The sequence below is a fragment of the Cherax quadricarinatus genome, chromosome 78 (genome assembly GCF_038502225.1).
Source record: "Cherax quadricarinatus isolate ZL_2023a chromosome 78, ASM3850222v1, whole genome shotgun sequence".
NCBI lineage: Eukaryota > Metazoa > Arthropoda > Malacostraca > Decapoda > Parastacidae > Cherax > Cherax quadricarinatus.
The window spans coordinates 9,671,096-9,743,184 of NC_091369.1; the positions used below are offsets into that span (position 1 = coordinate 9,671,096).

Sequence of the window (72,089 nt, forward strand, 5' to 3'; positions counted from 1 at the left end):
TGCAGTTGCAGTAAACCATTAAACAAATATTTAATAAAAATAGGTCATTCAAAGATATCTGATTATGTGGGAAGAGGAAGAGTATGAGGCAGAGATCCAGGGTCTCTTCCACCAGTAACTGGGACCCTAGTTTTATCACTGCCAACACTAACAGTAAGAACATGCCAGAAGATAACAAATGATAACACTCCTGACACCTTGTTCCACTACAATAGTCTTCTTACCTTTCTCCTTACAATATACACAGTAACAATAATATAGCATTAAATAATGTACATATGGGTCTAAGAAAGATGATGTGAATCATAGAACTGATGAGGGGAAATGGGTGAGCAGTGCACTTAGGAGTCGGTGGAGACAAAGAACTTTGTCCTTCGAAGCAAAGAGGGGAATGCATGAGCATAGTTTTACCAACGCTCTTATATGGGTGTGAAGCATGGGTGATGAATGTTGCAGCGAGGAGAAGGCTGGAGGCAGTGGAGATGTCATGTCTGAGAGCAATGTGTGGTGTGACTATAATGCAGAGAATTCGTAGTTTGGAAAGTTAGGAGGTGGTGCAGGATTGCCAAAACTGTTGTCCAGAGGGCTGAGGAAGGGTTGAGGTGGTTTGGACATATAGAGAGAACGTAACGAAACAGAATGACTTCAAGAGTGTATAAAATTGTAGTGGAGGGAAGGCGGGGTAGGGGTCGACCTAGGAAAGGTTGTAGGGAGGGGGTAAAGGAGGTTTTGTGTACGAGGGGCTTGGACTTCCTGCAAGCATGTGTGAGCACATTTGACAGGAGTGAACAGAGACAAATGGCTTTTAATACTTGACATGCTGTTGGAGTGTGAGCAAAGTAACATTTGTGAAGGGATTCAGGGAAACTGGCAGGCTGGACTCAAGTCCTGGAAATGGGAAGTACAGTGTCTGCACTCTGAAGGAGGGGTGTTAATGTTGCAGTTTCATAAACTGTAGTGTAAAGCACCCCTCTGACAAGACAGTGATGGAGTGAATGATGATGAATCTTTTTCTTTTTCGGGCCACCCTGCCTTGGTGGGAATCGGCCGATGTGTTAACAACAACATAATAAATAATGTCAAGACAATTTGTAAAAATTCACAAACACACAGTAGTACGTCTATCTCTCTTAAATGCACCATAATATTGCATATCTAATTACTGTATATAACGAGTAACAAAGACATGTTTATACAGGTCCCCCTCAACATTCGCAAGGGTTAGGGGATCAAGAGCCTCTCAAATGTTGAAAAATCGCGAATGTCTGGTGCCCCAATATATTGTAGGGAAATATAATACAATACTGGTTCCTTAACCTATTGAACCATGAACAATCATAAAACACATGAAAACATTGTAAAATATTGTACTAGTGTCAGCCCTTTGGTAAAGAAGGTGAGAAAAACTATAGAATTCAAGAAAGAACTCATATCAGAGTACCAAAGTGGAGGAGGAAGAGATAGAGGAGAATGTGCCTTCTTCAGTGATTCTACGATATGTACGATACTAAACCAGCACAAGTCGATAAAGGCTATAGTGCCAGGCAGCGATAAAGTGTAGCATTAACAGTGTAGCAAGTTAAGTGATTAATCGGTAGAAAAAGGACAGCACGAACGTAACTCCTCCAATGTTGTTGGAGTTATATAGGGTGACTGACAACACCACTGTCTCTAGTCTCTACTGCCTCTGATGCAACCTCCACCACCAATATGTAAGGCTTATGCCTCAGTGGCCCTTATACACCGAACAACAACAGCACTGCAACACTTGTGACGTACTTAGTGATGTATTTTATTCATTCTAGAGTATATGTCATGTTTCTATGTGATTAATATTGTTTATTATGTCATATTAGATGAATTGTGATAGATAAATAAGCCGTAGAGTTGATATTAGTGTCATATTGAAGGACTATCTTGTCCAATCTCCAAACTCTACCACCGCCATAATTCCTAACATGTGTAATGACATATTTTAAATATGATTGGGCAGCTGGGAGTTTGCGAATGTTTGAAGCCCGCGAAAGTGGAAAACGTGAACGTTGAGGGAGACCTGTATGCTATGTAACGTGTTTCTTATACAATTTTGAAGAAAGTATCATTGATGAATTAATGAAAATGTCTATATTAACCTAAAATAAGACATTTAATGTACCCAAGTGATTATTATTACATATTAGTATCACGAGTGTATGAGCGGCCCAGGCGGACACTTCTGGTATGGACGATTTCTGAGTGGACGTACAAAACCCAGGGTAAAAATCTGCCAAAAAGTGGTCGAAATCTGAATTGCACGATATTCGAACCGGACAAAAACCGGGGTTCCATTGTACAGCCTCTCCTCACTTAGTGATGCACTCGTTTACTAACGCTTCGGACTTATGATGGGCTCTCTAACCTGCATTTATATCTAAATAATGTATAGAGCTGATTTCCTCTACTGTATAAACATTTAAAAATATACCAGAAATGTTTTAAATAGTGCAAAGGTGACATTAAAACAATATCAAAGATGGCTGACACAAACCCACGACCATTATAGTATGCTCCTCACTTAACGATGAATTCGTTTAACGACGTGGTCTTAGGAACGAAATTCCGTCGTCAAGTGAGGAGAGGCTGTGCTACATTACAAGTGTCTTGAGTAGTTAGGCTAATTTTAAATCATAAAAATACTGTAATAACAAATTTCAACAAGATTTACTGTATGTAAATTGTAATGTAAATATTACACACATTACGAACAAATAAATACAAAAAATTCTAAAACAAAGCATAAAAAAAGAGGCAGTACTGTATAAAATTTAAAGATAATATGCTTTACCAAGTTAGGAACGTGGATATCCAACAGACCTGTGCGAGAGCATTAGAAGTGAGCAGAGGCTAGTAGTTTTTATGACTTGAGGTGGCATATTTCAAGCCACCTCCAGTCTGAAACTGAACAAAATCATTTGTATTTTACTATTATGTTTTCCATTGTATCAATTTATGCCAAGAAACAGCAGTAAAACAATAAACAAATCAGAAAATGCCTTGAATTCATTCACTATATTAATCATAAAATGCCTTGAATTCATTCACTATATTAAACCATACACAAGATCAGAGGTTAGCTGTTCCTATCAACTAGTGTGTAGAGCAGGGTTTTTTTTTTTTTAATTGTGCATACCCACCGTTATAAACCCATTCTCCTATGCCTATCTCAAAATGTACTGCTCACAGTACACGTGCACAACACTGGCATTAATTTTTTTTTTTCAACAAGACGGCTGTCTCCCGCCGAGGCAGGGTGACCCCAAAAAAAGAAAGAAAATCCCCAAAAAGAAAAAACTTTCATCATCATTCAACACTTTCACATCACTCACACATAATCATTGTTTTTGCAGAGGCGCTCAGAATACAACAGTTTAGAAGCATATACGTATAAAGATACACAACACATCCTTCCAAACTACCAATTAATATCATAATCTATGTGGGAGGCAGTGAAAGGGTTAATCTTCAAGAAAAAGTAACCCTCAAGCCATCTATGATGTACTAGTAGTCATAATGATCAGTGTCGATGATGTACTAGTAGTCACAGTGATCAGTGTCCATGATGTACGAGTTCACACAATTCACAGCACCTTCAAATTTGCTGTTGTGGCAAATTTTGCCCTAGACATAAAAGAGTAGGTCCATCCAGAGTGCTCAATATAAAAAATAATCCTAAACCATGCAGTGCATCATAGGATCAGGTAACCTCTGACCCTGCATTTGGATCAAAATATTATTTTTGGTAATTTTTAACCGTACCAGTACGGCTTACACACCAGGGTTTTTGACGTACTAGTATGCGTACATTCTAGCGCCTCAAATCTAGCGAGAGAAAGCTGGTAGGCCTACATATGAAAGAATGGGTCTATGTGGTCAGTGTGCGCAGTATAAAAAAAAATCCTGCAGCACCCAGTGTGTAATGAGGAAAAAAGAAACTGTTTTTGGATTAAAACACCGACTTTGCACTGTATTTTCGTATGGTATTTATTGTTGTATTCTAGTTTTCCTGGTCTCATTTTATAGAATGGAAGACATATTACAGAAATTGAGATGATTTTGACTGGTTTTACAATGAAAAGTATCTTGAAATTGAGCTCAAAGTAGCAGAAATGTTCGATTTTTACCAAAGTTCAAAAGTAAACAAATCATGCTGTGCCTCCAATACACGTCAACTGGCGAGTCTAATATTCTTTCACAAGTGCGCTGATATTATTTATACCATTTCTACACTAATGCAGTAATCTGCATAACAGTAAATCTTCTATTTTTTTTTTGTTTGTGAGAATAAAAATTCAAAGTGGAAAGCAAAAGAATGTAAGAGGGGTGTGGGGACATGACTAATCAACAGAGACTTGTTATTTTAGTGCCAGGAATGTCTTTCTTGTTTATTCTGGACCCTATCTGGAAATTGGCATCTTTTGAAATTTGTGTGAAATTGGCAAAATTGCTAAATTCTGACCACTGTATTGGATAGTTGAAATTGGTAAATAAGATAAGATTTCGTTTGGGTTTTTAACCCCGGAGGGTTAGCCAGCCAGGATAACCCAAGAAAGTCAGTGCGTCATCGAGGACTGTAACTTATTTCCATTGGGGTCCTCAATCTTGTCCCCCAGGATGCGACCCACACCAGTCGACTAACACCCAGGTACCTATTTGCTGCTAGGTGAACAGGACAACAGGTGTAAGGAAACGTGTCAAAATGTTTCCACCCGCCGGGAATCGAACCCCGGCCCTCCGTGTGTGAAGCGGGAGCTTTAGCCACCAGGCCACCGGGCCTGGGTGGTTTCTTGTATTCATTCGATAGAAAAAATGGAGTTCTAGCGAAATAGTTATGATTTTTGTAGACTAGTACACTGGAATTGGCCGAAAATAGGGCTCAAAGTGGGCAAAATCGCCGATAGGTAAACATCGTTGAGACCGCTAACTCTGCGAGAGCATAATTCCGTAAGTTTTCCATCAAATTTCATACTTTTGGTGTCATTATGATAGGGAAAAGATTCTCTATCTTTTCATAAAAAAATTTTTTTTTTTTTTTTGAAATTTGGGCGACCCTGAGAACAAGTAAGTCTCTTAGAGGGCCTGCCGACCCTGAAAGGGTTAATTAAGGTGGTTTTTGTGATTTTATTGGCCATTTCTTGATGTCAATAGTTATTAAAATAGTAGAAACCCTCAATTTTGGGTGATTTTCCTGGAAAAGAATAGGAAGCCTACCCCCTTCACCAGTCTATTTTATGGGTTTTTATTAGGTCTGCTTGACTTACTGGGATGACCTAAACCATGAACAAGCATTCTTGCTTATGGTTTATTAGCCGAGAAACAGGGGAAAATGACCTCTTTGTGTAAGACAATCGATTCAAAATGGAGGAAAGTGTTACACAGTTGAGGCAAAGGGATATGATCAGCAAACAGAGGTTCCTTTAGTGGTTGCAATGTCCACAGTGGTTTTGGACCAATTTTTAATTGCAATTTGCTGAAAAACCAAACTGCAACAATGGCAATAAAGCAACTGCAAAAAGAATAGTGATAGTACAATCATCATACACTTAAAAAATTTTGTACTGAAAAGCAAGACTGTAACACATGGAACTACACTTTATACAACCCAGGATAACGTAAGGTTAAAGCATGACACTTATGCCTCTGACCTGATCTTTGGATGCACAGGAAAATAGCCAAAATGTATGCAAAAATAAAATACAGTACTATATACACTTTCTCAAAGCCTTTGATAATTATGATCACTTTGTAATAGCCCACAAAATGTAATAAAAAATTATAACTGATAAAGGGGGAAAATGGATATTCTATTGTCTATCAAAAATCAAACTCAAGATGCATTATCCAAGCAAAATCAAGAGATCTTCACAGTTAAATTTTTTGATGGTTTGTGGAATCACTGCCCCAATAGCCAGTTTTTAGACCTGGCTTTCTAAATTGTTAAGGAAACATTATATTATTACTTGAGTCCCGGAAATGGGAAGTACAATGCCTGCACTTTAAAGGAGGGGTTTGGGATATTGGCAGTTTGGAGGGATATGTTGTGTATCTTTATACGTATATGCTTCTGAACTGTTGTATTCTGAGCACCTCTGCAAAAGCAGTGATAATGTGTGAGTGTGGTGAAAGTGTTGAATGATGATGAAAGTATTTTCTTTTTGGGGATTTTCTTTCTTTTTTGGGTCACCCTGCCTTGGTGGGAGACGGCCGACTTGTTGAAAAAAAAAAAAATGAACAAAAACAAGCAAGAGCTTTGCTCTTCAAAACACAATACACACTCAAATTTTCCCACTCTCATACTCTACAAAGATACAAATTATACTGCTATATTCTTCACATAAGATACTAGACACTGCAAGAGCAACAAGAAAAACATTTAAACACTACAAATTTCAGTTACCCGTGCAGAAAATATGAAAAGTAAAAACAAACACATTTAAGTCACATTTTAGAGAAAGCAGGTTGTAAGACATCAAGAGTAACTATGTCAGATTATCTTGGCTTCAACAAATGAAAAATTTGCAAGGAAAATAAAAGGCAGAATTACAAGAACCTTTAAAACATAATGTTACAAAGAAATCATAGCTGCACTTTATAAGGCACTTTAAACTCACTAGACTTATACTGCTGTACATCAACAGTTTTCAAGGCAGGAAAAACTGCATACCTAGTGAATATACAGTAATGCTTTCACTGCCCATATGAATTCAAACACCTAAATTACTGGGAAGAATTATTATAAATTACAAATGGAAAATACTGGAGGGGGCTGGGTTGATCTGAGCACTTAAATTAGCCTTTACAAGAACAGGAGGGACAGAACATGGTGCAAAACACCCTTCACCTCCGCCCAATAAAATGCAGAGGTGCATTAACCCTTTCAGGGTCCAAGGCCCAAATCTGAAGTGGTGCCCCAGTGTCCAAGAATTTTCAAAAAAAAATTTGTTATTTTTTCTTATGAAATGCTAAAGAATCTTTTTGTGAAGGTAATAAAACAAAAAGTACGAAATTTGATGAAAAATTGATGAAATTATGCTCTCGCGAATTTTGATGTGTCAGCGATATTTACGAATCGGCGATTTTGCCGACTTTGACTCCCATTTTAGGCCAATTACATTATTCCAGTAAACCAAATTCTTAGCTATTTCACTAGTATTACTTCTATTCTATCGATTGAGCACAAGAAATCAGCAAGTCAACTGTTTCAACTACAAATTAAAGTGATCGGAAATTGTTAATTTGGCCAATTTAACACAAAGTTCAAAATATTCCAATTTCAAAATAGGGTCCAGAATAAACAATGTAGGTATTCCTGGAACTAAACTAACATTTCCTCTGTTCATTAGTTATGTTTTGAGGCTTTACAAATAAATTCCATTTTGATTTTTTATTCACATAATGAATTTTTATTCACACCAAAAAATTGAAGATTTACTGTTATGCAATACTGTAATAATTGTATAAATATCATCACCATATTTGTGAATGCATATTAGACCCACCAGCTGGCGTGTATTAGACGTGTGAGGTCGTTTGTTTACTCTTGAATATCGGCAAAAATTTAACATTTCTGCTACTTTGAGCTCAGTTTCAAGCCATTTCCAGTGCTGAAACCAATCAAAATCATCTCTATTTCTGTAATATGTCTTCCATTCTATCAATTGAGACCAAGAAATCGCAAATACAACTATAAAAAACATACGAAAAAACACTGCAAAGTCGCTGTTTTAATCGAAAAATCATGATTTCAGTTTTTTGTCTCATTATACACAGTGTGCTGCAGGATCTGTTTTATGTGGTGCACACATACCACATAGATGTATTCTCTCATATCTAGGCCCAAATGTACCACTCACAGTTTATCAGAGTGAGCTGAGCTCATGACGTAGATCTACGGTTTGGACCCTGAACGTAAAGCCGTAGATCTACGGGACGGACCCTGAAAGGGTTAAGTACACTAAGATAATACTAAGTAAAATGGGTAGCATAGCTATTTAACACCCTGCCTTCAAATAAAAGAGAAATTACTTACACGTAAATTATCTTCACAAGGTGTTTAGTTCTTCCAGTCCATCTCATCAGCCTGGCTGTGATGTCTATGTTTAACTACATGCAGTGAGCATCAATAGGTAGGCTGACCAGGTTATCAACCATGAGACCTGGTTCAAAAACTTGGCTGTAGGAGCAATGATCAATGGAATCATCAACAGGTAAAAATGACTAAATTCCCCACTCTCTGTATCTCAATCCATCAATTCCATAACAGATTGTGTGAATTGGTAATAATGATACCCAACTGATGCACACGTCTTGCTCATATACTTGTCATTTTTAATATGCAATTAACATGATCAAGGGAGTCAGAGTGGTAAAGCTAGTATTTAATGTTTCAGAAATGTTCATTTCTGTGTCAGTCTGACACTGATGATTATGTTGAATTAAAATTGTTTAACTCATTTCTGCGTGAAGGGCAGCTTCTAGGGTGGTTTTATATTACTGTCGGATCTTTCTATCTGTTTGCGGTAAAGGTGAGTTTATCTGAAGACTCTTCACGTTACAATTTTTCTTCATAAATACATTGCAGCAACATTTCTGGAGAAACTAGTTTTGCTGAAAGTAAAGCACTGTAGTGTAAGCAGGTCTGTGGCTTTCCATCAATGTCAATCCTGAAAGTTGTTCCTCTACTAACTGGCTTCCTAATTTTTGTCCACTTTTGATTAAATACATACGGGGTCAAATGAAATTTTTGTAGCTATCAGCCTTCCAGTTATGCTTGGTCCCATTCTTCTGGTATCTCCTGAAGCTATACACAAGATGATTGCATTATTGCTGCAGCTTGTATAACCATATATTAAATGTCATGCAAAGTTATTTTTTTTTTAACAAGCTGGCCATCTCCCACCATGGCAGGATGACCCGAAAAGAAAGTCCCCAAAAAGAAAATACTATCATCATCATTCAACACTTTCACCTCACTCACACAATCACTGTCTTTGCAGAGGTGCCCAGATACAACAGTTTAGAAGCATATATAAAGATATATAACATACCCCTCCAAACTGCCAATATTTCTAGTAAATAAATACTGTACAGAATTTAAGATGCTTTAAAAAAAATACTTCATAGTCAATTAGCAACAGTAAGTCAAAAATAAAACTAGGGATATAACTAATAGTACAGTAACATACAATTGATCAAATGTCTGCATTAAACCATTTATTAATCTAAGTGTAAAACAGACTAAGTGAAAATCAGGAGTGCAATGGAAACAATAGAACTGCAAATATCTGTGATCCATGACTATTCAACTTGCTACCAAATCATATCAGGAAAAACTGCTGCAACAAATGTTGAAGTCTTCAAGAGGAAACTAGAGCATTACCTCTCCCAAGTACTAGATCAACCAGGCTGTGATGGACATATGGGTCAATGGGCTGCAAAAAGCAACAGCCTGGTTGAACTGGCACTCAACAGGAAAGCCTGACCCTAGGTTGGGCTGCAAAAGTAGGAAAACTCAAAACCAGCTACAGGTATATTATGGTCACAGATGCATACATCTTTACCAGCCTTCTCACTCCCATAACACTGGTCAAATTTGCTACAATCAGTTGCCTATGCTCATGTAGGTACATACAATATTAGAAAATAAGACTGACAAGTGCTATATGAACATGGTTATAACACACACTTGCAATGGCAATTCAAAAACTTGGAGGACGTGGGATGGGGAGGAGGGAAGGGAAATGATAGACCTTTTAGCCTCTAAGAGGCAATGAAGATACACAGTACATTAGCCCTTAAACTGTCCAAACGTATTTCTACGTTTGCGCGTGTAGTGCTCCCACCTTGATTTTCTCCATAAGAAAGCATGTAAAAAAAGTAGATCTACATTCGAAGCGCTACGCGAGCAAACACAGATCTACATTTGGACAGTTTAAGGGTTAAAGGCAAACTCAACAATTTCCCAAAGTTTTCTTTTTACCAACACAATCTTCAAAGACCTAGCAATAAAACCAACAATACTGTACCAATATTGTAATGTAGTTTACTTGTAATATTGTACCCCCCAAATAACTTGTTTTAAGGAAGGTAAATGCCAGTACTGTAGTATGGTCTACCCAACTACAGGAGGTAGGAACAGTGAACTTGACAAGTGGTAAAGTCAGTGATACACTAACTTGGCCCAGTGAATTATGTACTAATACCAACCAACTTACGACCTGCTCGACATATGACCACTCATACTTACGACCGTACATCTGGCAGCAGGGCTGCCAGATGTACCGCTACTCGTGTCAACGTGCCATCTCAGGAGAGCTCTCACATCACTGAGTTACCCTGCTTTATCAGCATCATCATATTGTATTAACTGTATTGTATTGTATACATGTACCTGGACAGTAAATTTCACTGTGACCCCCAAGAGGAAGTCTGAATCCGGCACTGGAGATTGTGGCAAGAAGGCAAGAAAGGCTCTTACTCTCGACCAGAAGATGAAAGTACAGTGGACCCCCGCATACTGTTGGCATCACATAACGTTAAATCCGCATACCGCTACATTTTATCGCCAAGATTTTGCCTTGCATACCGCTAAAAAACCCGCTCAACACTGTTCGTCCGAGACGCGTCAAATGTGCGCCCTTAGCCAGCCTCACATGTTCCGCCGGTGCCATTGTTTACCAGCCAGCCTCCACGGTAACATCCAAGCATACAATCGGAACATTTCGTATTATTACAGTGTTTCTGGTGATTTTATCTGCAAAATAAGTGACCATGGGCCCCAAGAAAGCTTCTAGTGCCAACCCTACAGGAATAAGGGTGAGAATTACTATAGAGATGAAGAAAGAGATCATTGATAAGAATGAAAGTGGAGTGCGTGTCTCCGAGCTGGCCAGGTTGTATAGTAAACCCCAATCAACCATTGCTACTATTGTGGGCAACAAAAAGGCAATCAAGGAAGCTGTTCTTGCCAAAGGTTTAACTGTGTTTTCAAAACAGAGATCGCAAGTGATGGAAGATGTTGACTGTTATTGGTGTGGATAAATGAGAAATAGATAGCAGGAGATAGCATCTCTCAAGTGATCATAAGTGAAAAGGCTAGGAAGTTGCATCAGGATTTAATTAAAAAAATGCCTGCAACTAGTGATGATGTGAGTGAATTTAAGGACAGCAAAGGCTGGTTTGAGAGATTTAAGAGGCGTAGTGGCATACATAGTGTGATAAGGCATGGTGAGGCTGCCAGTTCAGACCACAAAGCAGCTGAAAAATATGTGCAGGAATTCAAGGCGTACATAGAAACTGAAGGACTGAAATTTGAACAAGTGTTTAAATGTGATGAAACAGGCCTGTTTTGGAAGAAAATGCCAAGCAGGACCTACATTACTCAGGAGGAAAAGGCACTCCCAGGACATAAGCCTATGAAAGACAGGCTTACTCTGTTGATGTGTTCCAATGCTACTGGTGATTGCAAAGTGAAGCCTTTATTAGTGTATCACTCAAACTCCCAGACTGTTCAGGCAAAAGAATGTCCTCAAGGAAAATTTGTGTGTGCTGTGGAGGGCAAACAGTAAGGCATGGGTCACTAGGGACTTTTTCTATGACTGGTTACACCATGCATTTGCCCCCAATGTGAAAGATTACCTAACTGAAAAGAAATTAGAACTTAAGTGCCTCCTGGTGTTAGACAATGCCCCTGGTCATCCTACAGACGTGGCAGAGCGACTTTATGGGGACATGAAATTCATTAAGGTGAAGTTTTTGCCTCCTAATACCACTCCTCTCCTGCAGCCCATGGACCAGCAGGTTATTGCAAACTTCAAAAAACTGAACACACAAGCTCTGTTTGAAAGGTGCTTTGTAGTGACCTCAGAAACTCAACTGACTCTAAGAGATTTTTGGAGAGATCACTTTAATATCCTCAATTGTGTAAACCTTATAGGTAAGGCTTGGGAGGGAGTGACTAAGAGGACCTTGAACTCTGCTTGGAAGAAACTGTGGCCAGAATGTGTAGACCAAAGGGATTTTGAAGGGTTTCAGGCTAACCCTGAGAATCCTATGCCAGTTGAGGAATCCATTATGGCATTGGGAAAGTCCTTGGGGTTGGAGGTTAGTGGGGATGATGTGGAAGAGTTGGTGGAGGAGGACAATGAAGAACTAACCACTGATGAGCTGATAGATCAACTTCAACAGCAAGAGGCCAGACCTGAGGAAACTGGTTCGAAGGAGGGGAGAGAGAAATTGAAGAAATTGCCTACTACAAAGATTAAGGAAATCTGTGCAAAGTGGCTTGAAGTGCAAACCTTCATGGATGAAAATCACCCTCACACAGCTATTGCAAGCCATGCTGGTGACTATTACACTGACAATGTTGTGAAACACTTTAGGGAAGTCATAAAGGAACGAGAGGTACAGGCCACTACGGACAGATATGTTGTGCGACAGAACTCCAGTGACTCTGAAGCTGGTCCTAGTGGCATTAAAAGAAGAAGGGAAGTAACCCCAGAAAAGAACTTGACATCTCAAGTCTTAATGGAAGGGGATTCCCCTTCTAAACACTAACACTCTCTCCTCCTCCCATCCCATCAATCATCACCAGATCTTCAATAAAAGTAAGTGTCATGTAATTGTGCATGCCTTTTTCAGTTTGTGTGTATTAAAATTAATATTTCATGTGGTAAATTTTTTTTTTTTTCATACTTTGGGGTGTCTTGCACGGATTAATTTGATTTCCATTATTTCTTATGGGGAAAATTCATTCGCATAACGATAATTTCGCATAACAATGAGCTCTCTTGCACGGATTAATATCGCTATGCGGGGGTCCACTGTAATTAAACAGCATGAGGATGGAAAAAAAAGTCAACAGCACTTCTCGTGATCTCCAGTTCTCCCATTCCACTGTGTCGACAATACGGAAGAACTTTTGGCAGAAGTTCGAGAGTTAATGAATGAAGAACTCCTGATAATAGAAGAAGAAAGAAAAGCAGAACAAAAAAACCCAAATAACCCGCACATAGAAGAGAGGAGCTTACGACGACGTTTCAGTCCGACTTGGACCATTTACAAAGTCACAGTGCGACTTTGTAAATGGTCAGAGTCGGACCAAAACGTCGTCGTAAGCTCCTCTCTTCTATGTGCGAGTTATTTGTGTATCGTTCCAGTCACGGTATTGTGCCTTTTTTGTTATTCAGAAGAACAAAGACAGATAGAAGAAAAAAAAGAAGAGGTGCCAGAAAGAAGGTTCTCGGTGAAAGAACTATTGCAGTGTTTTTTGTTGATAAACCAAGGGCTATGAAAATTGGGGAATATGGAACCTAACATTGAACAGTTTGTCAAGATTGAGAGAATGGTACAGGACACAATGCAACCATACAGAGAAATTTACGAAGAAAAGAAAAGAAGGAAAATTCCAACAAATCTCAGTATGGTTATCAAGAGTGCTCCCCCACCTCCTCCCGCCCCTACCCGTTCAGAGGAAGAAAGTGTAGACGATCCCCAACCAAGCACTAGTGGGCTATAAATGTGTGCGAGTCCTTATTTTTATTTCATTTATATTTCATTAAAATTTCCTCGAGTTTCCTTTTTTTCTATTTTTTTTATTAATGTAATTTTGATTAATGCTGTTTATAGCTTAGCTTAAGCTATTTTGTACTTTTCTGTTCATGCATACCAACGTTTTCTGTTTCTTACATTCAAAAGGAATTCCAACACATTGTTTTGTATGCAAATGTTCTCGGACATAAACAACTGTTTGTGTTGTACACAGTGTTCCTCCTAAACCTTACAGTATAAAATACAGTACTAAAAGCATAAAAAGTGAAGTAAAACTTGAAATACGTACAAAAATAAAACAATAAAATAAAATCATTATAATAACTGTGATGTTGATATACAGTAGCAAAATATTTTGTAAAAAGTAACATACAATACTACAACATTATGCTCTACCCAGTATGTCGGCAATTTTCTAAGGTTCGACTTGTGTCCATTTTGATTAACGATTGGTGGGTCGGAAACAAGCTTGGTCGTAAGTCAGATGGTACTAGTACTGTACTATGAACTATTCTGATATTCACTGACTACTTAAATGAATCTGTGTAATTAAGTATGAGTTCATTAGATAGTAATGCTGTTCTTTGTATAACAGGATGCTGTAGTATTTACATACATATTGTTAATTTTGGTCATCTACAACAGGGTGCTGTATTTACATATGTACATTAATTTCAATCCTCTGCCATAGGGTGCTATATTTATATACATACATTAATCTCAATCCTCTACAATACAATAAGATGATGTACACCTACCATACGACTTACGACCTGCTCGACATTACGCCCACTCGACTTATGACCATGTTTTTTATGCCAAATTTCTGGGAAATAAACTACTGTTTGTGTTGTACCCAGTGTTTATCCTGAACCTTACAGTATAAAATACAGTACTAACAGCATAAAAAGTAAAGTAAAAAATGAAATACCAAAATAAAACAATAAAATAAAGTCATTACAAAAATGTGATGTTGATATTCGGTAGTAAGGTTTGACTCATGTCCATTTCGACTTACAACCGGTTGGTCGGAACCAAGCTCGGTCTTAAGTCGGATGGTACCTGTATTAAAGTACGTACCTTAATTTCAATCCTCTACAACAGGGTGCTATATTTATGAACATACTGTACAATAATTTCAATCCTCTACAACAATGATAAGAATCTTCCAGTACATTATGCAATATAGGTCGGCCATCCCTAATCCAGAAATCAGTCATCTGGTTCCATCAGTAATTCGGCACTAATTTCGGCTGGCATAATTTCAAATTTCATCATTGTACCGGCTTAAATTTCATCATTATATGTACTGACTTAGAAATTGTGCAGATGGTTGTAAATCCACAGCAGCAAGCCAGTGGAGGAGAAAGCAGTGATGAAAATGAGGAAGATGTAGCAGAAAGTGTCTCTATTGATAGATGTAGCAGAAAGTGTCTCTATTGATAGGTTAATTAAGTGTATTCTTAGCTAACCACTCTGTAATCCAGCAAACTGACTAATCCGGCACATTACAAGTCCCAATGAAGCCGGATTAGTGATGGCCGACCTGTACCCCATCTAATATATACAGTCTCTCCTCACTTAACAACGGAGTTCTGTTCCTGAAACCACGTCATTAAACGAATTCATTGCTAAGTGAGGAGCATACTACAATGGTAGTGAGTATGTGTCAACCATCTTTCATACAGTTTTAGTGTCACCTTGCGACTTGCGACCTATCCAACTTATGACCATCCATACTTAAAACCATAAATATTTGTATGCCTGGCACCACAAATGAGGCCGTACGATAGTGATTCTACTCGTCCTCGGCAGTCACGTACACATTTGCTCACACCTTTCTCTCTGTTACCCACTAGCTTCAGTGTTATGTGCATTTTAAAGAAAAAGATGATATAAAGATTATAAAATATGTACATAATTGTAATACCTATCCGACTTATGTGCAATTCGACTTACGACAGGTCAGTCAGACCCTAACTCTGTCGTAAGTCAACAACTATCTATTCAAAACACAGCAGTCGCATTTGTCCTCTTAATATGGTAACTTGCTTCAAAACCTTGAGTGGGAGAGTTTACCCTTACTATTTGCAACACCTCATAAATAGAGCTGACCAAGAGTACGGATTATATCTCAATCACTGGAACCAAATCTTATAAAATGCCTGATAGCATTTATGCTCTCAGCAAATAGAGCACCCAGTTAGATTACTTACCTATTGATACACAACATACGTGACATGATGACTTTCACTCATAAAAGATCTTGCACTTACCTGCAATTAAAAAGATGACATTATAATACATTGTTAAAAGAAATTGAAGTTTAATGCATTCATTAGATACAAAATGCAACACAATTATTTTAATACAGTGATTATGCTATGGTATATACAGTACTGTACTCCACTTTTCCTAGATACTCCTTACACTAAATAACAGTTGCTACAGATTTATACACACTTTCTACACGACCAAACCAGCTCAAACTTCTTCAGGTCTCTGAAATAACTTTCATAAAACAAGATTATATTCTAATTTCCTTATTATCCTGTGAATAATATTCAGATTACACATTCCTCTCAGACACTTCCACTGCTTTCAGTCCTCCTTGCTGCAAAATTCAGGGTCCAATACATTCCCACTACATGCAACCACTAATACAGTGGACCCCCGGTTAACGATATTTTTTCAATCCAGAAGTATGTTCAGGTGCCAGTACTGACCGAATTTGTTCCCATAAGGAATATTGTGAAGTAGATTAGTCCATTTCAGACCCCCAAAGATACACGTACAAACGCACTTACATAATTGGTCGCATTCGGAGGTGATCGTTATGCGGGGGTCCACTGTAAATTAGCTTTGCAGACTCCTTAATACTCCTTACTCTCTCTTACCTCATCTTCTTTGTGACTTGTCTCTTTTTTCACATACCCAAATGTCTACACGTCTGATCTAAAAAAACTTATCTAAATATATTCACTTTCACCACAATCATTTTCCAATTGTAATTCTAATTTTTCATTTCCTTAGTTCGTCCCTTTCACCACCTTCTGCTTCTGCTCACTTTCGACTTACTCCTTTTACAAAACTCATCCACCAATAAATGCAGCCTGGTTGATCAGGCCCTGATCCACTGGGAGGCCTGGTCATGGACCGTGCACCGAGGATGTTGATCCCCAGAATACCTTCCAGGTAACTCCAGGTAGCAGAGAACTGCAGCTGCCATACTAATTCATTAAGTTTGAAAAGTTGTTGGATTATGGGCTAAATGTTTCTCATGTAATGTATGCCAAAGGTTTTTGCTTGGCTGAAGGCATCCTGGTTCTGTTTAATGTCTGTTGTATAGACCTTTGATTCCAAGCTCCTTCATCAAGATCTGGCCCCTTTTAAAATAAGTTTAGCATCTTTACACACCAGAAAGACAAAGTATGGGAACAATTTTGAGTGACAATATCACATTCTGTATACCACTACTGCTTGCCATAATGTTCAGCTTTGACAAAACTTAGCATGCTGAAATAAAGAATCCAATCTATTCTAATCTAATTACTTGAAATAAGATGAGGGGTTAAAATCATGTCCAAAACACTGTCAATAACACCAACCTATGTCTGGTTTTAATGATAGTGAACTTAGAAACATTAGTAAGTCATCAGTCAGACGCCGCCTATAATATCGTACTGGTGTTCTACCATAAATATACAAACTTTGTAACACTAAGCTTGTATGTTTATGGTAGTTTAGTTAAATTAGGTTAGCAAACACTAACCTAATACATACATATAATTAAACTTAAACGTGAATTACACTGTTGGATAACTTTAGCAATACTTTAACCTAACCAAAATTGCACCCTGGATAACTCTGACATCTGTTATCTGAAAATTCTAACTTCACTGGATACTTCTAGATAACCTTAACTGAAATTCTGAAAGAATTAGATATCAAAATCAAAATGAAACTAGAAGTGAATACAACTGTGCAATACCGAATGTATACAGCCCTATAAAGGGTTAGAATAAATCACCTAACCATGTTAAAACCAGTTCATTGTAGCATCTACCAAATAAAGTGTGGCACACCTTGTAGATGAAACTCCAGAATGAAGGAGATACTCTTGGTATTACAAGACAAACTCTGAACCATAAACAGGTCATGTGTAGTAGCAACTATAGGACTGTACTGAACTGTAATCCTGACAAAATACACAAATTCGCATTACCTATTTTTCAAAATTTTTAGGATATCCTAAGCCAAATTACTTTTATATATCTATTATCATGCACAAAAAATACAGGGCCAGGCTCTGGAAATAAAAAAAAACTAACTCATCAAAAAGCATGCACAAAAATTACGATATATAAATATTTACAGTATATAAATTATCTCAAACAGACATCAGCAAGTTATCTAGCTAGCAGGCTCAGCTATTTGTTATCATATACTGTACATGAATATTGGTGTCATCCAATGACAAATGCAGTAATTTATTAACCCTTTGACTGTTTTCGACGTATAAATACGTCTTACGAGCCAATGTTTCTGACGTATATATACTCAATAATTCTAGCGGCTTCAAATCAAGTGGGAGAAAGCTGGTAGGCCCACATGTGAGAGAATGGGTCTGTGTGGTCAGTGTGCACCACATAAAAAAAATCCTGCAGCACACATTGCGTAATGAGAAAAAAAAAACCGATCGTTTTTTTGGAATAAAACGCCGACTTTGAGGTGTACGTATTTTCGTATAGTATTTATCGTTGTATTCGCGTTTTCATGGTCTTAGGTGATAAAATGGAAAACACATTACAGAAATAGAGATGATTTTCATTACTTTTACGATGAAAACGACCTTGAAACTGAGCTCAAAGTAGCGGAAATGTTCGATTTTTACCGATGTTCAAGAGTAAATAAATCACACCACACGTCCAATACACGTCAACTGGGGAGTCTAATATTCTTTCACTAGTGCACTGATATTATTTATACCATTTTTACAATAATGCAGTCGTCTGCATAACAGTAAATTTTGTATTTTTTTGTATGAATAAAAAATCAAAATAGAAAGCAATAATAATATAAGAGGGGCCTAGAGATGTGACTAATGAACAGAGCATATGTTATTTTAGTGCCACGAATGTCTACCTTGTTTATTCTGGACCCTATTTTGAATTTGGCATCTTTTTTATTTTGCGTGAAATTGGCCAAATTGCCAATTTCTGACCACCATATTGGGTAGTCCAAATTAGTAAATGGGAGGTTTCTTGTACTCAGCTGATAGATAAAATGGAGTTCTAAAGAAATAGCTATGAGTTTGGTCAACTGGAACAATGGAATTGGCTGAAAATTGGGCTCAAAGTCGGCGAAATCGCCGATACGCATATGTCGCCGAGACCGCTAACTTCGCGGGAGCATAATTCCACGAGTTTTCGGCCAAATTTCGAACTTTTGGTGTCATTACCATCGGGAAAAGATTCTCTATCATTTCATAAGAAAAAATATTTTTTTTTTTTTTCAAAAATTGAGCGACATAGAATGACAGTTTCAGAGAGGGGCCTGAAACAGTCAAAGGGTTAATATCAGTATACTATAATCATGTATTTAGTCTTTACAGTATCCCTTGATATCAATGTGTTATATACATATAGTATTTATAGAATGTCAATCTTAATTACTGTTTATTTTATCATGGACATCTAGTGATTTTACCTTATACACAAAGGCAGGTGTAAATGATAAATACCACAACATCACTGTTTGTTACTTGACATAGTTAAATGGTTAAATGAGTGGCGACTGTTGCAAGGAGAAGGCTGGAGGCAGTGCAGATGTAGTGCCTGAGGGCAATATGTGGTGTGAATATAATACAGAGAATAAATAGTTTGGAAATTAGGAGGTGCGGGATTACCAAAACTATTATCCAGAGCTGAGGAGGGGTTGTTGAGGCGGTTCGAACATGCAGAGAGGATGGAACAAAGTTGAATGTCTTCGAGAGAGTATAAATCTGTAGTGGAGGGGAGGAGGAGTAGAGGTCGGCCTAAGAAAGGTTGGAGGGAGGGGGGTAAAGGAGGTTTGTGTGTGAGGGGCTTGGACACCCAACAAGCATGCGTGAGCATGTTAGATAAGAGCGAATGGAGACAAATGGTTTTTAGGACTTGACGTGCTGTTGAAGTGTGAGCAGGGTAATATTTATAAAGGGATTCAGGGAAACCAGCAGGCCGGACTCGAGTCCTGGAGATGGGAAGCACAGTGCCTGCACTCTGAAGAAGGGGTGTTAATGTTGCAGCTTTACAACTATAGTGTAAGCACACTTCTGGCAAGACAGCGATGGAGTGAATGATGGTGAAAGTTTTTCATTTTCTGGGCTACCCTGCCCTGGTGGGAAATGGCCAATGTGTTAATAAGAAAAAGGAGATATATTAGGAATAAAGTAAAATGAGTTATTTATATTTACGCATGTTACTAAAAAAAAAAAAAAATTATCTCTCTTTCTGTCACTACACTCATTAAGCACCTTTTGGCTCTCTTCTTGAACTGGTTCATGCTATGACTGGCTTTGAGATGTGCATGCAGTCTCTTCCATTCCTCTATTGCTGTACAATAAAAGGTGTTTGAAGCCTGGCCACTGACTGTGGGTACTACAAAGTTGCGCTCTCCCCCCCCTAGTGCTATGATTGCTTCGGTTTCCAGCCTTGACAAAATTGGCTGCAAGATATTCAGGACACTGTGAGCAATTTTATAAACTTGATTTAATTTCAGTTGTTTTACTCTGTCCTCAACATTCAGCATATCCAATTGTTATAATTCATCCTGGCCTACATGCTCTCTTGGACCCAGGTCCAGGATGAATCTTACCACTGTGTTCTGGGTGATTTGAAGTCTATCTTTCAGTTTTTTTTGTCAAGGCAGAGTACCATGAAGAGCAAGCATAGTCCATATGACATTGTATAAGGGCTAAACATAGGGTCTTACGAGCCTCAGTAGGTGGATACTGTGCTTGTCTGTAGAGGAATTTCAGACAATTCCTCTACAGACAATTCTCCTGACATGCATAGGTCAAATGGGATTCCCCAATATTTTACTGAGGAAACCGAAGTGATGGGTTAACCATTACACTGGACATTAAAATTATTTACCCTGCTCAGTTTATGTTTTGTGCCAAAGAGTATGGCTTCTGTTTTCCCGAGGTGTAATGATAGTTTGTTGTCTACTAACCAATTGCTCCATGACTCCAGTTTGTGTTATTAAATTAGCTTTATCTTGTGGGTCTTTACCAGACACTAACAGAGCATTGTCATCTGTACACAGTAGGAGTTTGCACTGAACACTGATGGGCATGCCATTTACATAATAGAAATAAGGGACCCAGACTAATACTTTGGGGAACTCCACATGCTATCAACAGGGGTTCTGATTCTGTTTTGTTGATTTTGATAATTTGTTTCCTGTTGCTAAGATAGGACTTAATTAAACCAGTCTATGGAACCTATGCCAATAATTTGAAGTTTCTTACATGATATATTGTGGTTGACAGTATCGAAGGCCTTTTGCAAGTCTAAGTTACCATTCCTATGAGGTTCCCTATTGACATTTCAGTTCTCATGTAATCCATCAGATTAATTAGGAAGGTGTCGGTCGAGTAAGATCTATAGCCCGATTGGTAACTATGAAGAATATTGTTGTCAGTAAAATACTTAACCCTTTGAGGGTCGACAGGCCCTCTCCGAAACTCGTTCTCAGGGTCGGCCAAATTTAAAAACAAAAAAAAAAATTATTTTCTCCTATGAAAAGATAGAGAATCTTTTCCCGATCATAAAGACACCAAAAGTTTGAAATTTGATAGAAAACTTACGGAATTATGCTCTCGCAAAGTTAGCGGTCTCGGCGATGTTTACGCATCGGCGATTTTGCCCACTTTGAGCCCCATTTTCGGCCAATTTCACTGTACTAGTCGACAAAAAACATGAATATTTCGCTAGAACTCCATTTTTTCTATCGAATGGGTGCAAGAAACCACTCATTTATGAAATTCAACTATCCAGTACAGTGGTCAGAATTTAGCAATTTTGCCAATTTCACACAAATTTCAAAAGATGCCAATTTCCGAATAGGGTCCAGAATAAACAAGAAAGACATTCCTGGCACTAAAATGACATTTCCTCTGGTCATTAGTCACGTCTCAAGGCCCCTCTTATATTCTTTTGCTTTCCACTTTGAATTTTTATTCTCACAAAAAATAGAAGATTTACTGTTATGCAGACTACTGCATTAGTGTAAGAAATGGTATAAATATTATTGGTGCACTTGTGAAAGAATATTAGACTCACCAGTTGACGTGTATTGCATGCTTGGCACGATTTGTTTACTTTTGAAGTTTGGTAAAAATCGAACATTTCTGCTACTTTGAGCTCAATTTCAAGGCACTTTTCTTTGTAAAACCAGTCAAAATCATCTCAATTTCTGTAATATGTCTTCCATTTTATAAAATGAGACCAAGAAAACTAGAATACAACAATAAATACCATACGAAAATACACTGCAAAGTCGCTGATTTATTAAAAAAAAATGGTAAAAGTTTTTTTTTTCTCATTATGCACTGTGTGCTGCAGGATTTTTTTTAGACTGTGCACACTGACCACATAGACCCATTCTTTCATATGAAGGCCTACCAGCTTTCTCCCACTAGATTTGAGGCCGCTAGAATTTATGAGTACTAGTACGTCAAAAACCCCTACGCGTAAGACGTACTAGTACGACGAAAACCCTCAAAGGGTTAACTACTTGACAGTACACTGCCATCTCTAGAAATTTGGATATTACACTGAGTATACTAACAGGCCTATAGTTGCTGACATCAGACCTACTATTTTTCTTGAAGATACGAGTAACTCTGGCCTCCTTGAACTCCTCCTGTATGGTACTGGTGGTGATGGGCAAATTTATTATGCGAGCCATGGGGATTGGCAATTCAGAGGCACCATCTTTTAGGAACTTGAGACAGGATGTTATCTGGGCCAGTGCTCTTAGCTGGGTTTAACCTGTTTAGTTCTTTTTGCACAAAGTCATGAAATACACTTACTAGTTGACAACTATCTGGGGTTACCCCTAATTTATCAGAGTCTGTGATGCAGCTGGTATTTACTTACTAGTGTTGATGCGACAGTTGTGTAGCATGAATTAAAACAATTTGCCATTTTAGTTGTTTTGTGGCATATCTCGTTATCGATATTTAGTACTATGTTAGATCTATCTATTCTATGGGTTTATGGCTATGCCCCAACTGTTTTAGCTGTTGCCAGAGCTTTCTGGGGTTATTCTTGTTGTGTCTTGCCTTGCTCCTTTTACAAGCCTCTGCACCTTGTTCCTCACCCTTTGGAATTCATTTAGCAATGCAATATCCTGTTTGTTTGGCTTAAATCTTTTTAGTAACTGGTCTCTGAATTTCACATTATCTAATACAGTGGAACCTCAGTTTTCGTGATCAATCCGTTCGAAAAAGTCTGATGAAAACTGAATCGTAGGAAAACTGAAGCAATATTTCCCATAAGAAATAATGCAAAACCAATTAATCTGTTCCAGACACCCAAAAATATTAATGAAAAATACATTTTATAGAGAATAACTATAGTTTTACATACAGAAAACAATGAGAAATACATGTAAATATAAATGACTAATGAAATGGATAAATGAACATTTAACATCACTTTTAGCTTTACTGAAGACTCTTGTTGGCATATGGAAGACGGCGAGGAGGGGAAAGGGATGAGGAGAGGCTATTGTTTGGAAGGGGATTCCTCGTCCATAAGAAATTCAGGTATCAAGGCCCTATCCGGGCCTACTTCTCTTCTTTGTCTTTCACTGGCACTAGGACCAGCTTGAGTCACTGGACCCCTGTTGCACAAAAAAATCTGTTCAGAGATGTCTGTTTCTGGCATCTCTAAGATATGCCTAAAATGGGACAAGGACAATACTGTCATTGAGCATGTTGCAGACACAGCTTACAACAGGTTTGTTAGGGCGATATTTCTCTACAAAACTTAGCAACTCATTCCACTTTGCACACACGTCCTTAATCACTCAAGAAGGCACATTCTCCTCTCTCTCTTCCTCCTCCTTTGAAGCAATTTCCTCAGCTGCGGTCTGTTGCTGTTCCAGTTCAAGTTCAAGTTCTTGCAGCTCTTCAGTGGTTAGCTCTTCCCTGTGGTCGTCCACCAACTCTTCTACATCCTGGCCACTCACATCCAACCCCATGGACTTCCCCAGACACAACAGATTCCACAACAGACGTAGGGTCATCAGGGTCAACCTCAAACCCTTCAAAATCACAAATGCATGGTACACTGTGTGGGCACTTGATTCTGGGAAATGAGTGGCCGAGTCATGTGGGCAGGTGGACAAGTTTGGTATGGACCATTTTCAACTGTATGAAGACTGAGCAGATGTATGAAAACTGGGACAAAATTTCGACGAAAAAAGTCATTGAAAACCGAATCGTACGAAAACCAGGGTATATGAAAACTGAGGTTCCACTATCTCATTACTCATCCAGGGTTCGGTTCTCCGTTTAATTCTAACCTCTTTAACTTGTGCAATATCATCAAGGATGGCAGTGAACATTGTTTTGAATTTTTCTCAGGCATCACTGACGTCCATGCAACTTGTTATCACTGTCCAATCACAACTGTGTAGCCTATTTACCAGTGTTTCTTTACTGTAGTTTCTAGCTGACCTCATTTTTATTGTCCTGTGTAGGCCTATCCATTCCCTAGTGATTTTCCTGGTGCAATAAATGATGAAATGATCACTAAGGCCTATGGTAATGATGCCTGACTGACTAATGTTCTCAGAGTGGTCAATTAGGGTGGCTGAGAACTGTGTGATAGGGGTTGGTGCATTAATTAGTTGAGTGTAACTATTTAAACCTAGAATTTGTTTATACCTTTTACATAGCACATTATTTTCTTGTTGAAAACAGATATTGTAGTCTCCCCGTATTACTGTCTTGCAATTGTTCTCAAGTCCGGACAAGGCCCTCGAAAAGTCTTCTAAGAACTGGTCATAGATGGGAAGGTGGTAACTAGTTCCTACTAAGATGCATTTAGTCTTGGGAAGCAAGATTGTCAATGGTATTAGCATTGGTCTAGCTTACATTGGTTTTATTATGGACAGTATTTACCTGAAAATCTTTCTGGGCAGAGAATCTAAATCTAGGACAACTTTGGGATCATCCTATGTTTAAATTATACAGACTTCTTACTCACTGTGATCTACATATACTATGTCCAAGACATGAATATATTTATAAAACAAAATAAGCCTAATGTTTATTTGGTTTATTACTCAAATTTATCATACAAATAAGTAAGTTGTTAAAAACTATACACAATAAAGGTATAAAAATAAATGATTTAACTAAGGATAGTCCAAAAGACAATTGCAACTATTTCCACTGGGCAGCCAACACTGTCCATTAGTAATTTTTTGATAAACATTAAATATAAAATAAAAACAGTACATGAAATACATTTCCTCATTGAATTACAAAGTAAACAATCAAACAAGAAAAATAACTAAGATTCATGTGGTTAGATTTTAACTTTATTCAGGTTAAATACTTTTATTAGATGCCTTGTAGAAATTTTTTTAAATATATGTATTTGGGACATCATAATGCAATAGTAAAAAGTAATAAAAGTTGAAATAACTCAACAAAACCAAACTGTGTGACTCATTAACAACCATAAACCAAATCAATAAACCATCCAGTGAAGTAACACTAAACCTATTTATGTTTTAAACCAAAATTAGTTTAGTTTTGACAAGTATAGTGTAGCACAGGTAGTGGGACTCACCCTCAGTGTGTCATACTCGTCCATCTGTACAACTTGGTGTTCCCAGTCGTAGCTTCCTCGACGGGAGGTGCCCATGGTGGTGGTGGCAACCTTGTCTCAGATGACGCCCACACACCCACACCACATGTGTTAAATGTTAGAGAAGACCACAGAGTGCCACCCGGTGTTAGGGTAGTGCCCTTCCTGGTTCAAAACTCCTCGTACTCTTATTTTATGTCACTTGAAGCCACTGGCCCAGCAATGGCATCTTGTCACTCACATTACCGGGTACTTGATAGACTCATGCACGTGTGTCCGGGCATCCAACACTCCACCAAGACATTATATATGACATCTAGTGTTAAATATAAGTAAGGAGGCGCGTGTGCCGCCCCGACCGCCGCCATACACAACTCAACACAACAGGGAGTGGGTCCTTCACACATGCTTCTTAACAACTATTTACTCTTATTTCCTCCTTCCATCCTCCTCACTTACTTCTTTATCTCCCACCTTTCACTGTAATAACTAAATAACCGCTGGATATCTGAAAATCACCCTCAAAAGGCATTTCCTTTCTGAAGTCTCAAGGTATGAACTCACCAGAGGCGCCAAATTTAAAAAGTAGTTATTTGAAATTCTCCGAAATTTCTAGTAGCAGCTACATTATAAATATTATTTTCATCTCTTAATATTCTAATATTATTTTTATTATACTCATAGGTAAGCACTAAACTCGTAGGGGGTTATACAGTGCCTGCGTAAGGAAAGTTTATCTCATCCGAAGAAGGGGAGCGTAATTCAATTATTATTATTATAATAAAAAATAAGCGCTAAGCCACAAGGGCTATACAGCAGCGTAATTCAAAATACTTGGGAACATAATAAGGGAGAATCACTGAGGTACGTTTACTGGTCTATGTTAAACGGATCCTTCTCCACTCCAATATTTCTCAAATCATGACTGTGGATAACGTACTTAATGATTGTCCCACTCTTCCAAAACTTAATCGCCAGAGTAGCCAAATTAGTACTTTCCTATATCCTTTCTAAATCTGAATTTATTCATCTTAATTCCATTGTTCTGAGTTCTTTCTTGTTGTTTATAAACATTCTTTATCATTATGAATCTACTGTGCTTAAACTGGAACCTATCTGATACTATCATGACCCCAAATGACTTCGAAAAGGCGATAACTGACATGCCCATGCACTCTGCCCCAGGGCTCAGACTCATGGATCTTCATGTTCATCAAGAACTGCAAGAAGACCCTATCATGTGCTTTTAACATCCTGTGGAGAGGGAGCATGAACACAAGGGTCGTCCCACAGCTGCTAAACACAACAGACAGCCCCACTCCACAAAGGGGGCAGTAAAGCAATAGAAAAGAACTACAGACCAATAGTGCTAACGTCTCATATCATAAAAATCTTGAAAGAATTCTAAGAAGCAATATCGCCACCTATCTAGATACCCATCAGTTACCCATCAGTGGCCCGGTGGTCTGGTGGCTAAAGCTCCCGCTTCACACACGGAGGGCCCGGGTTCGATTCCCGGCGGGTGGAAATTCCGACACGTTTCCTTACACCTATTGTCCTGTTCACCTAGCAGCAAATAGGTACCTGGGTGTTAGTCGACTGGTGTGGGGTCGCATCCTGGGGGACAAGATTAAGGACCCCAATGGAAATAAGTTAGACAGTCCTCGATGACGCACTGACTTTCTTGGGTTATCCTGGGTGGCTAACCCTCCGGGGTTAAAAATCCGAACAAAATCTTATCTTAACCCAGGGCAACATGGGTATAGAGCAGGTCACTCCTGTCTGTCCCAACTCCTGGACCACTATGACCACTGGATGCTCTAGAAGACAAACAAAATGCAGATGTATACACAGACTTTACAAAACCCTTTGACAAGTGTGACCATGGTATAATAACACACAAAATGCGTGATAAAGGAATAACAGGAAAAGTTGGTAGATGGATCTACAATTTCCTAACAAATAGAACACAAATAGTAGTAAACAGAATAAAGTCTGAGGCGGCTACATTGAAAAGCTCTGTTCCACAGGGCACAGTACTCACTCCCATCCTGTTCCTCATCCTATCTGACATAGACAGGGATGTAAGCCACAGTACCATGTCTTCTTTTGCAGATGACACCCGAAATTGCATGACAGTGTCCTCCATTCAAAACACCGCAAGACTCCAGGTGGACATCAACCAGATCTTAAAATGGGCCGCAGAAAACAATATGAAGTTCAATTATTAGAAATTTCAATTATTCCTATATGGAAAACACGAGGAAATTAAAACTATATCGGATTATAAAACAAATTCCAACCACACAATACAGCGAAAAACTAATGTAAAAGACCTGGGAATGATCATGTCAGAGGATCTCACCTTCAAAGACCATAACAGCGTATCAATCGCATCTGCAAGAAAAATAACAGGATGGATGATGAGAAACTTCAAAACTAGGGATGCCAAAACCATGACGACACCCTTCAGGTTGCTTGTTCTATCTAGGCTGGAATATTGCTGCACACTAACAGCACCTTTCAAGGCAGGTGAAATTGCTGACCTAGAAAATTTACAGAGAACCTTTACGGCACACATAACTGCGATAAAACACCTAAATTACTGAGAATGCTTGAAGCTCCTCAACCTGTACTGCTTTTTATGAAACAAGATTCAATTATATTCCTGTCGACCATGGACTTGCTTGATACTACTTTCTCAACTTTTTGAAAATCAATTGGATGGTTAAAATCTCTTACATGAATAAATAGAGCATTGGAATCTTGTCCAGTTCTAATGCTATATTTATGTTGTTTTAATCTTAGTTCGAGATTTTTACCAGTTTGACCGTAATAAACTTTATCGCAAATTTTACAAGGAATCCTATAGACACATCCATCAGCATTTTGGGGGGAATTCTTTATCAAAAGTTTTTTTACTGTATCAAGATTTTTGAATACAACTTTAATATTAAAAGTCTTAAGAAGAGAAGGCATATCAACCAAGTTTTCATGGTAAGGGAGAACCAACATATTTTTAGTTGAATAAGGCTGGTTGTCCCTTTTTGGATTGTAAAAAGTATTTCTAGCAACTTTAAAAGATTTATCAATTACATTTCTTGGGTATTTTAAATCATTACCTATTTCATAAATTTTGGATATTTCCTCATCTATGAACTCAGGACTACAAATTTGTAAAGCTCTCAAAAACATTGGTGATAAAACAGACAGTTTGACTCTATCTTGATGCGAGGAATAATAGTGAACATAGGAACAGTTATTTGTAGGTTTTCTGTAAATTTTAAATTTGAATTCATTATTACCCTTAATAATTAAAACATCTAGAAAAGGCTGTTGAGTTTGAAGAAAATAACTCATTGCCTTTTCTAGATGTTTTAATTATTAAGGGTAATAATGAATTCAAATTTAAAATTTACAGAAAACCTACAAATAACTGTTCCTATGTTCACTATTATTCCTCGCATCAAGATAGAGTCAAACTGTCTGTTTTATCACCAATGTTTTTGAGAGCTTTACAAATTTGTAGTCCTGAGTTTATAGATGAGGAAATATCCAAAATTTATGAAATAGGTAATGATTTAAAATATCCAAGAAATGTAATTGATAAATCTTTTAAAGTTGCTAGAAATACTTTTTACAATCCAAAAAGGGACAACCAGCCTTATTCAACTAAAAATATGTTGGTTCTCCCTTACCATGAAAACTTGGTTGATATGCCTTCTCTTCTTAAGACTTTTAATATTAAAGTTGTATTCAAAAATCTTGATACAGTAAAAAAAACTTTTGATAAAGAATTCCCCCCAAAATGCTGATGGATGTGTCTATAAGATTCCTTGTAAAATTTGCGATAAAGTTTATTACGGTCAAACTGGTAAAAATCTCGAACTAAGATTAAAACAACATAAATATAGCATTAGAACTGGACAAGATTCCAATGCTCTATTTATTCATGTAAAAGATTTTAACCATCCAATTGATTTTCAGAAAGTTGAGAAAGTAGTATCAAGCAAGTCCATGGTCGACAGGAATATAATTGAATCTTGTTTCATAAAAGGCAGTTTTGACAATAATATGAATATTTCCTTTGGTTTATATAAATTAGATCCATTTATAATTAATAGAATTTGGGAAGAATTTAATAATACACTGGACAAATAATTTTTAAATTTTCTTGGATAGATTAGTTTGTGGGTGAGTTGTGCAAAGGACCTATCCAAGTTGGGTCGGCGCGCGTCAGGTGTTTAACCATATGGGATCTGATAGTGAGGTGTTGGCCAGACCCCTTATATAGCTTCCTTGGATGCTTTACTTTCATAGTTCCTTGATAATGTGAGTAGTCACGAAAGCGCTTGGAATTTCTCTATTCTTTCAGAGTGGTTTTTTGCATATTCTGAAATCACCTGTTTACTGTGATCTTATTGCATATATATATATATATATATATATATATATATATATATATATATATATATATATATATATATATATATATATATATATATATATATATATATATATATAAGTGCAGAAACAGGTCATATGGTCATTAGATAAGTTGCTGCGCATTCAAGAGAATGGATTATTCTATTAAGTAATGTAATAAAACACAAAAAAAACAAAGTGTGATAGGGTCACAGGTGACACTTATGAAATACAGTTATTCAATATTTATTTAGTTGTGGTTGAGTAAGTGGTTTTTAAGTCTTGAATTGATAAACAGTGTTTCTTTTGTATTCACAGGTAATGATTTCCAGATTTTTGGGCCTTTTATATGCATTGAGTTTTTACATAGTGTGAGATAGACACCGGGAACATCAAAGAGTGATCTGTGCCTTGTGTTATGGTCATGTGTTCTGTTGAGGTTGGTAAGGAGAAGTTTGAGGCGAGGGTTTATATCTGAGTTTATAGATCTATGTATGTAGTAGACACAATAACAAGTATAAACTTACTTATTTAAGTTGTATTTAGCTGGTTAAAAACCAATGAATGGTAGTCTTTGAAATTACAAATAGATACATGGTGTAAATAAAATTGGAAAAATTATGTTTACAGAACTTTCTGGTTTTGTTTTTGAATTCATCATGAATGTTACAATTATTTAATTAATCTGGTAAGTGTTTTTTATTTGTTTTATACCGTTAAATATATTGGAAATTAACAGGAATACTGCAACTCCTTTAACAGAATTATACAGCACTTTGTATCCATGGTCAACATACAACCTGTAAAAATACTAAATAAACATATGTAGCAGAGAAAATGCAGTATAATAACTATACTAATGGCTTCAGGTACACGTAAGTACTTAGTATAGATACTGTAAATTACCTAGGCTAGGGTACCCCCCCCCACAAAAAAAAAAAAGACAGTGACCGTAATGTACCTCATATAGCGGGTTTTATGCCTAACAATATTTTATTACATGTAAACTACATTACCTGTATACTGCAAAAAAGAAATAAACCATTTGTATTTCCATTGGGGTATCTTTTGTTGTGTTAAGGTTTTGTTTTGACTGGAGAGTGTTTGTTATGATGCAGGAGAGAGAGGCAGTGATGTCCAGAGGCATTACTAGTGTGTGAGGCAGTGCTCACCTCACCACTCACACATCATCTCAACACCTGTGACGTGAGGCTGGCCTCATGTCAGTACCTCAAGTTTGAGACGAGGTGGACTACCAACCAGGCCAACGCCTCGAAAGACGTGGCTCCCCATCCTTAATATGTAGATGTGAAGACTAGATATAAAATTTTTCCCGAAAAGCTGTGCATCTTATAGGCCTTAAGATTACCGCATGTTCTTATGTCTAGTAATTTTGAAATAAATACTTGAACGTGACCTGGCCAACCCCTGAGACTAGGCTGACCAGGAACCAGGTCAACACTTGTAACCTGATGCTGAGTGGAGGGTTACCAGAGGTCAACGTGACATCAACGTCAGGTTGATCAATGGTCAACACCTGAGCTGTGGGACTAGTATTATCCTGAGGTTAAAATGTGAGGCGAGGATGGTCAGAGGCCAAAACCTGACCTGTGAAAAGCAGAAAAAAGGTCTAAGTTTAAGACAAGGCTGGCAAAAGGCCAACACCTAAGCTGTAAAATGCCATGCCCAGGCATTGCTACCAGGTAGGCCACTACCAACCACTGCAGTGCTAAAATAAGAGTTCTGGTGCTTGGTTTTGAGCTTAATGAGAACCCATCATGATAAGTCTCAAATATGCATATGCAACAGAAACTGTTGTATTTTTTTTTTTTTGCATATGGGAAGCACCTATCCACTGATAGGCTGAAAAAAAGTAACGTAACCTAGTCTAACATAAGAATGGATGAACACCACAACAGGCCTACCAGCCCATGCTTGGCAGCTCCTTCTCAAATTCAGTACTTCCCTTCAAAATATTTGTTCAACTTATTCTCAAAACTACTCAAGGAATTTGCTTCAATAACCCTAATAACTGATGTTAGGCTAATCTTAAATTCAACTCGTCTTGCTCATATATTTCTTTACCTATTTTAAAAGCATTTTGAGGTTTAGCTTTTATGATCCTATTTAGCAGATTGTGCCAATCATTGACAACTGTATTCCCAAACTAGAACCTTTTTTCATATCCTTTCAAAATCTTAATACAGTGGATCCCCGCTTAACGATCACCTCCCAATGCGACCAATTATGTAAGTGTATTTATGTATGTGCATTTGTACGTGTATGTTTGGGGAGTCTGAAATGGACTAATCTACTTCACAATGTTCCTTATGGGAACAAATTCGGTCAGTACTGGCACCTGAACATACTTCTGGAATGAAAAAATATCGTTAACCGGGGGTCCACTGTATATCCAACTTAAATTCATTAGTCCCAGTCCTCTCTTGATTTGATATTTTCAGTACTTTATATCACCTTATTTATGCTGTATTACAGTGTTATATTCCCTCAGTCTTATTTTGAAGAGAGTGTAGGGTGAAAGTGGTATTTAGAGATGGACAAGTTATAGGTAAAACACATTGCTGATCAGGAATTTAGAGGTAAATTCTAAGTTGAATTGGGTTATTTTTGCTTTTTGGGTTACCAAAAAAAAAAAAAAACAATTCATAGGCCAAAGTAATTGTTTCCATTACATAACCTACTTAATATTGTAGTACAGTGGACCCCCGGTTAACGATATTTTTTCACTCCATAAGTATGTTCAGGTGCCAGTACTGACCGAATTTATTCCCATAAGGAATATTGTGAAGTAGATTAGTCCATTTCAGACCCCCAAACATACACGTACAAATGCACTTACATAATTACACTTACATAATTGGTCGCATTCGGAGGTAATCGTTATGCAGGGGTCCACTGTATTTACATAATAAAAACATGAACCCCCAGTTTCAACATTAAACCAGTACTATAATAACATGTTTTATCCCACATAATTTTGTTATATAGAAGTAACGAATTAAATTTAGTATATCTTGAGTATATGTAGCAGGTTTGCCTTGTGTTTCTTCTCCGGTGCATATCATGGCTTGGAAAATGAGACACATGCAGCATTTCAACTTGTCAGTTTTCCAAACTATTTAATAATAATAATAAAAATAATAATCATGGCTTGTGGTTTAAATCCCAGGTTCTTTAAGACTCCTATGTGTTTAATGCTCCTTCCATGACTGGAATGATTGTAATTCAATTGGTAGTGCTTTAAGCTTGTAAATGAAGGACCAGGGTTCAATCCCAGCATGAGTTAAAATGCTGAGCATGTTACCTTACACGTGTTTCTACTGTTTGTTGAGCATTAAGTTGATAGTACTTGGGTTTAGCTGACAGTTGTGGGTGGCATCTTGAGGAAGAGGATCAAAGGACCCAAATAGAAATAAGCCAGACAGTGACTTCTCTTGGTTATCCTTGGCTCCTAACTTTCCATTGTTGAAAAATTTTATTTGTATTGTAATAAAGTTGGTAGAATTACCGACAATATGTAAAGTAAAAGGACACAAGTGCAACTAATGTGACATTTTATTGTGGCAACGTTTCGCTCTCCAGGAGCTTTATCAAGCCATTACAAACAATACATGGACACAGAGGGTATATAAAGGCTCAGAGTGAGGTGCAATACTAGTGAGGTTCCATTTCGATGTTCACTAGTGGTAGAAGTAGTAGTAGTAGTAGTAGTGACAAAAGTAATACAATATGGTAGAGCAATTAATTCGTACATGAGTAAAAGGATATAAAAGCTATTACTTGGGTAACATAAAAATAAGTTGGACAAATATAGAGTGGAAAGAGGCAGCTTGTTTCAGTGTTCACTCTCTGTAATGTGCTTTGTGTAGTATAACAGGAGAGACTGTGATGGCAGGGTTTACTGTTTTCAGGAGGATTCTTGCTAAGACTTCGGAGATGGTGAAGCTGCCGTTGTTTTGTTTAATTGTATTCGAAACAGCGATCAGTGCTGATTTGAGGCACTTGCGTCTGCGGAAATTAATTTCTTTGATCACTAATTGGGCGTCTCTGAATTTCATGAGATGATTGGTGGAATTTCGGTGTTGTACACAGGCGTTGTTCAAGTTATCGTTCCTACATGCGTAAATGTGTTCATTGAGGCGGGTGTCGAGGTTTCTTGCTGTTTCACCTACGTAAATCTTGTCACAGCCTGCAGGAGTTTACACTATACCCTGTGGAGGCTGTGACAAGATTTACGTAGGTGAAACAGCAAGAAACCTCGACACCCGCCTCAATGAACACATTTACGCATGTAGGAACGATAACTTGAACAACGCCTGTGTACAACACCGAAATTCCACCAATCATCTCATGAAATTCAGAGATGCCCAATTAGTGATCAAAGAAACTAATTTCTGCAGACACAAGTGCCTCGAATCAGCACTGATCGCTGTTTCAAATACAACTAAACAAAACAACGGCAGCTTCACCATCTCCGAAGTCTTAGCAAGAATCCTCCTGAAAACAGTAAACCCTGCCATCACAGTCTCTCCTGTTATACTTCACAAAGCACATTACAGAGAGTGAACACTGAAACAAGCTGCCTCTTTCCACTCTATATTTGTCCAACCTATTTTTATGTTACCCAAGTAATAGCTTTTATATCCTTTTACTCATGTACGAATTAATTGCTCTACCATATTGTATTACTTTTGTCACTACTACTACTACTACTACTACTACTACTACTACTACTACTACTACTGCTACTACTACCACTAGTGAACATCGAAATGGTACCTCACTCTGAGCCTTTATATACCCTCTGTGTCCATGTATTGTTTGTAATGGCTTGATAAAGCTCCTGGAGAGCGAAACGTTGCCACAATAAAATGTCACATTAGTTGCACATGTGTCCTTTTAATTTATTTGTATTATTGACCTGGAGAGTTAGTAACTCAGGATAACCCAGTAAAGTCACTGTCTGGCTTATTTCCATCAAGGTCCTTTGGTCTTTTCCAGAAAGTGACTCACAGCTGTTGGCAAACACCCAGGTACCAACTTACTACTAGGTGAATGGGGTAATATGTATAAGGAAACATACTTAAGTGTTTTCACTCGTGCTGGAGTTGAACCTGTCTTTCAGATGTCAGCTGAAGGCACTAACAGGGAAGTACCTTAATCCTGGCAAAGAGCTCTGAATCCAACGAGTTCAAGCTACTTTTTCTTTCCTTAAATCAGAAGTCATATTCTGCAGGGTCTGAATGCATCCTGCAGATTTAGTGCTTTCTCATGAATATAATACAGTAATAAACTGGTCATTGTTTGTCAAGCTTACACAGTATCAATTTTATATATATATATATATATATATATATATATATATATATATATATATATATATATATATATATATATATATATATATATATATATATATATATATATATATATATTTTATTATTTTATATTTTTTTATTTATTTATTTATTTATTTATTTATTTAATTTATTTATTTATTAACACACTGGCCGATTCCCACCAAGGCAGGGTGGCCCGAAAAAGAAAAACTTTCACCATCATTCACTCCATCACTGTCTTGCCAGAAGGGTGCTTTACACTACAGTTTTTAAACTGCAACATTAACACCCCTCCTTCAGAGTGCAGGCACTGTACTTCCCATCTCCAGGACTCAAGTCCGGCCTGCCGGTTTCCCTGAACCCCTTCACAAATGTTACCTTGCTCATACTCCAACAGCACGTCAAGTATTAAAAACCATTCGTCTCCATTCACTCCTATCAAACACGCTCACGCACGCCTGCTGGAAGTCCAAGCCCCTCGCACACAAAACCTCCTTTACCCCCTCCCTCCAACCTTTCCTAGGCCGACCCCTACCCCGCCTTCCTTCCACTACAGACTGATACACTCTTGAAGTCATTCTGTTTCGCTCCATTCTCTCTACATGTCCGAACCACCTCAACAACCCTTTCTCAGCCCTCTGGACAACAGTTTTGGTAATCCCGCACCGCCTCCTAACTTCCAAACTACGAACTCTCTGCATTATATTCACACCACACATTGCCCTCAGACATGACATCTCCACTGCCTCCAGCCTTCTCCTCGCTGCAACATTCATCACCCATGCTTCACACCCATATAAGAGTGTTGGTAAAACTATACTCTCATACATTCCTCTCTTTGCCTCCAAGGACAAAGTTCTTTGTCTCCTCAGACTCCTAAGTGCACCACTCACCCTTTTCCCCTCATCAATTCTATGATTCACCTCATCCTTCATAGACCCATCCGCTGACACGTCCACTCCCAAATATCTGAATACATTCACTTCCTCCATACTCTCTCCCTCCAATCTGATATCCAATCTTTCATCACCTAATATTTTTGTTATCCTCATAACCTTACTCTTTCCTGTATTCACTTTTAATTTTCTTCTTTTGCACACCCTACCAAATTCATCCACCAATGTCTGCAACTTCTCTTCAGAATCTCCCAAGAGCACAGTGTCATCAGCAAAGAGCAACTGTGACAACTCCCACTTTATGTGTGATTCTTTATCTTTTAACTCCACGCCTCTTGTCAAGACCCTCTCATTTACTTCTCTTACAACCCCATCTATAAATATATTAAACAACCACGGTGACATCACACATCCTTGTCTAAGGACTACTTTTACTGGGAAATAATTTCCCTCTTTCCTATGTACTCTAACTTGAGCCTCACTATCCTCGTAAAAACTCTTCACTGCTTTCAGTAACCTACCTCCTACACCATACACCTGCAACATCTGCCACATTGCCCCCCTATCCACCCTGTCATACGCCTTTTCCAAATCCATAAATGCCACAAAGACCTCTTTAGCCTTATCTAAATACTGTTCACTTATATGTTTCACTGTAAACACCTGGTCCACACACCCCCTACCTTTCCTAAAGCCTCCTTGTTCATCTGCTATCCTATTCTCAGTCTTACTTTTAATTCTTTCAATAATAACTCTACCATACACTTTACCAGGTATACTCAACAGACTTATCCCCCTATAATTTTTGCACTCTCTTTTGTCCCCTTTGCCTTTATACAAAGGAACTATGCATGCTCTCTGCCAATCCCTAGGTACCTTACCCTCTTCCATACATGTATATATATATATATATATATATATATATATATATATATATATATATATATATATATATATATATATATATAATATATATATAATATATATATATATATATATATATATATATATATATATAATATATATATATATATATATATAATATATATATATATATATATATATATATATATATATATATATATATATATAATATATATATATATATATATATAATATATATATATATATATATATATATATATATAATATATATATATAATATATATATATATATATATATAATATATATATATATATATATATATATATATATATATATATAATATATATATAATATATATATATAATATATATATATAATATATATATATAATATATATATATAATATATATATAATATATATACAGTGGTCCCTCGTTGTTCATAATTAATCCGTTCCTGGAGCCGTTACTATAAACGAAATTTATGATTTACGAATCAATTTTCCCCATAAGAAATAATGTAAATACAATTAATCCGTTCCTGACACCCAGAAGTATTAAAACAAAAAAATTTTTAACATGAAATATACATGTAGTACATAAACAATACAATGGGAAATGATGAATGAAACATTAACAGCATAACACTTACCTTTATTGGAGATTCTTCTTAGTGTATGGGAGACTGGAGGAGGAGAGAGAGTGGATTGTTTATAATTTGGAAGGGGAATCCCCTTCCATCAACACCTCAGGTACCATTTGCTTTTCTGGGGTTGCTTCTCTTCTCTGTTTCTTAATGCCACTAGGACCACCTTGAGAGTCACTGGAGTCCTGTCTCACAAAATAACTTTGGAGAGAGCTCTGTTTCTGGCGTCTCTTTAACACTTCCCTAAAATGGCCCAAGACTTTGTCACTGTACATGTTGCCAACCTGGCTTGCAACAACCTTGTTAGGGTGATGTTTCTCCATAAAGCTTTCCATCTTACCCCACATAGTAAAAATCTCTTTAATTTCTGAAGAAGGCACCTTCTTCCATCTCTCTTCCTCCTCCTCTGCAGCAAGATTCTGAGCTGCGATGTGTTGCTCTTCCTGCTGAAGCTCTTGCAGCTCCTCAGTGGTGAGCTCTTCATTGTGGTCTTCCACCAATTCTTCCACATCCTCCAAACTCACATCCAACCCCATGGAACTCCCCAGTGCCACAATTGATTTTACAACAGACATAGGCTCATTAGGGTCAGTCCCAAATCCTTCAAAATCCCTCTTGTCGACACAATCTGGCCACAATTTTCTCCAGGCAGAGTTCAAAGTCCTGGTAGTCACTCCCTCCCAAGCCATACCTATAAGGGTTATGCAGTGGAGGATGCTGAAGTGTTCTCTCCAAAATTCCCTTAGGGTCAAGTGAGTGTCTGTGGTCACAGTCAAGCACCTGTGAAACATTGCTTTTGTGTAGAGTTTTTTAAAGTTTGCAATAACCTGCTGGTCCATGGGTTGGAGGAGAGGAGTGGTATTCGGGGGCAAGAACTTGACTGTGATGAACCCAAACTCCTCGAAAATTAGGTCATCCAAATTTGGAGGATGAGCAGGTGCATTGTCCATTACTAGCACACACTTGAGATCCAATTTCTTTTCCAGGAGATACTCCTTCACACTAGGGCCAAACACTTCATTGAACCACTCGACGAAAATTTCCCTCGTGACCCATGCCCTACTATTAGATTTCCAAAACACACACAATTTACTCTTCATAACATTGTTTTTCCTGAACACTCTAGGATTTTCAGAATGGTACACTAGTAATGGCTTCACTTTGAAATCCCCACTAGCATTAGCGCAGAACATTAGCGTCAGCCTGTCTTTCATAGGCTTATGTCCTGGCATTGCCTTTTCCTCTTGTGTAATGAAGGTCCTCTTTGGCATTTTCTTCCAAAAGAGGCCTGTTTCGTCACAATTGAACACTTGTTCAGGTTTCAGTCCTTCAGCCTCTATGTACTCCTGGAATTCATGCACATATTTTTCAGCCGCCTTGTGGTCCAAACTGGCAGCTTCACCATGCCTTACCACACTGTGTATACCAGTACGGTTCTTAAATCTCTCAAACCAGCCTTTGCTGGCCTTAAATCCACTCACTTCACCACTATTTGCAGGCAATTTCTTTACCAAATCTTCATGCAACTGCCTAGCCTTTTCACAAATAAACGAAGTCGTAAGAGTATCTCCTGCTAATTGTTTCTCATTTATCCACACCAATAATAACTTCTCAACCTCTTCCAGTACTGGTGATCTCATTTTTGTCAGCATAGTTACTCCCTTTGCAACAACAGCATCCTTTATTTCATTTTCCTTGGCCACTATGGAACATAAGGTTGTGTAGGGTTTCTTATACATCCTGGACAGTTCGGCCACACTTGTACCACTTTCATATTGTTCAATGATGGTTTTCTTAAATTCAATCGTATTTCTCACCTTCTTTACCACAGGCTTGGCAATAGGAGCTTTCTTTGGAGCCAAGGTAGCTTATTTAGTACTTGCAAGCACTAAAATAAATGGAATATTATGAAATATTTCGCTGGAGCACACAAGGGGACCTTCGCTCACTGGTAAACAATGCCAAACTGGCTGCCGCCCTGGCCCACGCCGTGCGTACGCGTCCCGGACGAACTACGACTTGCGAGTCAACCTATGAAAAGCGAGTCCATGTTTATACGAAAATACCCCTATGATTGGCGAATTTTACGATTGCCGGGAACTACGAAAAGCGGGGGACCACTGTATATATATACATACATACATACAGCAGTGCTGTATGACCCATATGGATTTAGCTCTTGTTTATAGATACTGAATAATAATAATAATTATTATTCCAATTCATTGAATTAAGGGTATTTCACCAGCATGAAGGCATTTGCCTTTAACCCTTTCAGGGTCCGTCCCGTAGATCTACGGCTTTACGTTCAGGGTCCAAACCGTAGATCTACGCCATGAGCTCAGCTCACTCTGATAAACTGTGAGTGGTACATTTGGGCCTAGATATGAGAGAATACATCTATGTGGTATGTGTGCACCACATAAAACAGATCCTGCAGCACACTGTGTATAATGAGAGAAAAAAAATGAAATCATGATTTTTCGATTAAAACAGCAACTTTGCAGTGTTTTTTCGTATGTTTTTTATAGTTGTATTTGCGATTTCTTGATCTCATTTGATAGAATGGAAGACATATTACAGAAATAGAGATGATTTTGATTGGTTTTAGCACTGGAAATGGCTTGAAACTGAGCTCAAAGTAGCAGAAATGTTAAATTTTTGCCGATATTCAAGAGTAAACAAACGACCTCACACGTCTAATACACACCAGCTGGTGGGTCTAATATACATTCACAAATATGGTGATGATATTTATACAATTATTACAGTATTGCATAACAGTGCTGTATAGTCCTTGTGGCTTAGCGCTTCTTTTTGATTATAATAATAATAATAATAATTGCATAACAGTAAATCTTCTATTTTTTGGTGTGAATAAAAATTCATTATGTGAATAAAAAATCAAAATGGAATTTATTTGTAAAGCCTCACAACATAACTAATGAACAGAGGAAATGTTAGTTTAGTGCCAGGAATGCCTACATTGTTCATTCTGGACCCTATTTTGAAATTGGAATATTTTGAACTTTGTGTTAAATTGGCCAAATTAACAATTTCCGATCACTTTATTTTGTAGTTGAAACAGTTGACTTGGCGATTTCTTGTGCTCAATCGATAGAATAGAAGTAATAGTAGTGAAATAGCTAAGAATTTGGTTGATTGGAATAATGTAATTGGCCTAAAATGGGAGTCAAAGTCGGCAAAATCGCCGATTCGTAAATATCGCTGACACATCAAAATTCGCGAGAGCATAATTTTGTCAATTTTCCACCAAATTTCGTACTTTTTGTTTTATTACCTTCACAAAAAGATTCTCTACGATTTCATAAGAAAAAATAACAAATTTTTTTTTTGAAAATTCTTGGACACTGGTGCGTGACTCCAGATTTGGGCCTTGGACCCTGAAAGGGTTAAGATATCATGTTTACTATCAAACCAGTTAATCACTACCCATAATTTCTTCCCTAAAAGCTAGTAATATTTTATTTATCTTTTCAAACCATTTAATAAGTTTCATTGATCACCATAGAGATGAATAATTTAAAGTTAACACTAGGCAGGCTTTAGTTGGCACAGATTAAAATATTGTATACAAAATGAGCTGCGTTGTATGACCCTTGTAGGTTTAGCGCTGCTTTTTTATTATAATAAAGCCTCTCCTCACTTGATGATGGAGTTCCGTTCCTAAGAACTCGTCAGTATATAATTTGTCACGAAGTGAGGAGCATACTATAATGATAGTGGGTTTGTGTCAACCATCTATAGTATTATTTTAATGCCATCTTTGCACTATTTATAACATTTCTGGTATATTTATAAATGTTTATACAGTAGTATACTGTATATTGTAATGAACATAATAGAAGAAATCAGCTCTAATATACATTATTTATGTATGCATACTGGTCAGAGAGCCCGTCGTAAGTCCGAGTCACCGGTAAACGAGTATGTCGCTAAGTGAGGAGAGGCTGTAATAATGTATACAAAATGGTGTGGTAGACAATAACGTGAACACTTCAGATAGTCAGATTATAAGGCACTGATACAGTAAAAGAAAAAATCTATAGTCTTAATAGAGCATGCATCTGCAAGCACCAGCCCATAAGATAGAGCCCTGTGCCATTCCATTATTCCATGTTGCTGTTTTCCAGGTATACTTTCAGTAGTGCATACCTTATAAACATATTGCAATAGGTATATCTGGATAATAAGTCTAGAACTATACTGTGTGCTGTTTGTGCTTATTTATTTATTCTTTTTAGGTGACATTATAATGTTTTGGGCCCATGACGGGGGGTTGCGCTTGCTGTACTTGGATAGAGAAAGTGATTAGATGTGAAGAGAATCAGGTTGGTGTCGCCATGACTCCAGACATCTACCATGAAAAACAGGTACTATAGTAAATATGTCTTAGATATATAAATTGTAAATTATACAATAAAATAATTCAATTTCATTAGACATTACTATTTTTATTATTAATATTATTAATTATACTGTTGTGGGATAATGAATTCCTCATTTTATTGGCACTTTATTACTGTATGTACTATAGTACTACACGTACTTGATACAGTTTTACATTCAATAATTTAAAGATAATTTTTCAGCAATTTTCATTTCTTTTATCCTTATTTACTATACATATATCAGATCCCCCCATACCTCTGTTTCATTTTCTTTATTAAGGTAACCAATGCCTTTCCCAGCACAAGATTTCTAGCAAGTGATTCCTATGCTTATCACTAGTGTAATAGCCATACCAGCAGGCAATATTTTTATGTGAGCAAATTCCAAGACATATTTATTAGAAAATGTTTTGCTCCTGGGACCTTGATCACTTCAGAAGTGATCAAGGCCTCAAGACAAAAACATTGTTTAACAAATATATCATAGTGTTTGCCCATGTGTCTTTTTAAACCATTTGTTGATATCAGTTACCAAGATCTATATCATGCAATATTTTTACATAGATTTAAGGCACTGTTAGTCTATTACTTTTGATGGTTAGTGTACCTGTTGTGTTCTACATTTAACATGTACTATATAATACTGTTGTGAAATAAGATGTGTGAGTGTGTGTGTGTAGTATAAGGGTACTTACTAGGGGGACATTTTGCTCAGGAAAGCATTTTCACTTCAATCTTTTTCTTTAACACTTGTCGGTACAGTATCTGATACCAGTTGTTAGCTAAATTTATAATATTGTTTTCTTCAGATTAAGGAGTTATGTGCCCTTCACTCACTCAACAACCTCTTCCAAGATGGTGGGGCTTTTGCTAAGAGTGAACTGGACAGCATTTGTTATGCACTGTCTCCAGACAATTGGTTTAATCCTCACAAATCCCTGCTTGGCACTGGCAATTATGACATAAATGTAATAATGGCAGCTCTTGTTACAAAGGGCTGTGGTGTAATTTGGTTTGATAAGAGAAAGTAAGTGAGAAAGAGTTTAATTTTCATTATCATCTTACAGATGTATACTGTATTATCTTAGATTTACTTAATTTCTTAATAATTTGGATTTGAAAAGTTTATTAGTTCTTATCTTAGTGAATGAGATACACAGTTATTATGTCTAATAGAAAATAGTAAAAATGGAACTTTCATTTATTACTGAATTAGCAATAAGAGAGTTGTATTCCTTTAAAAATATACATCAATACATGTACTGTTTAGTATTGTTTCGATTTTCATTAGTGCATTTATGGTGAAACTGGAATAATTTAAATTATTCTCACATTATCTTTAGCCCAGTACTGTAATAAAGAGTATAGCCAACCCTTACAGTTCACTGGTTTATTCTTTGTTCTTAATAATCACTTCTGAATTATTCTCAATAGGGAATACTCAAGGGCTTGGGGTATGAATGGCACACTTGTTCCCTATAAAATACGAGTACGGTGGTACCGTGATACACTGCCAACTAGTGGCAGTGTATCTGAAGCTCGCTCGTAACTCGGATTTTGGCTCGTAATTCAAAGCAGAAAACTGACCGAGTGACAGCTCATAACTCGGAAAACTCGTAAGTTGGGGCACTTGTAAGTCAAGGTACCACTGTGTTGTAAATACTGTACTTGAAATCACAATTAATAAACCTATGAACTGTGAAGGATACATGTATGAAATATCGCTTTTTAGTGTACATATTCTGCTTAAAAAAAATTTCATAACAGCTCATTTTATTATCCGATTTCTCTTTGCTTTACATTATCTCTTTTCCAATTTGGTTATCTCATCTACAATTTTAATTGTTTTACATGATGGTAGGATTGCTGGTGTCTTTTTTTCTGTCGCATAAACACACAAAATACCAGATATATCTTGCTATGTCTACTTGAGTCACACTACACATGCATATCAGTGCATATATATACATACCCTCTCTGGGTTTTCTTCTGTTTTCTTAATTGTTCTTCATCTTTATTTCCTCTTATCTCCATGGGAAAGTGGAACAGAATTCTTCCCCTTTAAGCCATGCGTGTCGTAAGAGGCGACTGAAATGCTGGGAGCAAGGGGCTTCTAACCCCTTCTCCTGTATATATTTCTAAGTTTAAAAAGAAAAACTTATCTTATTCTTTTTACGTTACGCTGCCTCAGTGGAATATAACCAGTTTGTTGAAAAATCTACAATATTATTAGTGTTATTGTAGTCACAAGAAAGCACTAAACTTAAATGGTTCATACATCATGAACAAGTTAAAGAAAGTTGTAGTTAAAACATTTTTAAAGTCATGTTACAAATTTACAAGCAGTTAACTGGTGTTTCTTAAGTAGTGATGCCACAGAAGGCCAATTTCAAAATTCCCTGACAAAATTGGTTTTTCTCCTGACAATATTTCACTACACTGCAGCCTCCAACTTCCCATCATAGCTACCCATTCCTCCAACAGCACATCTTTATGAATTTATATTACGTACATGAGACCAAGATGGTCAATATTCAATCATGTTTATAGAATTAATAAACTCAAGTTAAAGTGGATATTACAATTTACATTATCTATCAATCAATCAATTTTTATTTCCTTGCAAGATTACATTAAGATTATGAAATTACAAAAATGAGTTGCAGTGCAAAGAGCCACTGTCATGTCTAGGCATTATGGGCAGACTTAATTTAATGGCTTACAGAGTACATGATATATTCTAAAGAAACTAAACATAATTTAAGTTGTACATCTTGTAATTTTACTCAAATTACTATAGTTTCAATAGTAAATATTGAAATTATATTATGGGAATATAACATTGTGAGTTGTTGAAAGTAGTTTACAGTATGAGAATGCAACAATTGGATGTAAGGCAGTAATGTTTTGGGTAGGTATTTATACTACAAGGTAGTTTTAATCAATGCATGAACTTTGGATGTCATGTTTTGAGGTTTTAAGATTTTGGTAATTGGGAGATTTTTTTGTTAAGTTAAATATTGAGTATTTAGTTTAAGGCGAGTAAGTGGTTTTTGAGAAGAGTCTTATTTAACAAATGTTACTTTGTGTAGCAGCATTATAGTGTCAGTACTTGTAGGAATTATAAAAAAATAATACTTTTCTAAAAATATTATTTGAGCAGAAAGAAATAATACATAATCAAATTTCAAAATTTCTGGATAAACTTCAGATTCCCTGATAATTCCTCAACCTTGAAAAACGAACTATTCTCCTTGACTTTTCCCAGATGTGCGGCAACAATGTTAGATAATCCTGTTTATTGTGTTGGTTTTGATGTCAAGGAATGGGAAATATCTTTAGAGAAGTTTTTGAAGTTACAGATGTATTGAATACTGTATATATCCCTAACTGGTCAAAGCAGAGACTGAATGGTAAGAAAACATACCTTATTTGCATCAACTTGTACACTGGCTATTTGTTTTAACATATATGTAGCTACAGATTCATATCTTGATAGTTATTGGTTATTTTATTTGCATTTTTGCATACAGACATGAATTTTAAAATTTAACATGGTGTACTTGAATTATTATTTTATTCACCAGCACTAAACACATAAGGGTTATGTTTATAGATGTGGAAAAAGTGTACCTATAGTATAACTTTAGGAAAGACTTTTCAGTTCTACTGAAATATAAATGCACAAAACATGTACAGGAAGAGAGAAATATTATTGAAAAATTGAGTATGTATAGGTTGGCCATCACTAATCCGGCAGTTGGTTATCCGGTTCCATCAGTAATCTAGCACTAATTTCAACTAGCATAATTTCAAATTTCATCATTATACTGATTCAGTAATTGTGCAGATGGTTGAAAATCCACAGCAGCAAGCCAGTGGAGGAGACAGCAGTGATGCAAATGAGGAAGATGTAGCAGATTATTATTATAATCAAAAAGAAGTGCTAAGCCACAAGGGCTATACAGCGCTGCAGGGTAGGGAAGGAAGCGAGGGTATTGGATGGCAGAAGGGAGGAGGGATGATCAGTAGGTTACAGAAAACAGCGGGGCAGGGGATAGTATGGGGGTAGAGGGTAGCAAGAGATTGAAGTAGAAAGGGCTGAAGGTATCAGAATTTGTGAAGTAAGTCAGTTGTCAAAAAGTCAATGAGAGAGTCCGGATGAAAGGTGGGTAGATCAGCGAGAAGGGAAGGTAAAGAGAGAGCAGGAGCGAAGACGACGACGGAGGTAAATTCTGCGTGCTCGTTGATAAAGTGGGCAGTCCAACAGAATGTGGCTGACTGATAATGGAGCTTGGCAATTCTCACAGAGAGGAGCAGGACGCCTCTCCATGAGATATCCATGAGTAAGACGAGTATGGCCAATGCGAAGACGGGAGAGAGTAGTCTCCCAACCTCGACACTGGTGATAAGAAGACGACCAGTAACCTATACTTGGTTTAATAGATTGAAGTTTGTTGCCGAGCATAGTAGACCAACGGTGTTGCCAACGGGTGTGAAGGTGGGAAGATATTGCAGCAAAATACTCCGATGATGGAATACCTCTATATGAAACTGGTAGGTCATGTACTGCTGACCGCGCAGCAGTGTCTGCCTGTTCATTGCCCTGTACGTCAACATGACCAGGGACCCAACAAAAAACAATATCTTTATGCTTGGTAAAGATGGGGCGTATCCAAAGTTGGATACGGAGGACTAAGGGGTGAGGTGTATCAAATTTCTGTATAGCCTGTAAAGCACTAAGGGAGTCTGAGACAACCACAAATGATGACACAGGCATAGATGCAATACGGATAAGTGCTGCAAGGATGGCATACAATTCAGCAGTAAAAATACTAGCCGAAGATAGTAAATGCCCTCGTACGACGCTGTCCGGAAACACTGCTGCGAATCCGACGCCGTCAGAAGACTTAGAGCCATCTGTGTACACAGCAATGGCATGAGAATGAGAGTGAAAGTGGTCAAGAAAAAGAGAGCGGGAAGCGACTGTAGACAGTTGGGCTTTCGAGCAAGGGAGAGAGAAAGAACAGACTCGAACAGCTGGAACTTCCCAGGGGGGTAGGGAAAAGTGATATGCTACATGAACATAGAAAGGTGGTAATTGAAGAGAAGACAAGAGCGAATGAAAGCGAAGAGAGAAGAGACGGAGTAAACAGGGGTGGTGAACAAATAAAGAATGTCTACTAATATCAGTCACCATTCTATAAATGGAAGGATTGCGGAGATTATGAGAGCGTACATAGTAGCAAAGGCAATGGGCATCATGGCGATCGGATAAGGATGGAACGTTCGCTTCTGCATAGAGGCTCTCGACAGGGGAAGAGCGAAAAGTACCAAGGCATAAACGTAATCCTTGGTGATGAATGGGGTTAAGGCTAGAGAGAGTAGCAGGAGATGCCGCTGAATAGATCTGGTCAGCATAATCAAGTTTCAATAAAATAAGGGTGGAATGTAGGCGAAGGAGGGTTCGACGATCAGCTCCCCATGAAAGATGAGCAAGGGTTTTAAGAAGGTTCAGCCGGCTGTGACAAGTTGCCTTCAGAGAGGTAATGTGAGGTTTCCAGGATAACCTACGATCAAAGAGGAGGCCCAGAAACTTGACTGTATCACGTTCAGGGATACGGGAGCCATAGAGGTACAAAGGATGATCGGAGATGACAGAGCGTCTAGTGAAAGTAATTTGGTGGGTTTTAGTGCTGGAAAATTTAAACACACGTGAGGTGGCCCAATTGGAAACACGGTCGACTGCATGCTGGAGAGAAACTGTAATGAGGTGACAGTCAGCGCCTGCACAGGCAATAGCAAAGTCATCAACATAGAGTGATGACCAAATATTTGATGGAAGACTAGAGGCCAAATCATTAATAGCAAGGAGAAAAAGTGTTGTGCTCAGAACACATCCCTGGGGGACACCTTCAGCTTGGATAAAGTCCGGGGAGAGCACATTATTAACCCGAACACGGAAATGCCTGTCAGTTAAAAAGTTCTTAAGGAAGGATGGTAGATTGCCTCGAAGGCCTAAGGAGTGGGCTTGGGCTAAAATATTATACCTCCAAGTTGTGTCATATGCCTTCTCAAGGTCAAAAAATATGGCAATAACTGAGTGGTTATTCGCAAAGGCATTACGAACATACGTATCCAAGCGTAGTAAGGGGTCTATGGTAGAACGTCCCTTACGAAAGCCATATTGATGAGTGGAGAGACTGTTGTGTGTCTCTAAATACCACACTAAACGTCTATTTTCTAGGCGTTCCATCACTTTGCAAACTGCACTGGTAAGAGCAATGGGACGATAGTGGGAGGCTTCATGTCCCGTAGTGCCTGGTTTGCGGAAAGGGAGAACAATGGTGGATTTCCACAGCTGTGGAAGAACTCCTTGTGACCAAATAAAATTGTAAAGGCGTAATAGGACTGCAAGGGCTGACTGATGTAAATGTTGTAGCATACGAATATGAATGTCGTCGGGCCCAGCTGCCGATGATCGGCAAGCTGATAGTGTTGCCTCCAGTTCTTGAAGTGTAAAAGGCACATTATACTGTTCTTCTCTGAGAGAAGAAAAGTCCAAGGGTGCTAACTCTCTGGCAGACTTTGAGGAAAGAAATGAGGGGCATAGATGGAGTCCCTGAGAAATACGGACCAGATGATTGCCAATTTCATTGGCAACATCTAGTGGGTTTGCTATTTCAACACCTGCAACCCGCAGAACAGGAGCCGGGTCAGGAGAATATTTACCACTCAGTTTTCGTACTTTTTTCCAGACTGCACTCATAGAGGAAGCAGAGGTGATGGTGGAGACATAATCTCGCCAGCAAGTGCGTTTAGCGTCACGGATGACACGGCGAGCGATCGCACACTTCTGCTTAAAATCAAGAAGTCTCTCTGTGGTTCTATTGTATCGGTACCTGCCCCATGCAGCGCGTTTCAAACGTACTGCACGAGCACAAGCAGGAGACCACCAAGGCACGCATTTCTGAGAATGCCTGCCCGAAGTTTGGGGTATAGAATGAGAAGCTGCGGTTAAAACGGAAGACGAGAAGAGGTGTAAAAGCTCATCGATGGAGGACGAAGAAGGAACCTCTCTAAAAACAGTTAGGTGTGAGTAAAGGTTCCAATTTGCCTGATCAAATTGCCAGCATGGGATGCGAAGAGGTGGTGAATATGAAGGGGAAGTAAGAATGATTGGGAAATGATCGCTGTCATGTAAGTCCGGGAGAACAGACCAAGTGAAGTCTAATGCGGCGGAGGAAGAGCAGACTGAGAGATCGATGCGAGAGAGAGTGTGAGTCCGAGGATCAAAATGGGTGCGAGTACCTGTATTTAAAACATGGAGGGGGTGGGTGGCAAGAAAAGCCTCTAACTGAATGCCACGGGAATCACAGTGAGACCCCCCCCAGAGGAAATGGTGGGGCATTAAAATCACCAAGTAACAGAATCGGTGGCGGTAATGACGAAACAAGAAAGGCAATATCCGGAATAGATAATGCCGGAGAAGGAGAGAGATATAAAGAACAGAGAGTATACCACCTATGCAAGTGGATACGGGCTGCTGTGTAATGCAGCGAAAACGAACAAATAGCTAATGGTACGGAATATCAGTGCGTAGAAGAAGGGCACTTTCATTAAAGGTCCCATCAGGAAAAGGATCTGAAGAATACAATAAATTATAGCCTGAGATGGGAGAGATAACAGCAGAGTGTAATTTTGGTTCCTGTAAGCAAACATCAACAGGGAAAAACTGGGAGAGTAACATCTGAAGCTCACCCCGATTACCCCTGAGGCCGCGTATATTCCACTGTAAATAGGCCATGATTGGCAATGATAAAGATACCTGAAATCCGCAGGTAAGGGTTCCTACGGACTAGAGGGGTTAGAAAAGTCCACATGCGGAGGCAGTGGAAAACGTTCAAGCAGTGAAGGAACGGTGCGCTGTGAAGAAAGGAGTTGCGCAGATGGAGCAGAGGAGAGAGAAGGAGCAGAGGGTGGATCAGTGTCCATTGATGGTTTGGTCTCTGCAATATATTCAGAGATTGCTTCAAGTGTTTCGGAATTCAGAGACGTCGTATGGGAGACAATATTGGAAATGGTAGGGGGAGGATGATTAAAGATTGGAACTGTATTGGACTCTACCAAGGTAGGGGGGGGGCGAAAGGGTGGAGGGAACTGGAGAAGCGTGGAAGGGGACAGAAGAGGCAGAAACCTGGGAGGTGGCAGAAGAGGAAGAAACTTGGGAGGGAACAGGGGAGGAAGGTACAGTACGAGGAGGAGGGTGAACCTCTACACTTGTAACAGAGCCAGTGAGAGGGGGAGAACCAGGTACAGAGACAGGGAAGGTAAAATGAGGAGGTGGAAGATGGGTAGGAGGTGTTAACGGACCTTTTTTTGACTTTTGAGAAGTAGAGGGACGATTGGGAGGAGGTGTCATACGAGATCTCTTCGCTACTGAGGCTTGTGAGAGAGAACACGAAGAAGCGAGATCAGACTGAGGCGTTGAAGTAGGGACATCTGAGCCGAGGACAGCAAAAGAAGTAGATACAGGAGTGACTATGGGAGAGGTAACCACAGAGGTGGGTGCAGAAGATGGGATACCAGAAGTGGGGGACGTTTTGAAACACGGGAATAAGAAACACGAGATAGTCTCCCTTGGAGGATGAGATGAGAAACTGCCATGGCATAAGGGAGACCTTCTGCCTCTTTGAGGTAACGGATTTCCCGCTCGTTTAAGTAGACTTGACAACGGCGAGAGTACGAAGGGTGAGCCTCATGACAATTAAGGCAAGAGGGAGGTCGATTGCAAGACATATTAGAATGGTCATCGGCACCACAGACTGGGCATTCGGCGATAGATCTGCAATATTTCGCTGGATGGCCAAATCGCCAGCAATTTCTACACTGTTGCGGTGTAGGGATCACCTTTCGAACTTGTAACCGATGTCCTGCTACATAAACTGAGGATGGGAGTCCACGGCTGTCAAAAGTTAAACGAGCCACATTGCTAGGGTATCGTCTCCGCCCGCGGGCAGGAAGAACGTAAGTGTCTACCTTGAGGATTGGGAGATCTTGGAGTTCCAGCTGTTCAAGAATGTCAGTGCCACATGTCTGGAAATTTTGTTGAACTATGGTATGGGGCAGAATGATGGTACCACTACAAGAATTGAGGGAATGATGTTTTTCAATAGTGACAGGAACAGTATCGATATGGGAAAGACGAGAAAGCTCATGAGCCTGGGTAGCATTCTGTACAGTGATGATGCGCGTACCGCTCTTAAGAGCATGAAAAGAAATATCTTTACCAACATGGCGTAGGAGTGCCTTGCCAATACTGTGGTCAGAAAGATAGGCAGTAGAGGAAGTCGGTCGTAAGTGAAGAATTTAGTCCATTGTGCAGTCTGAAACTGAGCGTGGAAAGGTAGTGAAGGATGTGTCGATCTTTTCTGAGAAGAACGAGAAGGTGGAGAAGTATCATCAGCAGGTAATTGTCGTTGGCGTTTAGGCGTGGGACCAGAGTTGGTCCGACGTGGAATGGGTCGGCGATTCGAAAATTGCCGCACCGTAGAGGGATAGGCCGGAAGCATAGTCAGAGGAGAGAGCGAAGGTCAGATTAATCGAAGGAGTCAGTCAAGGCCTCAGTACCTGAAGCGGGTGAGGAAACAGCACCGGCAAGAGGTACAGAGGCATGAGGAGTGTCTGAAGAGTGGTCCAAAGACGAGGCGGGGTCAGAACGGGGTGCGGTATCAAGAAGGGGCCCGGGGGTAGCAGGTTCATGGACTAGGGCTGCCATGGTTAGGTTACTTCTTTCTTTTTGTTTTTAAGAATAAAAAAGAAAGAAGAAAAGAAAATAAAAATAAAAAAAAGAATAAAAAAAGGGGGGACCGGGGAGGGATAGTTCTTAGCAGGGATGAAAGGGCCAGAAATCTCCCTCCGCGCCCAAGAGGACCTCAGCACCGCAAGTAGCACAGATGCAGCATAGAACCCGTGCCATACCCTACCCATCATGCCAGTAAACTGGCAATCCGGGATAGCAACCTCACATCTGCCGAGCTACCTCGGTGGACAAAAGAGAGGGTGGCCGGAAATCCGCCACAAAGCATACCTCCTTCGGCCACCACCCCCGGAATCCAAAAGGTGGCTTCCAGAGATACACCCGTCGCCTGAGAGACACCCAAAGCCACCCTCCGGGATACCGGAGAGGGATCGGGACATCCCCAGGCAATCCAGATTCCACGGCAAACTACGCCACCGCCAAGAACCTCAACGGAATGGGATGGACCCCGGTACCCTTTCCCCTACCTAGGAACTAGTGTGCCTGTGGGGGGGGGGGGGAAAAAAAAAAAGAAAACCCAAAGGCCAAAAAGGAAGGGCAAAAAGGAGGGGTGGGGAGGAGGAGGAGGAAAGGAAAAAGGGGAGGATGGGATAGGGAATGGGGGATTGGGGGGTAATTAGGTTCGGTCTGAGGAAGGAGACCGACAGGTCTAATTCCTCAGACCAAGAGCCTCTTCACCACGCCAAGGAGCCCCCCTTGAAGAGGAAGATGTAGCAGAAAGAGTCTATCTATTGATAGGTTAATTAAGTGTATTCTAACCTAACCACTCTGTAATCCGGCAAACTCACTAATCCGGCACACTGCCGGTCCCAATGATGCCCGATTAGTGATGGCCGACCCGTATTGTATTTCTCGTCTTGTCCTTTCTGAAAGTAAATAATGCTTAATGTTTAAAAAGTAGGATCTGCTTTTGTTTTCTAAACTTCTTTCAGAGATCCTCAAGTTATTGCACTGGATAAAGTAGTTGGATTCATCCTGAATGTACCATCAGAGTATCGTCTAGGACCTGTGCAATTACCACTACGGCGTAAACACTGGATTGCTATTCGTAATATAAGAGGAATATACTACAACTTGGATTCAAAGTTAGAAACGCCAGAAATAATTGGAAAGGTGAGTTTAAATGTATTGGAGCACACGTATTGTGGCTCAAGTGATAGAATGAAGAACCTCCATAATATACAGTGCAGTAATATACAGTAGCATGTAAGTTATATGTTGTCATAATGTACAATTAACTTTGGTAATAAGTCTGAGGCCATTCTTGGCTTTCTTCTTTACACTGTACATACAAATTCTTACATTATTTTTACTTCATATTATTGTAAACTCTTGTACAGTACAATGTGTGTTTTTGCACACTGCCTGAACATAGGCGACAACACCTAAACATATGGTTCACTGGGGAATAAAGTATGTCACTATCACTCGACGAATCATCCATGGGCATAAAATCGATGTTGTCATCACTTATATCACTTTCACTCTCGTCTTCACCAAAAATGACAGAATGTGATTATTTCCTTTTGTGTAGTAGCCTCTGGGTTGTAATACTGGCCATCCCAGAGATACTTCGGTGAGGGTCTGGGATGGCCAGTGTGGCCATCCCAGAGGTGATGGGCTGAGGGTCATTGGGTTATCAATATTTTCACCAGTTCCTTGATAATTAGGGACCACATCGGTTTCAAATCCACTAGACTCACGTTCTTTATAACTTTCCTCGATTAACCCTTTGACTGTTTCCGACGTATAAATACGTCTTACGAGCCAATGTTTCTGACGTATTTATACGCACAAATTCTAGCGGCTTCAAATCGCGCGCCAAAGGCCTGGTAGGCCTACACGGGAGAGAATGGGTCTCAGTGGTCGGTGTGCACCCTGTGAAAAAAATCTGGGACCTAGCGGTGCATTGTGGGAACGCCATGTTGTCAGTCCATTTTCACCATGCCTCTCGGTAAGAAGTTCCTCACTCCTCGGCGGATTGGAGGTCTTTTGTTCCCAAGTGATAGCTCTAACAGCGATGAAAATGTCAGTGACAGTGAATTCAAGGGTTTTCAAGTGAGTGTTAACGAAAAAAGTGCCCAGGATAACGTAAATAGTGACGAAAACCCAGATGACCCACAACCTTCGACCTCTGGTGCTGTGCCGGCTTGTTCACATTCACCTTCGCCTGTACCAGGACGAAAGAGGAAACTATTTGGTCGTGTACAACACCCTGATGATAGCAGTGATAGTGATAGTGATAGTGATTTCAAGGTCATTGAAAGCAGTTCTAGTGACAGTGAGAGTGAATATTCCCCAGTGAAGCGCCAGTATGTACGACGTAGCATGCGGTCTGGTAGTGTTTCATATGTTGTTCCAAGGGGAAGGAGAAACTCTGGGAGCACATCCCGTGGCCCAACACCACGACCTGATAGTGAAGATGACGATATTGTAACGATGGGTATGAATGGTGACAGTGAGGGAGGAGGCAGTGGTGGTGATAGTGAGGGTGGCACGGCCCATGTGGCACCATCACCGGGCCACGCTACTAGCCACGCGGCTGACTCAGCAGAACAACCAGCCTCACCCTACCCCACACTGCCACAACCTGCACCACCACAACCTGCACAGCCACAACCACGGTACAATATCCAGACCCCACCAGCAGACCGCATCTGGGATTGGCAGGACGGTGACGAGTTTGTTCCCAGTCCCCATGACTTTGATGAAACACAAAGTGGAATAAAGCCATCTTGTCCACTTGGGAACAATGCCAGTGAACTGGACTGCTTTGAGTTATTCTTCGATGAACCCCTGATGGACATCATTGTCAGGGAAACCAACACATACTGTGAATACACCATGGCAAATACAATTTTCTCACCAAAATCACGGCTACACAAGTGGAAGGAGACAACTGTGGCAGAGATGTACCTGTTTTTTGCCACAATAATGCTTATGCCACATGTGTATAAGCACACTGTCACCACATACTGGACAACAGATCGCCTGATTTCAACTCCAGGTTTTAGTGACATTATAGGTGTCAATCGTTTCCTGATACTGTTGCGTATGTTACACTTTTCAGACAAAACCAGGCCTGACAGAAGCGACAGGTTATATAAGATAAGAAATGTGTTTATGTACCTGAAACAAAAGTGCTGCATGTATTTTTATCCCTTCAGGAAGCTTGTTATTGATGAGTCCTTGATTTTATTCAAAGGAAGACTCTCATTCAAGCAATATATACCAAGCAAGAGGAAACGCTTTGGTATAAAGCTATTTGTACTGTGTGATTGCAGAAGTGGTCTTGTTTTAGATATTATTGTGTACACTGGCAGTAATACTTTGAGAGATACCATGAAGTTATTGGGTATCTCTGGTGATGTGGTTCGAACAATGATGGAACCATATCTTGGTAAGGGGCATATGTTATTTACTGATAACTGGTACACAAGCCCCTTACTCAGTGATTTCTTGCGAGTGAACTTGACAGACGTGTGTGGCACAGTGCGTGGTAATCGCAAACATATGCCAAGGTTCGACGCTGGCACTCGCAGAGGTGAGGTGCAAGCCTTTGCTGCCAATGACATCATGGCATTTCGGTGGCATGACAAACGTGATGTCACATTGTTGACATCAGTTCACACAAACGAAATGGTACCCAGTGGCAGGGACAACAGAGAGACCAATGAACCCATTCTAAAGCCTGCAGCTGTCATGGACTACAACCTCAATATGCGCTTAGTGGACAAATGTGACATGCAGATTGGGTTTGCAGACTGTGTACGCAAGAGTTATAAGTGGTATATCAAACTTTTTTTCCATCTTGTTGATATCTCTATGCTAAATGCTTATAACATATACAAGTTGAAGACCAACAAAACACCAAAATATGGTGAATTTTGCCTGTCAGTAATCAGACAAATAATTGCAAAGTACAAAGGAGCAACTCCTGCAATAGACCAGCGCCCACAGACGTCATCTCGTTTGAGGCCTGGTGATCACTACCCCATACAACTGAGTGTTAATATGATGAGGCGTGAGTGAATCACGAGGTTGTGTCATGATGTTGACCCAAGATGGAGCTGAAACTAACTGATGCTACCATGCGGTACCGCATGGTCCCTGATTTTTTTCATGCAGCGTACACTGAGTGTGCAGACCCACTCTCTCATGTCTAAGCTGCTCAGGCCTATCATGCCAAATTTGAAGGCAGGAAAAATAAAATGTAGATCTACGTTCGGAGCGCTAGTGGTAAGAACGTAGATCTACGTTTGGACAGTTAAGGGGTTAACTAAAAACCACTTAGTTGTATGGCATGACAGTGTCTTGATGAGATGAAGTCAAGCAGTGACTCTGGGCACCTGACTTACCCTGGTAACTGTAGCATTAGTATCCAGTATTGTATTGTAATCTGAATCATAAGGGTTTTGAATAATGCTTGTGTCATCATTCAGTATACTGGCCTTATTAACAAAAAAATAATTCACACCCGCAGTAAAATGTGTGGCAAAAGTAAGAATACCACACACACATCTACACATCACCCTGTCTTGACTGACAGAAATTGTAATCTGACACTCTGGGACTACATTGGGTAAATAAACACAGAAATAAATCACATACATATACTGTTATTAATAAATGGGAAATAAAGCAAGCTTTTGTTATTTTTTTGTTTTTGAGCTGTGTCAAGAGTCTTGAAATATAACTATTTTCTAGTTTGCCATAATGTAGCTACTGTGTTGTACAGGAGTTTACAATAATTATTATCTTGAATTTTGATGGTGAATGTGTTTTCTTCTTTGGGGGGTCACGCTACTTTGGTGGAAGATGGCCATCAAATTTAAATACGTAATACATGTACATTATTGTTCATATAATTTTATTTATTTTTTACATTTCTAATATTTTTTATTTTAGGAACAAGAGTTAACAAATTATCTTCGAGAAGAACTGCGAAACAAAGACAAGGAGTTATTCGTGGTAGTGACACAGGAAGTTGAGCAGACACGGGGTTGGTGTCTCACCTACACCCATAGCTCAAGTACAAATAACACTAGTGCAAAGGATCTAGGAGCAAACGGTAGTATGAATTCTTTAGTCAGTGGTGAAGAAACACAACTTATGGAAGCTTTTAATCCACCTGGATTTTCTTACATTGATCAGGAGCCTCTGGGTACTGATAACTGGCATGAAGAAATACTGAAGAAAAATAGTCAAGAGATGCTATAATACAAAATACATTCTCTTGATTGTAACGCTGTTATTACTGAATGCTAAATGGAGACCTAATATCCATCCAGGACCAGGTTATGGCTAGCCATCTGTTACTGGAGGAGAGGAGCTTCTACCTCACTGCCATAGAATAGTCAATTACAAATGAAAAATTATAAATTATTTATTATATATAATGTGACTGCATTACAGTATCTTGCTAGTGTTCATGCTTATTTTACACATTGTTTACTTGAACTGTGTGTATTCATTCACAAAATTAATATGTACATTTAGATAATGGAAAGTTAGCCCAGAAAGGAAAACATTTTTTTACATATACAGTATAAAGATAAAAATATGTAACACAATCACACAAAATGACAAAGAAATCTTATCATTTGCAGCAATATACATTTACCATTTCTATAACAGTGGCTTGTCATGAAAAAATTTCTAGGGTATGTGTATGACACTTTTAAGCTTTTTGATAAAGCTGAAGTATGATTATTATTATTATTCTAACCGAGGGGAAAGCGCAAAACTCGTAGGATTATACAGCAGCTGAAGTATGAATATTAATAAATATTTTTCATTGATTCATAATTCAATGGAATTCATCTTGATTTCTGAGCAGATGATAGTAACTTTGCTGTAAGAGTCTGGCTTGTTCTAGAGATTTTGCCATAACTCCTTTTCAGCTTCACTTTTTTTTTTCTGAATATCTAGTCTGAGTGTAAATTTGTTTCGAAGCAGAGAGTCTGTGATCTGTGGGAACTAATTCACAAAGGATAGCTATTTTGCTGTATGCCTTTTTTCAAGTCATTCAGCTTTATAAAACTAAAATTTTCTATTATAGCATTATCTTAAAATTTTTGTGACATGTAAACAATTCTTTAAGTTGTGATTTCACTTATGGCAAAGAAAGTGTTATATTTACAATTAAGTGCAGGCTCTGGAATTTTGTTCTATACCCACATGATGGAGAGTATAAAAGCTTTAAGAATCTTGATGAATCCATATTATACATAGTTAAGTATAGTGTCATATTTCTGCAGTGTTTCTGGCAGCAGTCTGTTGGAGGTGTCATAGTGAGGGAGGGACAACCGGAGGACAATCTACTTTTGCTGCCTGAAACTCTGTTATTATTATTATTATTATTGTTGTTGTTATTACATTCATAGGGGTCATACAGTACCTGGGGAAAATGGGAGGCATTCAGGTTCAATCCAAGGAAGAAGGCAAATCCAGTGCCTTAGATCAGGAGCCCTCAAGGAACCCAGATTTCTAGCAAAGGAAAATTTTTTTATTAAAGACAACAAATATTATTGAGAGAATAATCTATCAGAATTCTTTTCATAGCCTATTAGACTGAATGGAATTGTAGTTATGTGGATTTTGGAAATAATTAAAAAATTTAAATTTTCATCTTACATCTGTCAGTGGTATATTTTACGCAGCAAGTGGACAGTAATACTGCAGTTAAAAATCTGTTAATGGGATAAACAGTATTTTAAGTATCTAACAAGTTTTAGCAGGTTCAAATTCACATAAAAATAAATAACAAAACTGCAAAATGTTATATTCAGTTTAATAATTTAAAACAGTGCAGTTATGTTCAATACTTTAGTAACAGTATTTATGATAAAACTTGTTTAAATTATAGTTTTAGTCTAGAAAAGAAAGATTTTACATTTAAACAGAAAACATGTCCCTACAAAATCCTTTGAGTAGAAATTTTATTATATATACAATAAAGACAGAGATTCATATTATACCCATAAAGATAAGCAGATTTTTATATTTGCAAACTAACTAATGATGTGATTTGCATTCCTATAACTATACAGTATCTATAGCAGTTGCTTTTACACTAATGTTTAAGACTCGGCTTATTTTTCAAATTTTAATATGAGTAGAACAGATCCCATATCAGTGGAGTACTATTGTAGTGTAGCTTGTGAAGACTTGAGCTGGGCTACTAACATGCTTCCCTCTCATTTATCTGTTGTATCAACAGATTATTATTATATTTATGGGGAACCACTAAACCCACGCTTCTCGTACATCGCTTGGAGAATGGGAGGTATTCAGGTTTGATATATGGAAAGGGAGGATAGCTCCATTTCCTTGGATCAAGAACCCCTTACCAGCACCGGCATCCACCTTCAAGGGTGTATAAACAGGTGGCTACTGTGATAATATTTCTAGCCACCAATGTATTAATCACACAAATGTACAAGTGATTAGCCTATACAGATATCTGTTTGAAAAATTACTACAATAACTGCATTACTTGTTAGAATTTATTCTTTTTTCATATCCACTTTTTGACTATTAAAGACTTCTAATTGGCCTTATGTCAGAGTTTAGAAAACAGTAGTTTCTGTAAATATTTACATAGTTTATAATTATTATAAGCAGTTAACATTAATGTAATGAGCCGTGTTTACACAAATGGGGGTTGAAATCTCGACTCTCAAGAAATCCATTAGACTGAAAATGCTTATGTTTGTTTTGTCTTTACTACTTTTATTAATGATATAGTTTTTATAAATTAAGATTAACTTGCTGTAATGCAAATTTCATTCATCACTCCCTTTCATCTTAAATAAGTACGTTATTCCCGAAGTCTAGATAAAGGCAGAATTTGTTAAAATTTTACATTTTAAATACGGTTTGGATTTTGTGCTCAAGTCCAAAAGTCAACAACAGTGGTAGAAATATTACCTGAAAGTTTACACACATTGTTTGTGGAAATGAAAATAAATTTTCAACAATTGTTTTCACTGTCAGACAATGGAGGACTAAGCCTCCATCATTCTAATGACCTACATGGAATATTAGTATAATTTGGATCTACTTAAAAAGTGACAGACCACCAATTGGTGCTTCAGCGTAATATTTTAGGAAAAACTTAATGGGAGAGAATAAGGTTCTTTTCCATAGCACAGATATGTTAACCATTATTCTAAAACTTTGGATACACAAGATATGAACATTTTGTGATGGGATAATAACTGTAAATATGAAATATTATTTAAAATTATAATAAAAATTAAATGTTAGTCTCATTGTACTAAACCTTTACTAGTGATGTTTTGTCTTATTTAATTTGTTTTCACTTTCCTGGACAGTGTCTTGTAAGTCAAGAATCTTTCTCTTCTGAATGTGCTTTTTCTTTGTATCTGTACTACTATAATACCCTTTTGGTGATTGTATTTGAAGAAGAGTTTGGCTAGCCAGGTAATCATTGCCAACACTTTTGATATGTGCATTAAAATTGTGCCATACTGATAGTATTATTATTATAATAAAAAAGAAGCGCTAAGTCACAAGGGCTATACATCGCTGCATACTGATAGTAACTAAAATATTTTAAGTCCAAGAGAATGGCTTAAGTTGCAGTTAGATTTTAGATTTTTGCAGTACATTTTTTTTTTTTTAACAGCTACACATTGGTCCTGCATTGTACTTTTTGTTTATACAGTGTGTTAGTTTTCAAACAGTTGTGTATGTTTTTGTATTGACATGAATTCTAAGCTACAGCAGGAGGTATTATGGTGTTGCAGAGTTTACAGTGACATAAATGATGTCTTTAAAAAATCAAGTACATGTACTAATGCTAGTAATGTCCTCATGACCAGCACCATTGCAATTTCACTACCTATCAGTAATATCATGACCAAGTATAAAAGTGTAAGAAATGCATGTCATATTGTTTAGCCCCAACTGGTGCCATGAACCCCACTGTACTTAACACATCATTATGTAAGTGCATAATAATATTGCCCAAATAGCTGCAATACACTTAGGTGATATAGTGCTTGGTATAAAATGGGATTTGTGGAGCACACAGTGGTACAATATTATTATTATTACATTTATGGGGGATTGCTAAACCTGCAGGGCTTGTATGTCCCTCAGGGATGTGTTCTAAGCACAACACTTTTTCTTCTTGCTATAAATGATTTGACCTCTGTTCTTCCACCCAAAATTTGGTCATCACTCTATGTTGATAACTTCGCTATTGCTTGTGCAGGCGCTGACTGTCATCTCATTGCAGTTTCTCTCCAGCATGCGGTCGACTGTGTTTCCACTTGGGCCACCATGCATGGGTTTAAATTTTCAAGTACCAAAACTCATCAAATTACTTTCACTAGACGCTCTGTCATCTCCGATCATCCTTTGTATCTCTATGGCTCCCGTATCCCCGAACGTGATAGTCAGGTTTCTAGACCTTCTCTTTGACCGTAGGTTATCCTGGAAACCTCACATTACCTCTCTGAAGGCAACATGTCACAGCCGGCTTAACCTTCTTAAAACCCTTGCTCATCTTTCCTGGGGAGCTGATCGTCGAACTCTGCTTCGCCTACATTCGGCCCTCGTTTTATCGAAACTCGATTATGGTGACCAGATTTATTCAGCGGCCTCTCCTGCTACTCTCTCTAGCCTTAACCCTATCCATCACCAAGGATTACGTTTGTGCCTTGGTGCTTTTCGCTCTTCCCCTGTTGAGAGCCTCTATGCAGAAGCGAATGTTCCATCCTTGTCTGATTGCCGTGATGCCCATTGCCTTCGCTACTATGTACTCTCTCACGACCTCCACAATCCTTCCATTTATAGAATGGTCACCGATATTAGTAGACATTCTTTATTCGTTCGCCGCCCCTGTTTGCTCTGTCCCTTTTCTCTTCGCCTACATTCACTCTTGTCTTCCCTTCAGTTACCACCTTTATATGTTCATGTAGCATCTCACTTTTCCCTACCCCCCTGGGAAGTTCCAGCTGTTCGGGTCTGTTCTTTCTCACTCCCGTGCTCGAAAGCTCAACTGCCTACGGTGACTTCCCGCTCTCTTTTTCTTGATCACTTCCACTCCCATTCTCATGCCATCGCTGTGTACACAGATGGCTCCAAGTCTTCAGACGGCGTCGGATTCGCAGCAGTGTTTCCGGACAGCGTCGTGTGGGGGCATTTACTATCTTCGGCTAGCATATTTACTGCTGAATTGTATGCCATTCTTGCAGCACTTATTCGTATCGCATCTATGCCTGTGTCATCATTTGTGGTAGTCTCAGACTCCCTTAGTGCTCTACAGGCTATACGAAAATTTGATACGTCTCACCCCCTAGTTCTCCGTATCCAACTTTGGCTACGCTGTATCTCTACAAAGCACGAAGATATTATTTTTTGTTGGGTCCCTGGTCATGTCGACGTACAGGGCAATGAACAGGCAGACACTGCTGCGCGGTCAGCAGTACATGACCTACCAATTTCCTATCGAGGTGTTACATTTCTGGACTATTTTGCTGCAATAGCTACCCACTTTCACGCCCGTTGGCAACAACGTTGGTCAACTCTGCCTGGTAACAAACTTCAATCTATTAAACCGAGCATAGGTTACTGGCCATCTTCTTGTCATCAGTGCCGTGGTTGGGAAACCACTCTCTCCCGTCTTCGCATTGGCCACACTCATCTTACTCACGGGTATCTCATGGAGAGGCACCCTGTACCTCTCTGTGAGCAGTGTCAAGTTCCTGTATCGATTAGCCACATTCTGTTAGACTGCCCTCTCTATCAACGAGCACGCAGAATTTACCTCCAACGCCGTCTTCGTTCTACTACTCTCTCTTTACCTTCCCTTCTTGCTGATGGACCCTCCTTTAATCCTGACTCTCTCATTGACTTCTTGACAACGACTGATTTACTCCACAAACTCTGATGATACCTTACGCACTCCCCTCAGCCCTTTCTAGCTCAGTCTCTTGCTGCCCTTTACCCTTTCACCATCCACTTCTCCACTGTTATCCGTAACCTATTACTCATCCACCTCCCTTTTGCCACCTGATGCCCTCGCTTCCTTCCTGCCCTGCAGCGCTGTATAGCCCTTGTGGCTTAGCGCTTCTTTTTGATTATTATAATTATAATAATTGTATAGCACCTGGGGGAATGGTAGGCATTCAGGTTTAGTCGAATTAAGGAAAGGGCATCAAGAAATCTTCCTTGAGGAGACCACAGTCCAGTAAAGAAAACAAGACTTCCAGTTCTAAAAAGTTTTGAACTCCATCATGAGCTCACTTTTAGCATTATGCCAAGATTTTTTTAATATTAGTACTGTAACTAATTTTTTTGTTAAATAATACAAATATTAACCTGCTCATTACTACTGGACAGAAGATGTAAGTGTTTTTCTGTTGTATAATATACAAAAGAGATTAGCTTCCCTGTTGTTAACAGGCAAATTATATTTAAATGGAACTGCTATATCACCAGGGATAAAACTGAATTTAATTTCTTCTATTCTTTTACCTTAAAATAAGACTAAATTGTGAAATTTTCCAAAGTAATCCAGCAACTATAACTACAAATTAAGGTTATGATTGAAGCAGAATTATGAATGAGAATTGAAGATTTTTATGAATATGCTCATGTGTAAATGTTAGAATAAGTTAATTTGCTATTATTTGTCTACATTTACAAACAAGAATGCTTAGAAAGGATAAGGATTACCCCCAATAGGCATATTCAAAGCAGAGATGAGAAGGAAGGTTGGTAGGTGCCCTTGTGTAGGAATCATGGCTAGGGTGCTGTCTGCTGGCTGCCAGCTTTACCCCATCCAAGGGTCACTGTTGTATGACTGGGTTAGCTTGTTAGGAAGAGGATTCCCCTTTTTCCTTTAGGAAAAAGGTTAGGTTAGGCTTCATTTAGATTATACTGTACAGTTCTAATCACCATATTACAGAATGGAAATTAATGTGCTAGAAAATGTAAAAAAAGAATGATGACAAAGTTGATCACATGTATCAGAAATCTTTCCTACAAGGATAGACTGAGGGCCCTGAATCTGCACTCTAGAAAGACGTACAATTAGGGGGATGTGATTGAGGTGTATAAATGGAAAACAGGAATAAATAATGGGGATGTACATGTTTAAAAATATCTTAACTAAGACAGGACTTGCAGCAATGGGTTTAAGCTGGAAAAATTTAGATTTAAAAAGGATATAGGAAAGCACTGGTTTGGTAACAGAGTTGTGGATGAGTGGAACAAACTCCCAAGTAATGTTATTGAAGCTAAAATGTTTTGTAGTTTTAAAAATAGGTTAGAAAAATGTATGAGTGGGTGTGAGTTGGACTTGACTAGCTTGGGTCAATAGGCCTGCTGCAGTGTTCCTTCTTGAGTAGGTGTGACTTGTATCTGCCTAGCTTGGGCCAGTAGGCCTCCTGCCATGCCCCTTTCTTAGGTCCTTAAAATGGAGAGAGCTATAGGGGCTATCCCAGTTATTCTCTCTTTATGCATGTCTCCAAGAAGCTAAACTCCATCAGGTTATTGGTACCCCTCCATAAAAAACTTTTAATCTACATTATTATTATTATAATCAAAAAGAAGCGCTAAGCCACAAGGGCTATACAGCACTGAAGGGTAGGGAAGGAAGCGAGGGTATAGGATGGCAGAAGGGAGGAGGGATGATCAGTAGGTTACAGAAAACAGCGGGGCAGGGGATAGTATGGGGGTAGAGGGTAGCAAGAGATTGAAGTAGAAAGGGCTGAAGGTATCAGAATTTGTGAAGTAAGTCAGTTGTTGTCAAAAAGTCAATGAGAGAGTCTGGATGAAAGGTGGGTCCATCAGCGAGAAGGGAAGGTAGAGAGAGAGCAGCAGAGCGAAGACGACGACGGAGGTAAATTCTGCGTGCTCGTTGATAAAGTGGGCAGTCCAACAGAATGTGGCTGACTGATAATGGAACTTGGCAATTCTCACAGAGAGGAGCAGGGCGCCTCTCCATGAGATATCCATGAGTAAGACGAGTACGGCCAATGCGAAGACGGGAGAGAGTAGTCTCCCAACCTCGACACTGGTGATAAGAAGATGGCCAGTAACCTATACTCGGTTTAATAGATTGAAGTTTGTTGCCGAGCATAGTAGACCAACGTTGTTGCCAACGGGTGTGAAGTTGGGAAGATATTGCAGCAAAATAGTCCGTAAATGGAATACCTCTACATGAAACTGGTAGGTCATGTACTGCTGACCGCGCAGCAGTGTCTGCCTGTTCATTGCCCTGTACGTCAACATGACCAGGGACCCAACAAAAAACAATATCTTTATGCTTGGTAAAGATACGGCATAGCCAAAGTTGGATACGGAGGACTAAGGGGTGAGGTGTATCAAATTTCTGTATAGCCTGTAAAGCACTAAGGGAGTCTGAGACAACCACAAATGATGACACAGGCATAGATGCAATACGGATAAGTGCTGTAAGGATAGCATACAATTCAGCAGTAAAAATACTAGCCGAAGATAGTAAATGCCCTTGTATGACGCTGTCCGGAAACACTGCTGCGAATCCTACGCCGTCAGAAGACTTAGAGCCATCTGTGTACACAGCAATGGCATGAGAATGAGAGTGAAAGTGGTCAAGAAAAAGAGAGCGGGAAGCGACCGTAGACAGTTGGGCTTTCGAGCAAGGGAGAGAGAAAGAACAGACTCGAACAGCTGGAACTTCCCAGGGGGGTAGGGAAAAGTGAGATGCTACATGTACATAGAAAGGTGGTAATTGAAGAGAAGACGAGCGAATGAAGGGGAAGAGAGAAGGGACGGAATAAACGGGGGCGACGAACAAATAAAGAATGTCTACTAACATCAGTGACCATTCTATAAATGGAAGGATTGTGGAGATCATGAGAGCGTACATAGTAGTGAAGGCAATGGGCATCACAGCGATCGGATAAGGATGGAACGTTCGCTTCTGCATAGAGGCTCTCGACAGGGGAAGAGCGAAAAGCACCAAGGCATAAACGTAATCCTTGGTGATGAATGGGGTTAAGGCTAGAGAGAGTAGCAGGAGAGGCCGCTGAATAGATCTGGTCACCATAATCAAGTTTCGATAAGATAAGGGTGGAATGTAGGCGAAGGAGGGTTCGACGATCAGCTCCCCATGAAAGATGAGCAAGGGTTTTAAGAAGGTTCAGCCGGCTGTGACAAGTTGCCTTCAGAGAGGTAATGTGAGGTTTCCAGGATAACCTACGATCAAAGAGGAGGCCCAGAAACTTGACTGTACCACGTTCAGGGATACGGGAGCCATAGAGGTACAAAGGATGATCGGAGATGACAGAGCATCTAGTGAAAGTAATTTGGTGGGTTTTAGTGCTGGAAAATTTAAACCCACATGTGGTGGCCCAATTGGAAACACAGTCGACTGCATGCTGGAGAGAAACTGTAATAAGGTGACAGTCAGCGCCTGCACAGGCAATAGCGAAGTCATCAACATAGAGTGATGACCAAATATTTGATGGAAGACTAGAGGCCAAATCATTAATAGCAAGGAGAAAAAGTGTTGTGCTCAGAACACATCCCTGGGGGACACCTTCAGCTTGGATAAAGTCCGGGGAGAGCACATTATTAACCCGAACACGGAAATGCCTGTCAGTTAAAAAGTTCTTAAGGAAGGATGGTAGATTGCCTCGAATGCCTAAGGAGTGGGCTTTGGCTAAAATATACCTCCAAGTTGTGTCATATGCCTTCTCCAGGTCAAAAAATATGGCAATAACTGAGTAGTTATTCGCAAAGGCATTACGAACATACGTATCCAAGCGTAGTAAGGGGTCTATGGTAGAACGTCCCTTACGAAAGCCATATTGACGAGTGGAGAGACTGTTGTGTGTCTCTAAATACCACACTAAACGTCTATTTACTAGGCGTTCCATCACTTTGCAAACTGCACTGGTAAGAGCAATGGGACGATAGTGGGAGGTTTCATGTCCCGTAGTGCCTGGTTTGCGGAAAGGGAGAACAATGGCGGATTTCCACAGCTGTGGAAGAACTCCTTGTGACCAAATAAGATTATAAAGGCGTAATAGGACTGCAAGGGCTAACTGATGTAAATGTTGTAGCATACGAATATGAATGTCGTCGGGCCCAGCTGCCGATGATCGGCAAGCTGAGAGTGTTGCCTCCAGTTCTTGAAGTGTAAAAGGCACATTATACTGTTCTTCTCTGAGAGAAGAAAAGTCCAAGGGTGCTAACTCTCTGGCAGACTTTGAGGAAAGAAATGAGGGGCATAGATGGAGTCCCTGAGAAATACGGACCAGATGATTGCCAATTTCATTGGCAACATCTAGTGGGTTTGCTACATCAACACCGGCAACCCGCAGAACAGGAGCCGGGTCAGGAGAATATTTACCACTCAGTTTTCGTACTTTTTTCCAGAATGCACACATAGAGGAAGCAGAGGTGATGGTGGAGACATAATCTCACCAGCAAGTGCGTTTAGCGTCACGGATGACACGGCGAGCGAGCGCACGCTTCTGCTTAAAATCAAGAAGTCTCTCTGTGGTTCTATTGTACCGGTACCTGCCCCATGCAGCGCGTTTCAAACGTACTGCACGAGCACAAGCAGGAGACCACCAAGGCACGCATTTCTGAGAATGCCTGCCCGAAGTTTGGGGTATAGAATGAGAAGCTGAGGTTAAAACGGAGGACGAAAAGAGGTGTAAAAGCTCATTGATGAAGGACGAAGAAGGAACCTCTCTAAAAACAGTTAGTTGTGAGTAAAGGTTCCAATTTGCCTGATGAAATTGCCAGCGTGGGATGCGAAGAGGTGGTGAATATGAAGGGGAAGTAAGAATGATTGGGAAATGATCGCTGTCATGTAAGTCCGGAAGAACAGACCAAGTGAAGTCTATGGCGGCGGAGGAAGAGCAGACAGAGATCGATGCAAGAGAGTGTGTCAGTCCAAGGATCAAAATGGGTGTGAGTACCTGTATTTAAAACATGGAGGGGGTGGGTGGCAAGAAAAGCCTCTAACTGAATGCCACGGGAATCACAGTGAGACCCCCCCCAGAGTAAATGGTGGGCATTAAAATCACCAATTAACAGAATCGGTGGTGGTAATGACAAAACAAGAAAGGCAATATCCGGAATAGATAATGCCCGAGAAGGAGAGAGATATAAAGAACAGAGCGTATACCACCTATGCAAGTGGATACGGGCTGCTGTGTAATGCAGCGAAGTACGAACAAATAGCTGATGGTACGGAATATCAGTGCGTAGAAGAAGGGCACTTTCATTAAAGGTCCCATCAGGAAAAGGATCTGAAGAATACAATAAATTATAGCCTGAGATGGGAGAGATAACAGCAGAGTGTAATTTTGGTTCCTGTAAGCAAACACCAACAGGGAAAACCTGGGAGAGTAACATCTGAAGCTCACCCCGATTACCCCTGAGGCCGCGTATATTCCACTGTAAATAGACCATGATTGGCAATGATAAAGATACCTGAAATCCGCAGGTAAGGGTTCCTACGGACTAGAGGGGTTAGAAAAGTCCACATGCGGAGGCAGTGGAAAACGTTCAAGCAGCGAAGGAACGGTCCGCTGTGAAGAAAGGAGTTGCGCAGATGGAGAAGAGGAGAGAGAAGGAGCGGAGGGTGGATCAGTGTCCATTGATGGTTTGGTCTCTGCAATATATTCAGAGATTGCTTCAAGTGTTTCAGAATCCAGAGACGTCATATGGGAGACAATATTGGAAATGGTAGGGGGAGGATGAGTAAAGATTGGAACTGTAATGGACTGTACCAAGGTAGGGGGGGGGGCGAAAGGGTGGAGGGAACTGGAGGAGCGTGGAAGGGGACAGAAGAGGCAGAAACCTGGGAGGTGGCAGAAGAGGAAGAAACTTGGGAGGGAACAGGGGAGGAAGGTACAGTACGAGGAGGAGGGTGAACCTCTACACTTGTAACAGAGCCAGTGAGAGGGGGAGAACCAGGTACAGAGACAGGGAAGGGAAAATGAGGAGGTGGAAGATGGGTAGGAGGTGTTAACAGACCTTTTTTTTGACTTTTGAGAAGTAGAGGGACGATTGGGAGGAGGTGTCATACGAGATCTCGTCGCTACTGAGGCTTGTGAGAGAGAATACGAAGAAGCAAGATCAGACTGAGACGTTGAAGTAGGGACGTCTGAGCCGAGGACAGCAAAAGAATTAGCTACAGGAGTGACTATGGGAGAGGTAACCACAGAGGTGGGTGCAGAAGATGGGATACCAGAAGTGGGGGGATGTTTTGAAACACGGGAATAAGAAACACGAGGTAGTCTCCCTTGGAGGCGGAGATGAGAAACTGCCATGGCATAAGGGAGACCTTCTGCCTCTTTGAGGTAACGGATTTCCCGCTTGTTTAAGTAGACTTGACAACGGCGAGAGTACGAAGGGTGAGCCTCATGACAATTAAGGCAAGAGGGAGGTCGATTGCAAGACGTATTAGAATGGTCATCGGCACCACAGACTGGGCATTCGGCGATAGATCTGCAATATTTCGCTGGATGGCCAAATCGCCAGCAATTTCTACACTGTTGCGGTGTAGGGATCACCTTTCGAACTTGTAACCGATGTCCTGCTACATAAACTGAGGATGGGAGTTCACGGGTGTCAAAAGTTAAACGAGCCACATTGCTAGGGTATCATTTCCGCCCACGGGCAGGAAGAACGTAAGTGTCTACCTTGAGGATTGGAAGATCTTGGAGTTCCAGCTGTTCAAGAATGTCAATGCCACATGTCTGGAAATTTTGTTGAGCTATGGTATGGGGCAGAATGACGGTACCACTACAAGAATTGAGGGAATGATGCTTTTCAATAGTTACAGGAACAGTATCGATATGGGAAAGACGAGAAAGCTCATGAGCCTGGGTAGCATTCTGTACGGTGATGATGCGTATAATGCTCTTAAGAGCATGAAAAGAAATATCTTTACCAACATGGAGTAGGAGTGCCTTGCCAATACTGTGGTCAGAAAGATAGGCAGTAGAGGAAGTCGGTCGTAAAGTGAAGAATTTAGTCCATTGTGCAGTCTGAAACTGAGCGTGGAAAGGTAGTGAAGGATGTGTCGATCTTTTCTGAGAAGAACGAGAAGGTGGAGAAGTATCATCAGCAGGTAATTGTCGTTGTCGTTTAGGCGTGGGACCAGAGTTGGTCCGACGTGGAACGGGCCGGCGATTCGAAAATTGCCGCACCGTAGAGGGAGAGGCCGGAAGCATAGTCAGAGGAGAGCGAAGGTCAGATAAATCGAAGGAGTCAGTCGAGGCCTCAGTACCTGAAGCGGGTGAGGAAACAGCACCGGCAAGAGGTACAGAGGCATGAGGAGTGTCCGAAGAGTGGTCCAAAGACGAGGCGGGGTCAGAACGGGGTGCGGTATCAAGAAGGGGCCCGGGGGTAGCAGGTTCATGGACTAGGGCTGCCATGGTTAGGTTACTTCTTTCTTTTTGTTTTTAAGAAAAAAAAAGAAAGAAGAAAAGAAAATAAAAAGAATAAAAAAAGGGGGGACCGGGGAGGGATAGTTCCTAGGAGGAATGAAAGGGCCAGAAATCTCCCTCCGCGCCCAAGAGGACCTCAGCACCGCAAGTAGCGCAGATGCAGCATGGAACCCGTGCCATACCCTACCCATCATGCCAGTAAACCGGCAATCCGGGATAGCAACCTCACATCTGCCGAGCTACCTCGGTGGACAAAAGAGAGGGCGGCCGGAAATCCGCCACAAAGCATACCTCCTTCGGCCACCCCCCCCAGAATCCGAAAGGTGGCTTCCAGAGATACACCCGTCGCCCGAGAGACACCCAAAACCACCCTCCGGGATACCGGAGAGGGATCAGGACATCCCCAGGCAATCCAGATTCCACGGCAAACTACGCCACCGCCAAGAACCTCAACGGAATCGGATGGACTCCGGTACCCTTTCCCCTACCTAGGAACTAGCGTGCCTGTGAAAAAAAAAAAAAAAAAAAAAAAAAAAAAAGAGGGGTGGGGAGGAGGAGGAGGAAAGGAAAAAGGGGAGGATGGGATAGGGAACGGGGGATTGGGGGGTAATTAAGTTCAGTCTGAGGAAGTAGACCGACAGGTCTAATTCCTCAGACCAAGAGCCTCTTCACCACGCCAAGGAGCCCCCCTTGAAGAGGTTTTAATCTACAGATGCCTCAACACTCCTACCCTATTTTCTTCTGCTGTTTACCATATACAGAAAAGACAACACACCACAAGTATATAGCTCTATTTCTTTAACATAGGCCATATCCCACTTAGGCAGGGTGACCTTAAAAGAAAAGCAAAAGTTTTTCTTACATTTAGTAATTTATACAGAAGGGGTCACTAGCCCCTTGCTCCTGGCATTTTAGTCACCTCTTATGACACACTTGGAGGAAGGATTCTTCTCCACTTCCCATACTAACACTATAATACTACACACTCAAAATATACACCAACTGTTACAAATCAATTGAAATTTTAATACATACAGGCACTATTAGAAGACAATATACTGTATTTAACAGACACCATTGTCTTGAATATTAGCTCTCAAATCAGACTATTATTTTTTTACATGTTAGTGTCAATGATACAATAATTTTTGGCCAATAAATCTTGGGTAACTTGCTGATATATTGATGAAGAAATGTCACATTAATATATCCCCATTTCCTCTTACAGGATGAAGAAATAATAATGATAGATAAAAGTATACGGTCGGTTCGTTGAAAAAAATATATAAATCCACAGGTACAGGATTAGAATAAATATGATTTTTTATTAAATCTCCTTATACAGTTATTTAAATCTTTCAATATAATTTGGTCTTTAATATGATAATTTCTTAAAATTAACAGTTTATAATAGTGTTAAATTTTTGTTAATTTTTCATTTTACTTAATGTATTGAAGAGAATTAACCCTTTGACTGTTTTGGTCATATATATATACGTCTTATGAGCCAATGTGTTTGATGTATATATACGTACTCAAAAATTCTAGTGGCTTCAAATCAAGCAGGAGAAAGCTGGTAAGCCCACATGTGAGAGAATGGGTCTGTGTGTGCAGTATAAAAATAATCCTGTAGCACGAAGTACACAATGAGAAAAAAAAACTCCGACCATGTTTTTGGATTAAAAAGCCGACTTTGAGGTGTTTTCTCGTATAGTATTTATGGTTGTATTCTTGTTTTCTTGGTCTCATTT

General features: G+C 39.3%; 2 protein-coding genes across 12 annotated transcripts in view; one reads left to right on the forward strand and one right to left on the reverse strand.

Annotated features, from left to right (window-relative positions):
* Positions 1 to 30,971: 30,971 nt before the first annotated feature.
* LOC128701615 (josephin-1) lies at positions 30,972 to 60,166 on the forward strand. Of its 6 annotated transcripts, none has more exons than XM_053795437.2 (5): positions 30,972 to 31,104; positions 41,935 to 42,063; positions 42,891 to 43,108; positions 52,834 to 53,014; positions 56,810 to 60,166. In XM_053795437.2, exons 2-5 carry the CDS (start codon positions 41,959 to 41,961, stop codon positions 57,119 to 57,121), a joined length of 816 nt encoding a protein of 271 aa, XP_053651412.1. In that variant the 5' UTR covers positions 30,972 to 31,104; positions 41,935 to 41,958; the 3' UTR covers positions 57,122 to 60,166. The 6 variants fall into 6 exon arrangements, with proteins under 6 accessions (XP_053651412.1, XP_053651408.1, XP_053651410.1 ...); XM_053795433.2 differs by having other exon boundaries at positions 30,976 to 31,585; XM_053795435.2 differs by having other exon boundaries at positions 30,976 to 31,190.
* Positions 60,167 to 71,624: 11,458 nt separating this feature from the next.
* Positions 71,625 to 72,089, reverse strand: part of LOC128701616 (phosphatidylinositol 4-phosphate 5-kinase type-1 alpha) — a 573,763-nt gene continuing 573,298 nt past the window's right edge. For all 6 annotated transcript variants that reach the window (XR_011394183.1, XM_070101702.1, XM_070101700.1 and 3 more), the window contains one exon: positions 71,625 to 72,089. This exon is cut by the window's right edge and continues 4,217 nt beyond it. The gene's annotated coding sequence lies outside the window, so the exon portion shown is untranslated.

What these genes read in the sequence shown, in the direction of transcription:
- LOC128701615 (XM_053795437.2), top strand. Translation starts at nt 41,959, where the DNA reads ATGACGGGGGGTTGCGCTTGCTGTACTTGGATAGAGAAAGTGATTAGA. An exon ending in ACATCTACCATGAAAAACAG is followed by an intron (nt 42,064 to 42,890) that starts GTACTATAGTAA and finishes TGTTTTCTTCAG; the next exon opens with ATTAAGGAGTTATGTGCCCT. An exon ending in ATTTGGTTTGATAAGAGAAA is followed by an intron (nt 43,109 to 52,833) that starts GTAAGTGAGAAA and finishes AACTTCTTTCAG; the next exon opens with AGATCCTCAAGTTATTGCAC.